Source organism: Anomaloglossus baeobatrachus, chromosome 5, assembly GCF_048569485.1.
Source record: "Anomaloglossus baeobatrachus isolate aAnoBae1 chromosome 5, aAnoBae1.hap1, whole genome shotgun sequence".
NCBI classification, from domain to species: Eukaryota; Metazoa; Chordata; class Amphibia; order Anura; family Aromobatidae; genus Anomaloglossus; species Anomaloglossus baeobatrachus.
In genome coordinates, this window is record NC_134357.1 from 140,445,927 (window position 1) to 140,518,015 (window position 72,089).

Genomic DNA, 72,089 nt, shown 5'->3' on the forward strand with positions numbered 1-72,089 from the left:
TCCGAATCCCGTTTTGCTGGAAGATCGGACGTAAGCCCCAATGGAACCACTGAACAGGGGACATGGCTTTTCATGAATACAGTGGATATATTGTGCCAGATCTATTGAAGAGATAGAAACTGATACTGATAGAGCAGATGCCATTGATTTACAGTAGGTCTCCTTTAAGGGGTTTTCCCACTACTCAGACTACCCCTTCTCAACCCAATGTTTCCAACTTTTAAAATAACAACACTAATATTTCCGGTGCTGGCACTGTTCCAGCGGTGACGGCACTCACTCTTTTGGTGATCACATAATGTCTTCCGTCACGCGGGTCCTGTGACCAATCAGTGGCTGCTTTACTCTCCCCGCCATTGCACACATCACATACATCTGAAGGAAGGGAACAGCAGCGCTCATTTCTTCTGTGAAACCCCAGGAGCGCTGATCCTGTTCGGGGACGCCACAGTGCTCCTTCAGTAGGACAACAGGTAGGTTGGATTTTACTATCTTAGTCGTGACGCCACTCTCGGTTTTGCGGTCAGGATGAGGGGTGACCGCCACTGCGGTTTAGTGAGCGTCTGGGGCTGATGGTATTTGCAGTTAGATGGTGTGGCCTCCCGAGAGTGAGGCTTGCCCCAGGGGCTCGAATGTAGGTGTGTAGTACCACAGATTGCAGAAGAACTCACACACAGTCCAGAAATGTCTTTCAGGGTTTTTTTTACTCACGTTCAGTTGTTCACTGTGAGGTAACCCGGGCGATGCTGAGATAAACTGCAGGGAGAACCAGGTATTCTTCAGGCTGGTCCAGGGGTGACTGTCAACTCGCCTTCCTAGCCCTTCTTGTTTGAGATGACGCCTGACTTGAAGTATTGCAGGAATCACCCAGGGAAGTCGCAACTGCCTTTTCTCCCCTTTCTGGCCCGTTTGCTGGCAGCGTGGACCAAGTAAAAATGGCTTCTTGCCCTATCTCACTTATGGGCCCCCTCATTGCTGCTGATGCTGCGGACTCTGTGTTGGTTGGTGAGGCACATCCAGCACCCTCACCAGCAGGTTTAGCAGACCGAGTCAATGGATTTCTGCTCTAGGGACCTGTTTCCCTGTGCGGGCCTGGTTTACCAGGAGTCCCCGTACTCAATCACCTCACTCCTTCCTGAGGTGTCTTTCAGGCTGACTGTGTGGCAACTGAACTCCCCCTATGACAGCTACCACACGTGCAGGGTCTGACTAGTGACACCACGCACGTCCTCCTTCTGCGACTGCACACTGCGCTTCCTCACTTCAGACTGGTTCGCTACTGCCTCCCCTCTGTGCCTGCCACTGCAACCTAGCAACCAGCTTCTCCACCCACCACTAGCTGAGATGTGAAGGCCACGCCCCCTCCTGGGTCTGCCCAGAGGTCCCCTCTAAGATGTGTGTGAGACCTGGTCACTATGTGTCTGTGTGTGCACACCCTATTCCAGCCATCAGGATTACCTGTTTGCACTCACCAGCATGGGTGCAGTACTCAGTGGTGCCTGACCAGGTCAGGGGCGCCACACTTCTGAAAGTAAGCGATTTGTCTGAAGGCAGGGAGAATGAAGCCACCACGATAGAGCGCAGGACCCGCATGATGTATCAGTGTTACGCAATTGCCGGAAGAGCGAGTGCAGACACTGCTGGAACAGCGCCAGCACCGGAGTTGAGTAGAATGGTTTGTGAACACATTATGTGTTTGGTGCAGAAATTTCTGCACCATTTCTGCATCTATTGGTAGGAAAAACGCAGTAAAAAAAAGTGTGTTTTTGCAGCATTTTCAATGCATTTTTGGTGCATATTTTTCTTTTTCAGTAGAATTGGTGAAATCTGCATCAAAAACGCTAAAACAATTGACGTGCTGCAGATTTACTTTTGCACCAAATCTGCAAGCAGAAAATACTCAACATGTGCCTGAGACTTCAGGATTCTCGATTACTTGACTGGCATCGGGAGTCCCTTCGGTTTTTGTGACAAATCTGCACTAAAAAAACCCATAAAAAATGCAACATGTGCATACTGCGTAAGTGTTCTTATTTAAAAAGGGGGAAACATGAATTGAGAAGGCATTGTCCGAGTAGAGCACAACACATTTAAAGGTTTCTTTGCTCTTGATAGAAAAAATAAAGAACTTTTTACATTGCATTTTTTAATGTCAATCTGTGGTTTTGTTTAGGGGGATTTGTGAACAGAAACCTCACAAATACTGTATATGTTAAACAAGTGTCACAGATAGGCCTTTATGTTACAAAAAAGAACAAATAACAGGGGATATTATGCAGATAGGCAATGTGTGGGGGATATTATATAGAGGGGCAATGTGTGATGATATTATAAAGAGGAGCAGTGTGTGGGATATTATACAGAGGGGTAGTGTGTGGGGACTATTATGCAGATGGGCATTATGGGGGATATTATACAGAAGGGCAGTGTGTGTAGAAATATTATATAGAGGTGCAGTGTGTGGCGGGATGCTATACAGAGGGGCAGTGTGTGTGGGGGATATGATACAAAAGGGAAGTGTGTGTGGGGGGAATATTATACAGGGTGGCAGTGTGTGGGAGGGATATTATGCAGAGGGTCAGTGTGTGGTTGGATATTACACAGAGAGGAAGTGTATGGTTGGATATTATATAAAGTGGCAGTGTGTAGGGGAATATAATATAGAGGGGTAGTGTGTGTGTGTGTGGATATTATTCAGAAGGGAAATGTGTCGGATATTATACAGAGGGGCAGTATGTGGTAGGATACTATACAGATGGGCAGTGTGTGTGCGTGGGATATTATACAAAGGGGCAGTGTGTGGGGGATATTATACAAAGGGGCAGTGTGGGGGGATATTATACAGAGGAGCAGTGTGTGGGGGGATATTATACAGAGGGAAAATGTGTGTGGGGGGATATTATACAGAAGGACAATGTGTGTGGGGGGATATTATACAAAGGCACAGTGTGTTGGAGGATATTATTATTATTATTATTATTAATAATAATAATAATAATATAATATTAATAATAATTTTCTGAGGAAAATATTTCATTTTGTGGAACAACTTCAAGGGTTCCAACATTGGCCATGACTACATGCTGCATATATTTATGTATATATATATATATATATATATACTGCTCAAAAAAAAAAAAAGGGAACACTAAAGTACCATTGTGTTGTTTAACTGTTCCCCTTATTTTTTGAGCAAGATATATATATTTGGTACAGACCAAAAGTTTGGACACACCTCATCTCTAGAACAACTGTTAAGAGGAGACTTTGTGCAGCAGGCCTTCATGGTAAAATAGCTACTAGGAAACCACTGCTAAGGACAGGCAACAAGCAGAAGAGGCTTGTTTGGGCTAAAGAACACAAGGAATGGACATTAGACCAGTGGAAATCTGTGCTTTGGTCTGATGAGTCCAAATTTGAGATCTTTGGATCCAACCACCTTGTCTTTGTAGAAAAGGTGAATGGATGGACTCTACATGGCTGGTTCCCACCGTGAAGCATTGAGGAGGAGGTGTGATGGTGCGGGGGTGCTTTGCTAGTGACACTGTTGGGGATTTATTCAAAATTGAAGGCATACAGAACCAGCATGTCTACCACATCTTGCAGCGGCGTGCTATTCCATCCGGTTTACATTTAGTTGGACCATCATTTCTTTTTCAACAGGACAATGACCCCAAATACACCTCCAGGCTGTGTAAGGGCTATTTGACTAAGAAGGAGAGTGATGGGGTGCTACGCCAGATGACCTGGCCTCCACAGTCACCAGACCTGAACCCAATCAAGATGCTTTGGGGTGAGCTGGACCGCAGAGTGAAGGCAAAAGGGACAACAAGTGCTAAGCATCTCTGGGAACTCCTTCAAGACTGTTGAAAAACTATTTCCGGTGATTACCTCTTGAAGCTCATCAAGAGAATGTCAAGAGTGTGCAAAGCAAAAGGTGGCTACTTTGAAGAACCTAAAATATAAGACATACTTTCAGTTGTTTCACACTTTTTTAAGTATTGCATTCCACATGTTTTAATTCATAGTTTTGATGCATTCAATGTGAATCTACAATTTTCAGAGTCCTGAAAATAAAGAAAACTCTTTGAATGAGATGGTGTGTCCACACTTTTGGTCTGTACTGTGTGTATATATATAATATATATATATATATATATATATATATATATATATACATATATATATATATATATATATATACATACATATATATATATATATATATATATATATATATACAGTGCCTTTCAGGGGATTTGTAAACATTCATTAGCCTTCTAACACAGTTAGCATACACAATGTACCATTAGAGCACTGGAGTGGTGGTTGTTGGAAATGGGCCTCTATACACCTATGTAGATATTGGATTAAAATCCAGACGTTTAAAGCTAGAATAGTCATTTATCACATTAACAGTGTATAGAGTGTATTTCTGTTTACTTTAATATGAACGATTAATCTTGCTCACTGTCTTCTTGAGGGGTGCTCAGAGAAAAATGACAATATTGAAAATGTAACTCTGGCACACCAAAGCGAGGGAAACAGATATGGTGATCCAATAATCTTTTGATTATTTATTATATTATTATGTATCTTCATTCATTTGAAAACTTCAAGTTTTGACCTTCATTCATGAACGTTTTCGGCATTATAAATAGCCTTTGTCAAAGAATAGGTCTATATGAACAAAATAACAAAATCAACAATTAGTAATCACTAATCCATATACAACACTGATACAAATACAGCACCTGGAGTGTTGCTCCCTAAATTGCATGCTGATTTTCAGCTTTACCAGGTTCTCGTTTATCCTCTCTTCACTTGCTAGACTGCACCTGTGCCTTCTTATGCTCTTTCATACCTGCTTTTGCTTATAGTAATTTTTTGATATATCTTATATGTTTTATGTCTTTTCTTCTTTCTCTTATCTGTATAGCATTTTTTTATTTCATTTTTTATTTATTTTTTGTTTTCTAATATCTGTTGTAGATTTTCTCTTATTTCCTTTTTGGTTGCTTTTACTTCTTGTTTTTTCTTTTTTCTTTTCTTATTTCTTTTTTTTTTTCCATGTTTTTTCCTGTTTATTCTTTTTTTTCTGTTTTTTCCTTTTATTTTTTTCCACTTACTTTTCTTTTAATTTTCTTTTAATTTTCCTTGTTCCTTACAGGCTTGTTGCATTGTTTTTTCCTTTTTTTCTTACAGTTTTTCTGGTTATTACAAAGATACCTATAGGTGCCCACATTCTGTGACTCAGTAACTTAGGTACATAGGCGCCTCCTGCCATTATTTATGATATAATTCTACATTTTGTTATAATATAATACTATGATCTAGTGCCTATTGTTGCTGTATTTGTATCAGTGTTGTATATGGATTAGTATATGTACTGATTGTTGATTTTGTTATTTTGTTCATATAGACCTATTCTTTGACAATGGCTATTTATAATGCCAAAAGCGTTCATGAATGAAGGTCGAAACTTGAAGTTTTCAAATGAATGAAGAAACATAATAATATAATAAAAAATATAAAGATTATTGGATCACCATATCTGTTTCCCGAGTTCTGTTTAATTTAACCCCTTCAGCCCCGGGGCACTTTCCGTTTTTGCGTTTTTGTTTTTTGCTCCCCTTCTTCCGAGAGCCGTAACTTTTTTATTTTTCCGTCAATCTTGCCATATGAGGGCTTGTTTTTTGCGGGACAAGTTGTACTTTTAAATGAAACCATAAGTTTTACCATATGGTGTACTGGAAAGCAGCAAAAAAATTCCAAGTGTGGAAAAATTGAAAAAAAAGTGTGATGGCACAATAGTATTTGGGATGTTTTATTCACGGTGTTCACTATATGGTAAAACTGATGTGTGGGTATGATACCTGAGGTCGGTGCGAGTTTGTAGACACCAAACATGTATAGGTTTACTTGTATCTAAGGGGTTAAAAAAAATTCACAAGTTTGTCCAATAAAAGTGGCGCACGTTTTGCGCCATTTTCCGAAACACGTAGCGTTCTTATTTTTTGGGATCTATGGCTCAGTGACGGCTTATTTTTTGCGTCTCGAGCTGATGTTTCTAATGGTAGCATTTTTGCGCAGATGCTACGTTTTGATCGCCTGTTATTACATTTTGCGTAAAACTTGCGGAAGAATGAAAGTGAAACTTCGTAGCACCAGGCGTCATCACATGACCCTGTGCTACGATGGCAACCACCGAACGTCACGTGATCACTCACGTGACGTCCGGAGGGGGCGGCGGTAAGTAAAAAAGATGGCCGCGCGCATATAGATCTCGCTGCCAGACTTTGGCAGCGAGATCTAAGGGGTTAATGTTCCGGGTGGAATGCGATTCCACTCGGAACATGTAGGCACACATGTCAGCTGTTGAAAATGTTGATATGTTGATATGTGTGCCGATCCACGCAGGGGGCAGGGCTTACCAGGACACGATCCATGACGGATATATCCGTCCATGGTCGTGAAGGGGTTAATGTTAGCCTCATTGAAAAAAATGTGCTTTTCTTTCAAAAATAAGGAAATATCTAAGTGACCCTAAACTTTTGAACTGTAGTGTGTATATATATATATATATATATATATATATATATATAGTGACTTGCGAAAGTATTCAGCCCCCTTGAACTTTTCAACCTTTTCCAACATTTCAGGCTTCAAATATAAGATAAAACATTTTAACATTTTGTTGAAGAATCAACAACAAGTGGGACACAATTGTGAGGTTGAACAAAATTTATTGCTTATTTTAAACTTTTGTAAATAATAAAAAACTGCAAAGTGGGGCGTGCAATATTATTCGGCCCCTTTACTTTCAGTGCAGCAAACTCACTCCAGAAGTTCATTGAGGATCTCTGAATGATCCAATGTTGTCCTAAATGACTGATGAAGATAAATATAAGCCACCTGTGTGCAATCAAGTCTCCGTATAAATGCACCTGCTCTGTGATAGTCTCAGTGTTCTGTTTAAAGTGCAGATAGCATCATGAAGACCAAGGAACACAACAGGCAGGTCCGTGATACTGTTGTGGAGAAGTTCAAAGCCAGATTTGGATACAAAAAGATTTCCACAACTTTAAACATCCCAAGAAGCACTGTGCAAGTGATCATATTGAAATCGAAGAAGTATCATACCACTGCAAATCTACCAAGACCTGGCCGTCCATCCAAACTTTCATCTCAAACAAGAAGACTGATCAGTGATGCACCAAAGAGGCCCATGATCACTCTGGATGAACTGCAGAGATCTACAGCTGAGGTGGGAGACTCTGTCCATAGGACAACAATCAGTCGTACTCTGCACAAATCTGGCCTTTATAGAAGAGTGGCAAGGAGAAAGCCATTTCTCAATGATATCCATAAAAAGTGTTGTTTAAAGTTTGCCACAAGTCACCTGGGAGACACACCAAACATGTGGAAGAAGGTGCTCTGGTCAGATGAAACAAAAATTGAACTATTTAGGCAAAATGCCAAACGATATGTTTGGCGTAAAAGCAACACAGCTCATCACCTTGTACACACCATCCCCACTGTCAAACATGGTGGTGGCAGCATCATCGTTTGGGCCTGATTTTCTTCAGTAGGGACAGGGAAGATGGTTAAAATTGATGGGATGATGGATGGAGCCAAATACAGGACCATTCTTGAAGAAAACCTGTTGGAGTATGCAAAAGACCTGAGACTGGGACAGGGATTTTTCTTCCAACAAGACAATGATCCCAAACTTAAAGCAAAATCTACAATGGAATAGTTCACAAATAAACATATCCAGGTGTTAGAATGACCAAGTCACAGTCCAGACCTGAATCCAATCGAGAATCTGTGGAAAGAGCTGAAAATTGCTGTTCACAAACGCTCTCCAACCAACCTCACTGGGCTCCAGCTGTTTGCAAAGGAAGAATAGGCAAGAATTTCAGTCTCTCGATGTGCAAAACTGATAGAGACATACCCCAAGCGACTGCAGCTGTAATTGCAGCAAAAGGTGGCACTACAAAGTATTAACATAAGGGGGCCGAATAATATTGCATGCCCCAATTTTCAGTTATTTATTTATTACAAAAGTTTAACATAAGCATTAAATATCATTCAACTTCACAATTGTGTCCCACCTGTTGTTGTTTCTTCACCATAACATTAAAATTTTTTATCTTTATGTTTAAAGCCTGAAATGTGTGAATAGGTTGAAAAGGTCAAGGGGGCCGAATACTTTTGCAAGCCGCTATATATATATATATACATATATATATATATATATATATATATATATATATATATAGATAGATAGATAGATTTTATATATATATATATTTTTATATATATATATATATATATATATATATACTAGAAGGTGGCCCGATTCTAAAGTATCGGGTATTCTAGAATTTATTGTGTAGTTACTGTATGATTTTTGTTATATATATATATATAGATGTTGTCTGTAGTTGCCAAGTATTTGTGTAGTGCGCTGTAAATGTTCTGGGTGTTGTCTGGGTGTGTGAGAGCGGTGTTGTTTGTGTGTTGCGTTGTTTGTAGAGCGCTGTGTGTCTGCAGCGTTGTGTGTGTGTGTGGTGCTGTGTGTTGCATTGTGTGTGTTGTGTTGTTTGTGGAGTGCTGTGTGTCTGCAGCATTGTGTGTGTGTGTTTGGTGCTGTATGTGTTGCACAGTTTGTGTGTGTGTGTGTGTTTTGGGGGGAGGTATGTTTTGTGCAGTGTGTGTGTGTTGGAGGAGTAGTCCTGGAGGGAGAGGAGTATAATAGTAGGAATAGTCTGGGGGGAGAGGAGGATAATAGGAGGAGTAGTCCTGGGGGAGAGGAGCATAATAGGAGGAATAGTCCTGGGGGAGAGGAGGATAATAGGAGGAGTAGTCCTGGGGGGAAAGTAGTATAATAGGAGGAGTAGTCCTGGGGAGAGAGGAAGATAATAGGAGGAGTAGTCCTGGGGGAGAGGAGTATAATAGGAGGAGGAGTCCTGGGGGAGAGGAGTATAATAGGAGGAGTAGTCCTGTGGGGAGAGCAGGATAATAGGAGGAGGAGTCCTGGGGGGAGAGGAGTATAATAGGAGGAGTAGTCCTGGGGGTGAGGAGTCTAATAGGAGGAGTAGTCCTGGGGAGAGAGGAAGATAATAGGAGGAGTAGTCCTGGGGGAGAGGAGTATAATAGGAGGAGAAGTCCTGGAGGTGAGGAGTATAATAGGAGGAGTAGTCCTAGGGGGAGAGGAGTATAATAGGAGGAGTAGTCCTGGGGGTGAGGAGTCTAATAGGAGGAGTAGTCCTGGGGAGAGAGGAAGATAATAGGAGGAGTAGTCCTGGGGGAGAGGAGTATAATAGGAGGAGAAGTCCTGGAGGTGAGGAGTATAATAGGAGGAGTATGCAAATGAGAAAGCCGCGGAGACACCATCACATGTTTCTCAACGCTGGCAGGAAACTAGCCAGGTCTTTCACCGGGAAGGAACAACCACGGGAAGGGCAGTCTCCAGTCAAGGAGACCACCTATACCAAACATGGTATCCATCCACAGACAGCCGTTTCGGGGTATTTGCCCCTCATCAGTGTGGAGTAGGAATCTGGCTAGTGGGGGCAATGCCTTGTAAAAGACTACTTAAGCAAGCATTGTTGACCTTAGGGAGATCAACATATCCACTGCGGAGACACCATCACGTGTTTCTCAACGCAGAGATTCTAGAGCAATTCTCGTTGAGAAACATGTGATGGTGTCTCCGCGGCTTTCTTATTTGCATACTTCCCAGGGGGCTTTGCTCTAGAATCACTGCGTTGAGAAACACGTGATGGTGTCTCCGCAGTGGATATGTTGATCTCCCTAAGGTCAACAATGCTTGCTTAAGTAGTCTTTTACTAGGCATTGCCCCCACTAGCCAGATTCCTACTCCACACTGATGAGGGGCAAATACCCCGAAACGGCTGTCTGTGGATGGATACCATGTTTGGTATAGGTGGTCTCCTTGACTGGAGACTGCCCTTCCCGTGGTTGTTCCTTCCCGGTGAAAGACCTGGCTAGTTTCCTGCCAGCGTTGAGAAACATGTGATGATGTCTCCGCGGCTTTCTCATTTGCATACTTCCCAGGGGGCTTTGCTCTAGAATCACTGCGTTGAGAAACACGTGATGGTGTCTCCGCAGTGGATATATTGATCTCCCTAAGGTCAACAATGCTTGCTTAAGTAGTCTTTTACTAGGCATTGCCCCCACTAGCTAGATTCCTACTCCACACTGATGAGGGACAAATACCCCGAAACGGCTGTCTGTGGATGGATACCATGTTTGGTATAGGTGGTCTCCTTGACTGGAGACTGCCCTTCCCGTGGTTGTTCCTTCCCGGTGAAAGACCTGGCTAGTTTCCTGCCAGCGTTGAGAAACATGTGATGGTGTCTCCGCGGCTTTCTCATTTGCATACTTCCCAGGGGGCTTTGCTCTAGAATCACTGCGTTGAGAAACACGTGATGGTGTCTCCGCAGTGGATATGTTGATCTCCCTAAGGTCAACAATGCTTGCTTTAATAGGAGGAGGAGTCCTGGGGGGAGAGCAGGATAATAGGAGGAGTAGTCCTGGGGAGAAAGGAGTATAATAGAAGTAGTCCGGGGGGGAGAGGAGTATAATAGGAGGAGTAGTCCTGGGGAGAGAGCAGGATAATAGGAGGAGTAGTCCTGGGGAGAAAGGAGGATAATAGGAGGAGTAGTCCTGGGGTGAGAGGAGTATAATAGAAGTAGTCCTGGGGGAGAGGAGTATAATAGGAGGAGTAGTCCTGGGAAGAGAGCAGGGTAATAGGAGGAGGAGTCCTGGGGAGAAAGGAGTATAATAGGAGGAGTAGTCCTGGGGGGAGAGGAGGATAATAGGTGGAGTAGTCCTGGGGGAGAGGAGTATAATAGGAGGAGTAGTCCTGGGGGGAGAGGAGTATAATAGGAGGAGTAGTCCTGGGGGGAGAGGAGTATAATAGGAGGAGTAGTCCTGGGGGGAGAGGAGGATAATAGGTGGAGTAGTCCTGGGGGAGGAGTATAATAGAAGGAGTAGTCCTGGGGGGAGAGGAGTCTAATAGGAGGAGTATCCCTGGGGGGAGAGAAGAATAATAGGAGGAGTAGTCCTGGGGGGAGAGGAGGATAATAGGATGAGTAGTCCTGTGGGGAGAGCAGGATAATAGGAGGAGTAGTCCTGGGGAGAAAGGAAGATAATAGGAGGAGTAGTCCTGGGGTGAGAGGAGTATAATAGAAGTAGTCCTGGGGGGAGAGGAGTATAATAGGAGGAGAAGTCCTGGGGGAGACCAGGATAATAGGAGGAGTAGTCCTGGGGGAGAGGAGGATAATAGGAGGAGTAGTCCTGGGAAAGAGGAGGATAATAGGAGGAGTAGTCCTGGAGGTGAGGAGTATAATAGGAGGAGTAGTCCCGGGGGGAGAGGAGTATAATAGGAGGAGTAGACCTGGGGGGAGAGGATAATAGGAGGAGTAGTCCTGGAGGTGAGGAGTATAATAGGAGGAGTAGTCCTGGAGAGAGAGGAGTATAATAGGAGGAGTAGTCCTTGGGGAGAGAGGAGGATAATAGGAGAAGTAGTCCTGGGGAAGGGGAGTATAATAGGGGGAGTAGTCCTGGAGGAGAGGTGTCTGATAGGTGGAGTAGTCCTGGGGGGAGGTGTAAAGGTGCCCAATGTGTGTGGGGGGCGTGGCCGAGCGAGGCAGACGTGGCCAAGCGGGGAGGCGTGGCCGAGCGTGTGGGGGCGTGGCCGAGGGGCAGAGTGTGGGGGCGTGGCCGAGGGGCAGAGTATGGGGGGCGTGTCCGAGGGGGCAGAGTGGGGGGCGTGGCCGAGGGGGAGCAGAGTGTGGGGGCGTGGCCGAGGGGCGAGCGTGGGGGCGTGGCCGAGCGTGGGGGGGGTGGCCGAGCGGGGCAGAGTGTGGGGGCGTGGCCGAGGGGGGCAGAGTGTGGGGGGCATGGCCAAGGGGGCAGAGTGTGGGGGGAAGGTGGCCGAGCGTGGGGGCGTGGCCGAGGGGGCAACTATGCAAAGCGGTTTCCATAGTTACCTGATGTGTATCATTGTTATCAGCGTACGTGTGCCGGGAGTCGGGGTATGCTAGTAAGCATGTTACACATCAGGTAAGTATTCAAAGAGACAGTGCTGGGTCACTTGTTGGTCTCCTGCTGTGCAGCACGCATCAGCATGTGACAGCGGGAGACCAACAATCTGAATGGGCAGGGAGCCGGCACACGCTGGTAACCATGCTACACAATATTACCCAATCTGTACCATGGTTACCAGCGTACCCCGCCCCCCGTACGCACGGGAGCCCACACCAGCATACGCCGGCAACCCCAGCAATGCGAGGGTATGTGTCGGCTGGGTTGCCGGCGTACCTTGGTGTGGACTCCCGGGGGTACAGCACTCACCTGGGAGTCGGGGCTCCGTGTCGGTTCGGGGAATGCGTGCGAGGGGCGGAGCCAGAGCGAGCGTGCAATGCGTGAGGGGGGCGGGGCGTGGCCGAGTTGCCAATGCGTGCAGGGGGCCGGGGCGAGAGGCCAATCGGTGTGGGGGCAGAGCCTGGGCGAGCGGCCAATCCGTGCGGGGGGGGGCGGAGCTGAGGCGAGGCGAGCGGCCAATGAGACGCTTGTCACGGTAACGACAGAATTTTGGAGCAAGACAGACAGACAGACAGAATAAGGCAATTTTATACATATGAATATTTTATATATAATATTTTATCAATTTTATATATATATATATATATATATATATATACAGTGCCTACAAGTAGTATTCAACCCCCTGCAGATTTAGCAGGTTTGATAAGATGCAAATAAGTTAGTGCCTGCAAACTTCAAACAAGAGCAGGATTTATTAATAGATGCATAATGTTATGTTGCTCAGTTAAATTTTAATAAATTTTCAACATAAAAGTGTGGGTCAATTATTATTCAACCCCTAGGTTTAACATTTTGTGGAATAACCCTTGTTTGCAATTACAGCTAATAATCGTCTTTTATAAGACCTGATCAGGCCGGCACAGGTCTCTGGAGTTATCTTGGCCCACTCCTCCATGCAAATCTTCTCCAAGTTATCTAGGTTCTTTGGGTGTCTCATGTGGACTTTAATCTTGAGCTCCTTCCACAAGTTTTCAATTGGGTTAAGGTCAGGAGACTGACTAGGCCACTGCAGCACCTTGATTTTTTTCCTCTTGAACCAGGCCTTGGTTTTCTTGGCTGTGTGCTTTGGGTCGTTGTCTTGTTGGAAGATGAAATGACGACCCATCTTAAGATCCTTGATGGAGGAGCGGAGGTTCTTGGCCAAAATCTCCAGGTAGGCCGTGCTATCCATCTTCCCATGGATGCGGACCAGATGGCCAGGCCCCTTGGCTGAGAAACAGCCCCACAGCATAATGCTGCCATCACCATGCTTGACTGTAGGGATGGTATTCTTGGGGTCGTATGCAGTGCCATCCAGTCTCCAAACGTCACGTGTGTGGTTGGCACCAAAGATCTCGATCTTGGTCTCATCAGACCAGAGAACCTTGAACCAGTCTGTCTCAGAGTCCTCCAAGTGCTCATGAGCAAACTGTAGACGAGCCTTGACATGACGCTTTGAAAGTAAAGGTACCTTACGGGCTCGTCTGGAACGGAGACCATTGCGGTGGAGTACGTTACTTATGGTATTGACTGAAACCAATGTCCCCACTGCCATGAGATCTTCCCGGAGCTCCTTCCTTGTTGTCCTTGGGTTAGCCTTGACTCTTCGGACAAGCCTGGCCTCGGCACGGGATGAAACTTTCAAAGGCTGTCCAGGCCGTGGAAGGCTAACAGTAGTTCCATAAGCCTTCCACTTCCGGATGATGCTCCCAACAGTGGAGACAGATAGGCCCAACTCCTTGGAAAGGGTTTTGTACCCCTTGCCAGCCTTGTGACCCTCCACGATCTTGTCTCTGATGGCCTTGGAATGCTCCTTTGTCTTTCCCATGTTGACCAAGTATGAGTGCTGTTCACAAGTTTGGGGAGGGTCTTAATTAGTCAGAAAAGGCTGGAAAAAGAGATAATTAATCCAAACATGTGAAGCTCATTGTTCTTTGTGCCTGAAATACTTCTTAATACTTTAGGGGAACCAAACAGAATTCTGGTGGTTTGAGGGGTTGAATAATAAATGACCCTCTGAATAAACTTTTCACAATTTAAAAAAAAAAAAAAAAAAATAACATTCTTTTTTGCTGCAGTGCATTTCACACTTCCAGGCTGATCTACAGTCCAAATGTCACAATGCCAAGTTAATTCCGAATGTGTAAACCTGCTAAATCTGCAGGGGGTTGAATACTACTTGTAGGCACTGTATACTGTATATACTACAGTTCAAAAGTTTAGGGTCACTTAGATATTTCCTTTTTGATTTTTGAAAGAAAAGCCCATTTTTTTCAATGAGGCTAACATTAAATTAAACAGAAATACATTCTGTACATTGTTAATGTGGTAAATGACTATTCTAGCTTCAAACGTCTGGTTTTTAATGCAATATCTACATAGGTGTATAAAGGCCCATTTCCAACAACCACCACTCCAGTGCTCTAATGGTACATTTTGTTGGATAACTGTGTTAGAAGGCTAATGGATGTTTGCAAATCCCTTGAAAACCCTTGTGTAAGTATGTTAGCACAGCTGAAAACAGTTTTGCTGATTATAGAAGGTATAAAACTGACTTTCCCTTGAGCTAGTTGATAATCTGGAGCATTACATTTGTTGGTTCCATTATTAACTCTCAAAATGGCCAGAAAAAGAGAACTTTCATGTGAAACTCGACAGTCTATTCTTGTTCTTAGAAATGAAGGATATTCCATGCAAGAAATTGCCAAGAAACTGAAGATTTCCTATATTAGTGTGTACTACTCCCTTCAGAGGAGAGCACAAACAGGCTCTAACCAGAGTAGAAAGAGAAGTGGGAGGCTCCGCTGCACAACTGAGCAACAAGACAAGTACATTATAGTCTCTAGCTTGAGAAATCAATGCCTCACAGGTCCTTAACTGACAGGTTCCTTAAATAGTACTAACAAAACGCCAGTGTCAACATCTACAGTGAAGAGGTGACTCCGGGATGCTGGCCTTCAGGGCAGAGTGGCAAAGAAAAAGTCATATCTGAGACTGGCTAATAAAAGGAAAAGATTAATATGGGCAGAGGAACACAGACATTGGACAGAGGAAGATTGGAAAAAAGTGTTATGGACAGACAAATCAAAGTTTGAGGTGTTTGGATCACACAGAAGAACATTTGTGAGATGCAGAACAACTGAAAAGATGCTGGAAGACTGCCTGACGCCATCTGTCAAGCATGGTGGAGGTAATGTGATGGTCTGGGGTTGCTTTGGTGCTGGTAAAGTGGGAGATTTGTACAAGGTAAAAGGGATTTTGAATAAGGAAGGATATCACTCCATTTTGCAACACCATGCCATACCCTGTGGATAGAGCTTGATTGGAGCCAATTTCATCCTACAACAGGACAATGACCCAAAGCCACCTCCAAATTATGCATGAACTATTTAGGAAAGAAGCAGTCAGCTGGTATTCTATCTGTAATGGAGTGGCCAGCCCAGTCACCAGATCTCAACCCTATTGAGTTGTTGTGGGAGCAGCTTGACCGTATGGTAGGCAACAAGTGCCCATCAAGTTAATCCAACTTGTGGGAGGGGGAAAGCATGGGGTGAAATATCTCCAGATTACCTCAGCAAATTAACAGCTAGAATGCAAAAGGTCTGCAAAGCTGGAATTGCTGCAAAGTAGCATTCTGCGACAAAAGCAAAGTTTGAAGGAGAAAATTATTATTTCAAGTAAAAATCATTATTTCTAACCTCGTCAATGTCTGGACTATATTTTCTATTCATTATGCAACTAATTTGATAAATAAAAGTATGATTTTTTATGCAGCCTCAGGGCTCGTGCGCACGTTGCGTAATTGCATGCATTTACGCTGCATATTGCACTGCAGTGTAAATGCATGCATCCTGCGTCCCCTGCACAATCTATGAATCTATGAAGATTGTGCATGTTACGTGCGCACGATGCTTTTATGAACACAGCGATTTGGGTGCTAAAATTTTGACCCAAATACGTGTGTTCATAAAATGAGCATGTCAATTATTCCGTGCGCTATGGATGCAGCTCCCACTCTGTCTATGGTGGGAGCAGCAGCCATAGCGCATGAAATCGGCTTTTTTCTAAAAAAAAACTGCATCCATTATGCAGTCTTTCTGCAGCGATTTGAAGCGCACATGTGCTGTCAAATCGCTGCAGAATATTCAGCAGTTACGTGCGCATGAGCCCTTAGGTGGCTTCTGCGTCACATTCAAGTCTGAGCAAAATGGCTTAAAACAATGAGACTACTTTTGTGTTTGACTTGAACAAAGGACCGGCACTCCAAATCTTCAGGAATTTTTTACACTTTATTCCACATCATAAGTATACAGGCGTGGGGAGAGAGGGGGGAGGTGTCTTGGATGGAATATTCGCAGTTGAGATTGTTTCTTTCCTCTGGGGGCAGAGAAAAAATATTTGCTGCTTGCCCTACACAGTTTGAAAAATTGTTCTTATTGGAGTCGCCGCCTACTCACTGCATTTCACTACTCTATAATCACATGAACCAGAAAGATGACGCTGGTGGCATTAAATTCGCCGCAAGATGGAGGGAGGAGCTCAGGGTAGACGTGACAGAGAAGGAATGGAAGAGGGCCTTTTTTTGGACCCACAGGTTGTCAATGGCTTGCTCAGCACAAGAAAAAAATTACAAAATCCTCCCGATGGTACCGTTGCCCGGAGACCCTACACAAGGTCTTCCCTCAGGTATCCGATAGGTGCTGGAGATGTGGGGTGGATAGAGGCTCCATGTTACATATTTGGTGGAGGTGCCCTAAAAGTCAAACTTTCTGGGAGTCAATATTCTATGTGTACAGGAAGATGAGTGGAAACCAGGTACGTAGCTCTCCACAGGTGGCTCTTCTTTCAGTTCTTCCGGGCTCTATCAAATCCCAGAAGGGCGACTTGTTGAGATATTGTTTAACCACAGCTCGGATGGTTTTCCCAAGACTGTGGAAGTCCACAAGGAGCCCCTCCTTGGTGGATTGGGTAGGGGAGATGGTCAGCCTTCAGAGGATGGAAGACCTCACTGCGGAGAGGGATGGCACAGGTGATAAATTTGCTCGGCTCTGGGGACCTTGGATTGTGTATCTGGACTCCCCTGAATTCAGGGAGGTACTTGAAAGGGTGTGAGTGGAAGAAGAGACTTTATTCCCATTCCCCTTCCCCCCCCCTTTTTTTTTCCTTTTTCTCTCTTTTTTTTCCTTTTTTTCATCTTTCCTTCTTTCATTCTTCCCTCCCTTATCTTCTTCACTTTTTCTTTATCTATTTTCATTTTTTCAATCAGACCCTTTTCCTCTTTTCTCTAGTCTGTTATTTTATTTTATTTGTAGTCAAGGTTTTTTAGATACTTTGGACATTACCGAAACAATAGAGGATAAGTTGTTTACCTCTGGCGCCAATACTTATTTAAGGTCTTTTAGTACCTTGGGTATTACTGAAAAGGTAAAGAATAAGTTGCTAATCAAGCACAATTATACAGAAAGGTTCTCATGTAATAAGTTTGTTTTTCTTTTCTGTATTTCATGGAAAAATGTATATGCATATTGTACGGATATTCCTTTGTACGATATTGCTTAATAAACACAGTTTAAACATAAGTATACAGGCATAAAATATATACTTATGATGTGGAATAAAGTGTAAAAAATTCCAGAAGATTTGGAGTGCCGGTCCTTTGTTCAAGTTATACTGTAGATGCCTTCCTTGGACACGTGCACCTTGGATTGTGTGCCGCCTGGAACTTTTGTTTCTGTCTACTTTTATGTTTGATGTATAGAAGGAGAAAGAATAAAAAGTAAAAATTATGTAAGGAGAATTTTCTAAGACAAGTCTCTATAAAACTAAACTATTCTTGGTAGTTAAAAGAAACCCGAAGAGATTTATACTCTACCAAATTAATGCTATAATGCTATAATCTATAAAATAGCTCAATTTTAATGACTTTTGAAGAGTTTGGGCAAACTAACTCTTTACCTGTGGCAGAATGTTAAAGGTTTGGCCACTACTTTTACATTGATGGCCTGTCCTTAGGATAGGTCATCAATAGCTGGTTGGCCGAGGTCTGATACCTGGCACCCCCGCCGATCAGCTGTTCTTGGTGCCAGTAGCAGGCAGTCGGAAATGCCCAGTTCTAGAGCTTCTCTGTGTTCTGATAGCATCCGCGGTTGGGTACTCTACATCTGCCTCACATTCAAATCAATAGGAGGCGGATGTGAAGTGCTCGGCCAAGGCCAATATTAGTTGACGGGGCAGCTCCAGAACTGAGCATTCACAGCTGCCTGCTGCCGACAAATAGCTAATCAGCGGAGGTGCCAGGCGTCGGACCCTGGCCGATCAGATATTGATGACTTATCCTAAGGATAGAACATCAATGTAAAAATAGAGGATAGCCTCTTTAACTCTTTTATGTAAGTTTACTTTTAGTCATATGTAAAACTAGAGTTAACAAATCATGATATGCGAAATTACAATTTCAGCTCTGCTACATTTTTATACCTATATTTTCCCATACAATTTCTTAAATGTAATTAAAGAAACATTTTAAAGTGCTGAGAAGGCCTCATATTGATGATCAAGTGCCTGCTAATGGAAGCAGGAACTTAAAAGGGTGGTCCACTACACAGCATAGTGGCTACATCGATGTAAAGCTCATAAATAAGGCTTTTCTCAAATACCTTGAGTAGTCAATTGTGCCTCTGAGTGGCGTTATTGTGGTCCGCTCATCCCCATCATGGGACCCTTGGGCTCCATGACCTCTGAGATCCGGTGATGTCACGTCAACTTCCAGGTGACTCAACATCCCTGAGGCCGGCCCAGTCTCCGTGAGTGACTGGGCTGTAGGCGGAGTTTCACCGCTCGTCACAGCCCAGCATCGCTCCTGCTTGTGGCGCTCTGCAGCGAAGGAGAGAACGCGCAAGATACTGTGCTGTGACGAGCGGTGAAACTCTGCCCACAGTGCAGTCACTGAGGGAGACTAGGGCCAACCTCGTGACATCACCTGAGCTCAGAGATCATGGAGTCTGGGGGTCATGTGATGGGGATCAGTGGACCGCAATAGCGTCGCTCGGAGGCACAATTGACTACACAAGGTATTTGAGAAAAGCCTTATTTATGAGCTTTACATCAATGTGTGGACAACCCCTTTAAGGTGAAGACCTATCGTCATCATCCATACTTCTAGGAAGCCCAGTCATATGATTTTCAGTACATATTGAAATATTGTAGGATTGTAGCATACAGAACAAGCGATAAATCTCTCACTCTTTCAAGTCTTCTAAGTAAAAAATGTAAATAAATTTAAAAGTCTAAAAAAAAATAACAAAAAAAACCCTTTATTTTCCCCAGTTCAGTAATAAAGAATAAAAAAATAAAAAAGAAACATATTTGGAAATGCCATGTCCACAAAAGTCTCATCCATGAAAAGATAAATGAATTAACCAGTAAGATAAATGCTGTGGGGAAATAAAAAATCAAAATACCAGAATTGACTCATCTGGGGTGGTGTGTGTTACCCAAAAAATGTAATAATAAGCAATCAAAAAATCATACACACTCCAAAATGGTAGCAATAAAGAAAAAGCTCACTATGCAAAACAAACCAAAAAAAACATAGACATACATTTATTGGGAAGTAAACGTTACTTTTCCCACAAAATGGCGCTGCACGCCAAACTGTTTTGTTTGGATTTTTTAGACACTAAAATATACAAAAAAACTACAAGTTTGGGGTCTCAGCACCATCACTATCATAGTGACTTAGAGAATCATGCTGCCAGTTCATTATTACCACAATAGAAACTCTCTAAAGAAAGAAATTCAAATTACAATATTGAAATTGTTTGGGAGGGTGCCCTGTACACCCCACTTGGAAATTGTTTCTTACTTTCAATTAAATGGTACAATGAATGATGTCATTAAAATCTACAGCTCGTCCCGTAAAAAATAAGCCCTCATAGAGCTGAGTTGATGGAAAAATGTAAAAAATTAAACAAAAAAACGGAAAATGGCTATCTAGATGGGGTTAATATTGGGTGAGCCTGTAGAAGAATAAATCCATCTAGCTTATGATCATAGGAAATAGAAATACAGATGTCCTTCCTATCCCTTCCTCTTGGCTTGAGATATCCTGAGATGTGTGGCATGAAATGACGAGCTTAGGAAAGAGGATCTGCTGCGTTATTCCGTAGGGTGCGGTGAGTAACAAAACTTTTTTTGTAATTTCACAGCTGGTCATCTCATGACATTTATTAGGATATTTCAAGACAAGGTAAGGAAGAGAGGGCACATCTTAAGTGGAGGAACTTAAAGCAAAAGGATCAGGACGATGAAGGAAATGGTAAATTAGGTGAATAGAATATAAAGAGACAATGTCAAGTCTAGGCACAAAGTAGTTGAAAAGAAAATTCCCTTGTTTTTTTGAGTCTCATAAACCTGTTGTCACAGACTGTACATAAACTTGTCTTTTCTGAATACGAGCCAACCTTCCTCCCAGACAGGCGACATCAGGTGATTCCAGGTGACTCACACCGGTCTACACATGAGAATAGCAGGAGTAGCCAAGAATGACACACAGCCGCTACGAGGAAGCGAGAAAAGTCTGACACAGACCAACTCCACCACAAACATACTGTAACTCAATAGTCTGATGAAGGTCTATTGCACACAAACCCCACCAAAACACATACTATATCACCCACCACCCCCAATCAGTGAATTTTGCTTTTACTTTGTTATGTCCCTCACTACTCATTTAAAGGAGTTATTTGAAGAGCCAAACGTGAAGGAGACATTAGTACATATGACCAATCACAGCTCCATTTACATGGCCCTCTTCAAGGCTGCGGTTCTCGGGATCATGGTAGTCCCAGCGCTCAGATCCATAATGAACACAAAGTCATCCTGTATCCAGAAGATAGGTGATAACTTACAAACCTGGCATAACCAATTTAAACAACATTTAAATACTGATCATCCCAAAATCCAATACTGCCTCTCTGACAACAGGACAGGAGAAGTGCTACTTTGCAGTGTATATATACAGAACAATACAGATACTGAGAATTGCTGACATCAACCCCAAAAAAATATTACCCAAATTGAAACCACACCAGGACAATCGGGACAGCCAGGCAAAGAGCCAGAATCGGTGCAATTAATGAATGCGCTAATTCTGTGGCAACTGTGGGCTGCTATTTTTAGGCAGAGAAGGGGCCAATATCCAGCAACCTTCCCAGCCTGATAATATCAGCTTTATCAGCTTTACCTTGGTTGGTTATCATAAATAGAGGGACCTTACATCTTTTTTTAAATTATTTAGTTATTAGTTTAAACAAGGCTTAAAACACCTTTTAGTGCCACATGAAAGACACTAAAGGGTGATTTTAACCTTATTTAACCTCATGAATAAATAAATGTAAAAAATACGGTGTGGGGTTCCCCCTGTTTTGATAACCAGCCAAGTAATGCAGACAGCTGTGGGCTGCTATTATCGGGCTGGGACAGGCCCATAGTTATTTGGCCCTTCCCAGCCTAAATATATCAGCCCACATCCATCCAAGAGGAATATAAAGAATATAGAATGCAGCTGTGTATATACTATATAGTGTATAAATATGCCAGTGTATATAGTGTGGATTCCACACTATATACACGGCACCATACTATATACAATATTATGCTGCACACATAACGTAAGATACACCAGGACTGGTGTATATACATCACTTGGGAGATGCCTGTGTATACATCCCACTCACATCGTGGTGGCCACAGCGCTGACACAGGAGTTGAGTATAAGCTTTTTATTTTTATGGGCCATTCCATTCAATTTAATAGGAGCAAAGCTGCAGGATTTGTGAACAGCCACTTACAAGAATACAGAGTCAGAAAAGTTGCAAACAGCTGATCTGTGGGTGTGCTCTGTAGTCACCCCTATCAATCTGATATTGATGACGTATATTAAGCTGAAAGGCCTGAGTAACCCCTTTAATTTTTAAAGTCCATAACCAAAGGAGAAAAATTGTCGGATGGCATTCACTGTTGCATAAAATTCTTCTTTATTGTGCCAAAACATTAACACAAAGCATGTGTGGCCACAGATGCGGGTTACATACGGAATGACGGCCATTTTGCACTGAGCGCGCTTCAACAGAAACCATTGGCGATTCTACTATTTCATACTATGACTAAGGGCGTTTGGTTGCCAGAAACGCATCAGATTTAATCATGGATCTGAATTGGTTTTAATTGTTTTGTAATAAAGAAGAGTTGATCCTGCTTCAAGAGATTTATTCTGTTTTTCATTGACGATTCTACTAAAGCAAACATAGATCAACATAGAATCTTATGATAAACTAGGGTCCATTCAATAAAACCACTGGAGGTCCAGTTTTTGCTGATTTATTGCTACATGAATAGAAAAGGGCAGCAAATGAGGCAGACTGTGTTTGTAGTCAAGGGATTCTTTGTTTTGGACAATCCTTACTTGGTAGAACAGTTCATGGCCAAAAATCTTATCTTGACGTGTCCTCCTTGCTGGAACCTTCAATGATCAGCTGTATTTCGGTGAAGAACATTTTGACGTGTCCTCCTTGCTGGAACTTTCAATGAATAGTTGTATTTCGGGAACTAAAATTGGGTTTACTTTTCCTACAATGCCACCACATTAAAAAATATCCAGTCAAATCAATGGGTTGTCTGCAATGCAGGAGAGTATACGTCTTCCAAAGACAGATACTTTGTGTAGACACTGTCTACCCTGATCACGACAAGGGATGAGGTTTCTTAATGGGAAAACCCTCTCTCTTTATTCAGTTTTCAATAAGGTACAATAAAAGGGGTTTTTTTAACTGAATAATCCCATTGAGGTTCTGACGTGCTGATCAGACCCACCATTCATTCAGAACAGAAAATTAATGTACAGTAACTGGAAGTACAGTGAGATACACAAGCCCGGAGTTTCGCTTGCTCACAGTTTACAGATAGCAAATACAGAACCCAACAGGAAAAAACCTGCAAGCCTTTGTACGAAATCAGAGGCATACGGATACACTGTAGTGCCCCAAACACCAGTATGGGCACCATATTATGCTCATATAACTCAAAGTTGCAGTCTTGTGCCTGAATAATAATAAAAAAATTTGTTTAAAAGAACTGAAGTCCTGAATAATAATAAAGACAATAAGTTACAATTATTTTCTCAGTATTGATATGTACTGACAATGAAATGTACCAATCTTCCCTCAGATCCTGCGTGCTTGTTAGTAATATATGCAGGCTCCCTTATAGAACCAGATATTTTACAATATGAGAACTGCTGTCCTTGCAGATACAAGAAGCACAGAATATTTCAGACTCCAGTTCTATTGAACTTTTAGAAACCCCCAGACTTGGCCTACTTGTACAGATATTGTGTCTCGCTTAGTATTCACTTCCTTCCTTTAGCACTAGACCTGATAACGATGGTTTCTGAAATCGAGAACACTTAAGCGGACTTTACACGCTACAATATATCTAACGATGTGTCGGCGGGGTCACGTCGTAAGTGACGCACATCCGGCATCGTTAGTGTTGTAGTTGCATGTGCGATTCCGATTGTACGCAAAAACGTTGATCGCATACACGTCGTTCATTTTCTAAAAATTGAACGTCCTGTTGTTCATCGTACCCGGGGCAGCACACGTCGCTCCGTGTGACACCCCGGGAACCATGAACACAGCTTACCTGCGTCCCGCCGTCAATGCAGAAGGAAGAAGGTGGGCGGGATGTTTACGTCCCACTCATCTCCGCCCCTCCGCTTCTATTGGCCGCCCGCTGTGTGATGTCGCTGTGACGCCGAACGTCCCTTCCCCTTCAGGAAGTGGATGTTTGCCGCCCACAGCAAGGTCGTATGGAAGGTAAGTACGTGTGACAGGGAGTTACAGCATTGTGCGACACGGGCAACAAATTGCCCATGCTGCACAAACGATGGGGGTGGGTGCGATTGCAAATGCGATCGCACGTTTAATTGAAATGTGTAAAGCAGCCTATAGACAGTTTGATGAACTTTCATGTGCAGATATGTAGCATAAAATATTATATAATAAAAGACTTTGTATCTGCTTGGTCCACATTTACACATATTGGGGCAGATTTATTAAAGCTAATTGTATTGCAATGATACTCCTTGATTGACGCCTTCTGTGCAGTAAGTGTTTAGTGTGTCTGAAGAGCAAGTGCCAGTCATGGAGCAGGTTGAGTCATAACAGCAAGCTCACTGTGTAGTGACTGCTAACTGTTCACTGCCCCAGTGCCACCCTGATGACTGAGAGCAAGCAGCTGCAGGGAGAATATAACTTTATTTTCTCCTTGCAGCTGCACTTTCGATTAGAAAACAACATGTTTAAAACAAAATGTATTTGCAGATTTCCACTAAGGCTGCAGGTAAAAAATATTTTGTTTGCTGACATGTTTTCTTTAATAAAATAATTAGATGATTGTATACCACAAGTGTCATATTCCTAATTTGCTAGGTATTTCACTTTAGTATTCTTTATTCTATACTTCCCAACATTTACAACAAAAAAAAATCTATGGGTCCATGAAAAAAACAGACATGCCACCCATGTGCTGTCCATTTCTCACGGACTGTTTAATAGGAGAAGGTTGACAAATCTTTACTATTAGTTTTTATCCAAGAACAACTGATAAAACTCTGATGGCAAAAACTGATATACTGACCAAATTTCTATATTCTATATTTGCATATACATTAGCGCTTACAGAGTGCAGCTGTTTTCTTTTGTGTTTCGTGTAGTTATAGCAGCTGGCACCAGTTCACACTTTCTTTCTTCTATTTGCAGTTTTTTGGCTTTTGCATTAAAATATAAGACAGAAGACACTTTAGCATCTTTTTGAGCAGGTTACCAGCGTTTTTGCTTGAAAATCTGCTACTAGTTTCTTCATTGTAGAATGGAGTTACTCCACAAAATGCAGCGCAATCAGCAAAAAACCAATGGTGGCGAGCCTGCATTACCGGGACAGTCACGACCTTGGACATAGCGATATGCCCAAGGTCAAGAAGGTGTTTAAGCATCAATGTGCTGTCCATGTGTTAGCTGTACGACATTCGGATCTCACACGGACAGCATGAACTTGTATACCTACTTGTCTCCGATGCTGCTGTTACACTTGCTTCCGGGCCTGCGCTGAATGCAGTGAATATTCATGAGGCATAATGAGCAGGACCCAGAAGCGACAGCAGCACCGGAGACAGGCAAGTATAAAAATCAATTTAATTTCAGTGAATGGATGTCCTCTGGTACGTGTCACACTGATGTCACATGGATCACATCAGTGTGTGTTCTGTGTGACATCTTTGTTGCCGGACACATGTTGGCTCCACATGGATATATGGTCTGTTTCAACACCCAGACATGAGTGCAAACCTATTGATTTTAATGGATCTATGTGTGTCCGTGTCTCTGGTATGTGTGGAAACGGATGTCACATGTACCGGATACACGGATGTGTGAAGGAGGCCTAAGACGGAGCAGGGGACTTAGATTTAAAGCACCACTCCAGCTGTGCGATAAAAAACAAATGCTGGAGTGGGGCTTTAATGGACAGTAAACTGACCCAATAAGCAATTTCTCATACAGACTTAAAGGGAACCAATCATCAGGATTTTTGTATATAACCTAAAGCCAGTGCGATACTGGGACAATCATGCTGATTCTCTACATACCTGTAGTGGTCAGCTCGGATGTATAAGTTTAAAATCCAAGAAAGTAAAGTTTATAAAATCATCATCTTCTTGAGTGACAGCAGCTGAGGGTCAGATAATATCTGGGGGAGGGTATTCATAGTTATCCCCTCCCCTTGTTAGAATTAGCATAAGTATCATACAATCAATTTAATTTTTGGCTTGCAGGACCTGTGCTGAGGTCATACCCATGTGACCATTAGGGGTGGGGACTTAGCCAACAGAAAAATGTTGCTTCTTGGTATTAACTTTGTTGGCTGAGGCCCCGCCCCTTCTGGTCACATGGGTATGACCTCACACAGGTCCTGCTAGTGAAAATGTAAATCGATGGTATAATACTTATGCTAATTCTAACAGGGGGAGGGGATAACTATGAATACACCCCCAGATATTATCTGATCCTCAGCTACTGTCACTCAAGAAGCTGATGATTTTTTAAACTTTACTTTCTTGGATTTCAAAACCTAAACATCCAAGCTGCCCACTACAGGTAATCAGCCTGATAGTGCCAGTATAGCACTGGCTTTAGGTTATATACTAAAATCCTTGTAATTGGTTCCTTTTAAGGTATTTGTGGAGATTGCAGCCTGAAACAGACCAGGCTTATGTACGTCACTACCCGGCCGCTGTGCACACAATTTGTGGCTATGTGACAGAGTCACTTTCTTTAGGTGACCACTACTCCCAACATGGTTCATATAAAAACTATTTTTTTTTATTTTCCAAAACAATATTGACTCACCCACCCCAGGGCTATGGGACACCCGGTGCCGGGCCGGACTAGTCCGGTGGTAGTCAGTGGTGGCTGGGCCCGGGTCCGTGGCCCTGGTGGGTGTCAGTAGAATATGTGGCTTGGTGAATAAAGTTTGTGTTTGTGACGCCACCTGTGGTATGCGGCTATTAAGCCGCCGCTGCTGTGTGAGGCCTCCGGGGTGATGATATAGCAGCAATGGTGGTACTGCTCCCCACAGGTGGAGCAATGCCCGGGGCACAGTTGGTGCTTGTGAATGTCTATGCAGCTGAAATAACAGAGACCACTCCAAGGGTGCAGTTCAAGTTCTTTACTCACAATTCTTGTCGGGTCCTGGGGGCCCTTGGACTGCTGGGACCACTGTCAGGGACCTCCGCCGTTTCTGAGTGATTCTGAGAGTAAAAGCCGGTACCCTTCCCTTAGTGTCTCTATCTTCTGCTGTCTTCCTTAGCCTTGCCTTGGTAGGTTGAACCTGGCTTGGCCTCCACAACAGCCTCCAGGCTGGGGAGTCACCTGTCGGCTGATTATCCCTTTTCTGGGGGTACTGCTGTGGGTTCTGGCCCGGGGAGTCTACAACGTTCCCTGGGCCTCGGTTTTTACTGTTTGGAGATGATCTTTGCACTCCTCCAGTCTCTAGGGACCGTCCCCTGTCGCAGCTTGATCCCTCCACCGATGTTATTGTGGACCAGGCCACCGTAGCTCTAAACTGCCCTGGACAGCTATACAGACTACCCGTGGCCCTGCGACTCCTTCTGTTCTCTACGTGGTGTCACCTGGACCCTCCGAGTCCCAGGATATTCACCAGGAAGCGTCTCTTTCTGTTTCTCTGCTCCTGTCTGACTTGGAGCTTTCTTTTCTTTCTCTTCTCCTCCTTGCCTGCCTCCGGCAGGCCTCCTCCTCCTTCCCCACTCTCTCTCCAACTTCGACTGACTAAACTTGACCTTCCTCTCTGTGTCTGCTCTCAGATGGCTCCTCCCACCTCCCCAATTGCCCTGTTCTACCCTATAGGAGCAGGGATGGGTCTTACGACCCCTGCCAGCATGCAGCATGGGAGGGTTGTCTGCCACTTTCCCTGGTCCCAGTGTGTTCCTAGCAATGGGTGTAGTGTGGATTTACCAGGGGACCGGAGTTCACTCTCTTCCTCTCCCAGAATGGGGCATCACACCGCTGGATGGGGTGCAATGACCTGTGGCGACGGAAGCCTCAGGGGCGCCACAATATTCTTACAAAATTTCCACAAGGCTGCAAGTCCTGGCAAACCACTGTCATCTTCTGCTGCAGCTTCCAGCGCCAATTTACAACTTCAGGGTCTAGAAGAGAAGACACTTATCCTCCCCTGTCAGCCAATCACCGGGGTTCTCATAAAGTAAAGTCTGTGATTGGCTGACAGGCAATAAGTCGCAAATATTCCAGTACCAGGGGTCGCTCTGCAGCCATACCCCCTTCTCCCTATACACCGCTATAACTGCTGCTTCTAAGGGCAATTTACCTCTCCAGTCTTAGCACAGTCATTATAACTTCTCAGCCCCCTGGATCGCTCAGAAGAGTGCGCAGTGCATATAGTGACATAGGCAGCATCTCAGCAGACTGAGGGAATCGATCGCTGATGCTCAGCTCAGTGTGAGTGACTCTCTCATTCACATCAGCGAGTCTCCATGCATACGACCAACGCCACATCAACTCCGGAACGCATGGACAGGTGAGGGAAGGGCCCCGTGTCAGATCAGCTGCAGCATATGCATTCAGCAGATCGGGCCTCCTGCTTCTCCTGTTGGCACTGAAGCTGCCGCCGGCAAAGTGAATCCCCATATGTTTTTGGATCGTCGGGGGGCCCCTCCTGCTCTGGGCCCTGACGCGGCTGCATCAGCGGTATGTCCGCCACTGTCTTGGTCCCCCTATAACAGCAGATCGTCATTGTGTCAATATACTGCAGTATTGCACAAATAGAACAAGTGATGAAACCTTCCCAGGTTCATGTCTCCTGGAGAACTCTAAAAGAAAGTAAAAAGTTTCATTAAAGACGAATTAAATTAATAAAAAATGTTTTGTTTTTAAAAAAAATATATAAATATTTAAATTGCTTTCTTTTTGCCAATTAAAAAAACCTTAGAAATGTAAAAATTAATTAAAAATATTTGGCCTCAATGTGTCCGTAAAAGTCCAATCTATCAAAATCTATCAAAATGTAAAACGTTTGAAGCTTAAAGGGGTGGTTCACCCATATTTTTTATTGTCTAGTTCGATATTATATTGAGAAACAATGTTTCTCTCAAATACCTTGTGTTGGCAATAGTGCCTGTTAGAGGCGCTATTGCAGACTGCTGTTCCCCGCTCTGGTGACGTCACATCCGTGCAGCCGGCTGCAGTCTTCCTGACTCACTGAGCTATGAGCGGTGTTTCACTGCTGTCACAGCCCATCTGCTCCCTCCTCCCTCCTACCTCACTGCAGAACACTGCAAGCAGGAGACGCGCTGTGCTGTGACAGCGGTGAAACACCGCCCACAGCTCAGTGAGTCAGGAAGACTGCAGCCGGCTGCAGGGATGTGACGTGTGCGGCACTTGACGTGACGTTACCAGAGCGGGGAACAGTGGTCTGCAATAGCGCCTCTCACAGGCACTATTGCCAACACAAGGTATTTGAGAGAAACGTTGTTTCTCAATATAATATCGAACTAGACAATAAAAAATATGGGTGAACCATCCTTTTAAGACTATGTTCACACACTGCATCTTTTATTGTGTTTTTGGTGCATTTTTGAGGTCACAGAGATGTCCCTAAATACATGCATTTCCTTCTCCCAGTAAAGTCTATGAGATTTCTATTTTGCTGTCCACAATGAGCATCTTTTTCTGGCTGCATCTTGGCTGCGTTTTTAAACATGCAGCATGTCAGTTCTTTTTTCGTTTTTCCAGCGTTCTTGAGCCCTTCCAGTCAATAGATTTGACTTAAAAAACGCATTGGGAAAATTGCGGTAAAAACGCAGCAAAAACGCTGCATCTTTGTGGTTAGAAAAGATGCACTGTGTGAACATAGCCTTAGGCCCCATGCATATACTGCAGTTTTAGGTGCTTTTTTTGCTGCCTTTTGTGGTGACCTTGTTTTTTTGGGGGGCTGCATTTTGTGGTGACAGCAATACTGTACCATGTCAGTTCTTTTTGCATTTTTCTCTGCCTTTTCCACCCATCAAAACGCATAATTTTGCTGAATTTTTGTGGTCACCACAAAAATGCAGCGCGTAGACATAGCCTAAAGAGTGCTTTACGCGCTGCAACTTCGGGGTCACGGTGTTTGTGACGCACATCCAGCGTCGTTAGTGACATTGCAGCGTGTAACACCTCTGAGCAACCTAAAATGATCACAAAAGAGGTAAAAATAGTTGGTATTGGAGCGGCCGCTCCAACACCAAAAATCTTTGACAGGTGAGTAGCGAGGTTGTTTGTCGTTCCTGCGGCAGCACACATCGCTATGTGTGACACCACAGGAACGAGGAAACTCACCGTAGCTGCGTCCCGCCAGCAATGAGGAAGGTAGAAGGTGGGCTGGATGTTACGGCCGCTCATCTCCGCCCCTCCTCTGCTATTGGGTGGCCACTTAGTGACATCGCTATGACACCGAATGAAACGCCCCCTTAGAAAGGAGGCGGTTTGCCGATCACAGCGACATCGCTAGGCAGGTAAGTAGTGTGACGGGTGTAAGCGATGTTGTGCGCCACGGGCAGCGATTTGCTCGTGACGCACAACCGACGGGTGTGGGTACGCTCGCTAGCGATATCGGTACAGATATCGCAGCGTGTAAAGTACCCTTTAGGTAAAATGGCAAAAAAGAAAAAAAAAAACAAACGCCAAGATTGTTGTTTTTTTTTTATCTCTGCAGCTCCCCCCAAAATGCAATAAGGGGCTATCAGCATGTCGTACTAATAATAACTATGAGCGAGCGAAAAACATGGATAGAACAAGGACAAAGTCAGAGAACTCAGGAGAGGACGCAGGAAGCAAACGTCTGTTATATTTGGCAGAGGACGGGACGTCTATTACCCACAATAATTATTTTATTATTATTATAATAATAATGTGGAGCATTTTTCCTGCACATTTGCTGTTATATAACACAAATAACAATGGCAGCATTGTGTGTTCTTTCAATCTCATACATTATCCAGTATATTATATGGTAAAATAAACAGTCATTGATAACTACAATTTGTCCCTGCAAACAGCCAACCCAGTCTCTACACGCTGCGACATTGCTAGTATCGGCTAGCGATGCCGAGCGCGATAGCACCCGCCCCCGTCGTACATGCGATATATAGTGTTTGCTGCCGTAGCGAAAATTATCGCTACGGCAGCTTCATACGCACATACCTGGTCGGCGACGTCGCTGTGACTGACGAACAATCCCTCCTTCAAGGCGGAGGTGCGTTCGGTGTCACCGCGACATCACCAAACGGCCGGCCAATAGCAGCGGAGGGGCGGAGATGAGCGGGACATAACATCCCGCCCACCTCCTTCCTTCCGCATTGCCGTCGGGACGCAGGTAAGGAGATGTTTGTTGTTCCTGCGGCTTCACACAGCGATATGTGCTGCTGCAGGATCGACAACCAACATCGTATCTGCAGCTGGAGCAACATTATGGAAATGAACGACGTGACACAGATCAGCGATTTTTGTCACTTTTGCGCTCGTTGATCGTCGCACCTAGGATTTACACATTGCGATGTCGCTAACGGCGCCGGATGTGCGTCACTAACGACGTGACCCTGACAATATATCAGTAGCGATGTCGCAACGTGTAAAGCCCCCCTTAGGCTGCGTGCCCATGATCAGTGTTTGCAGCGTTTTAGACACAGCATACGTCACCTGCGTCCCAACCGCTGCACTGTACAGTACAAGCACAGTGGATGGATTTCTATGTGCCCACTGTGCTTGTTGCGGTGCGTGTTTCCAGACCGCAGCATGTCAATGGTTTGCTGTGGATTCGCATGCGTCCTCCGTAGGGAGAACATAAGCGAGAGACAGCAGCGCACTGAACCCTGATCGTGGGCACGGGCCGCTGCGGTCTCCTGCCTTCTCCTACAGAGGAGACTCTACCCCACAGGTCAGGACCCGCCGCGTTCTGAACACAGTGAGTACTGATCGTGGGCACATACCCTAACACGCATATGATGCTGGAAAAATTGTAAGGTTCTTTCTAGCACTTGAAGGAAGGGGAGCAAAAAAACAAAATGGCAGATCCTGAAGGGGATAACACAGGCTCTCCTATGTCACACTCCCTTCCGTAGCTGTGGGCTGATGATGACTTGTCCTTTCTCTCTTGTTGTCTAATGAGCCTGCAAATGTGGTGAACAAATGTAGGAATTCATACAATCACTTTATAAATCGTCACTGCAACTACCCGGCGGCGTTAGGACCCAACGGGTCCGCACTTTGAAGACTTTTACAGACTCTTGTTGCTGAGCGTGTGACGTCACTGTCGAGCCTCCCGGAGGAGCGCTGTGATTTGTGCTCACTTGCACGTATGTGGATGCAATACTCGTGTGCGGACACGCGGGGGCGCGCTGGGGACGTTTCCTTGGCAGGAAGCCAAGATGTAAGAGGGGAGCAGAGGGAGCGCGGCCGGGATGTGCGCGCATGTGGGGAGGCAGAGTATAGCAGGCAGAGTGCGCGCATGTGGAGGCAGAGTATAGCAGGCAGAGTGCGCGCATGTGGAGGCAGAGTATAGCAGGCAGAGTGCGCGCATGTGGAGGCAGAGTATAGCAGGCAGAGTGCGCGCATGTGGAGGCAGAGTATAGCAGGCAGAGTGCGCGCATGTGGAGGCAGAGTATAGCAGGCAGAGTGCGCGCATGTGGAGGCAGAGTATAGCAGGCAGAGTGCGCGCATGTGGAGGCAGAGTATAGCAGGCAGAGTGCGCGCATGTGGAGGCAGAGTATAGCAGGCAGTGTGCGCGCATGTGGCAGGCAGTGTGCGGGCTTGTGGAGGCAGTGTGGGCACATGTGGCAGGCAGTGTGCGCGCATGTGGAGGCAGTGTGCGCGCATCTGGCAGGCAGTGTGCGCGCTTGTGGAGGCAGTGCTGTCCTGCTGATGCCGTGGCCGCTGACTAGCAGGCGGTTTGTGTCTCCCATTCTTCCTCCCGAGGTTTGTCATCAGTCTCCCCATCCTGACTCATCACCAAACCTGATGCAATGTGGCGCATCCAGTTGTAACTCCAGTGACGCGGCCGTGCTGCACAGGGGCAGGGCGCATTGTATCAGTCATGCCTGGTTTCTGTTAGCATATTAATGAAATAAAAGATGGCAAATTCTAATGCACATGTCTGCTGTTGTGCAGGGTAAGGCCGTGTTCACATGAGTGTATGCAGAGCCATCAGTTACCTCCTGAAACACAAAATACCCTTCATCTGAAGTAGTCCTGGCGGTAGTCCTCCGCTGTCAGCGCGGCGCTCACCACTGATCCCCAGCACAAGGCGTCCGGGCATCAGGTATAATAACCAGCAAAGAAACACACTGGTGTAAGAACAATGACGCTGGCCTGATTGACATAATGAAAGTCCGGCACAACAGCAATGTATCCGCTGAAGCCTGTGACTGTCTGCAGCGGTCAGGTGACGGTAAAGATGCCATACACAGAGTTAAAGCACCATTCCGGGTTAGTTTTTTATTTCAATGCTGGAGTGGTGCTTTGAATCTAAGGCTAGGTCCACATTACCATTGTTTATGATCAGTCACAATCTGCCGCTCTGATAACGCAATCCGTTTGGCGGATTCCATTGTTCCCATAGACTTGTATGAGCGGCGGATTGTGACTGATGACGCTGCGTTGCATCCGCCGCCCGACTGATCAGTCGCGGAACAACTGACCGTCGGGCGGCAGGAACGCAGCAGGTAGCCGTTTTTTGAGCAACGGAATCCTTTTGATTTCGCTGCGCACGCTCTCGGCGGCCGAACGATCAGCTGATCGCCCGGCAGCCACCTTCTGTGAGCGATCAGCTGATCACCCAGTGGCCGGCTAATGTGAGCGATCAGCTGATCACCCGGTGGCCGGCTAATGTGAGCGATCAGCTGATCACCCAGTGGCCGGCTAATGTGAGCGATCAGCTGATCACCCGGTGGCCGGCTAATGTGAGCGATCAGCTGATCACCCGGTGGCCCTGCTAATGAGAGTGATCAGCTGATCACCCGGTGGCCCTGCTAATGAGAGCGATCAGCTGATCACCCGGTGGCCCTGCTAATGAGAGCGATCAGCTGATCACCCGGTGGCCGGCTAATGTGAGCGATCAGCTGATCACCCGGTGGCCGGCTAATGTGAGCGATCAGCTGATCACCCGGTGGCCCTGCTAATGAGAGCGATCAGCTGATCACCCGGTGGCCCTGCTAATGAGAGCGATCAGCTGATCGCTCTCATTAGCCGGCCGCCGGGAGATCATCTCTTCACTCTCAAAAGCCGGTGGCTGGCTATTGTGAATGATCAGCTGATCGCTCTCTCTCACATTTTAAAACAGAATCCGACAATGAATTCTTATTCTTCACAACGCATCAGTCACAAGCGTCAAGTAACGCATGTGACTGATGCAAAACAATGGAAATGTGCCCTGGTTGTATACTCTCCCTCCAGGTCACAGTTTGACCTCTAGGGAGCCGCCACCATGACAAGCAATAGCTACCACTACATTCACAAGTGAGTCACTGAGTATTGAACAAGTCATAGAGTTCTTCCAAAATATTAACTACTAACCATGTCCGTTATAGAGAACCCGACTTATTCCTAAAAGATACAACTTTTTATTGAGATTAATTAAGAATTTATTCAATAAATGTATGAAAAGGCCGTTCTGGACTAGAATGAGACGATTACACAGCTCCTAATAGACAATAATCATGGGCAGCCACATAGAATTATTCATGTCATCAGATATCTAATCTAAATCTAATTGAAGCATCACTCCAGCAGTCTTTTCAGCACTGGAGTGACTCTACTAACACAAGATCTCTGAGCCTAGTATAAATACTTACCAGCCGCCTGTTGAGACACGGGGCTCAGTGGGTGCTCTCGTCCACTGAACCGGCCGCCTTTATAAAGACAGCGTGGCTCAGGGCTCATCCCAACTGAACGCCGGCCTCCTTAACCGTGGGCGGAACACTACTCAGACAACACAGGGTGAGGGAACCACAATAATTAGACTTTATTGGATCCCCAAACAATTAACGGCACATAACACATAACCAGCAAAACACACAAATGTAACAGGCAACAGAGTCTCACCCTTCCGCTGGCTCACCAGGGATTTAGAATGTCCATGCCTCAGATGTTCCAGGGCTAATTACTCCAATCCAGCAGCACCCCACGGGCACCCACCATGACGGGAATAACGCCAGATTTAGAAAGCTGGCTGAGGTCTGCAAAGTCTGTACCAGGTGACCAATTTGTCCCAACCTGGGTTTCCTCCTTAAGTAGTCTCTGGTATGATGATATAATCCTGGCAGCCGGAGTCGAAATCCCTAGACTGTGGATATGGTCTCCAATCGGAACCGAAGTCCCTAGATTGAAGCCACAAGGTATCCTGATCCTCTAGCCAGCTCCTAAGAGCTTAGACTGGATCATGCACATCCATCAACAACAACCACCTGGTGACTTAAAGAAATCCCCTTTTATAGCCACAGCTTTCCCTTTGGATACACTGCGTCCTCATCGGATTGGTTGGACAAGATTGCTTCTCTTATTGGATTAACTTCAAGCTGCATGGATAATGTTCATTTAAATGATGTGCATAGAAAGACTGAGGATATCTACATGGAGTCTGCAAGTCACCAACTAGACAATGGCTACTAAGGTAATCACATTAGCAATACACAACTACATTACAATGATTACTGGAAGGGTCTGGAGAAACAATAGCTAAGCAAATATGAGGTAATACACAAAAGAACAATACATCTGGCTGAATGTTAAGAAACTTTAACCCATGAGAGTCAATGTCGTCACACCGCCGTCTTCAGCTTTTTTCCTGGCGCTGCTCTGGTCCCGATCCGCCATCTTGTCACCATAACCTCTGAATAACCAGATGTCAGAGGAGCAATGATAAGCTCTCAATTCAAGGGATCATTCACTTGTCCAAATTTTGCGTACGAGCGCTATGCGTGTTTTTCACAGATCAAACTCATACTTGTGATATTTTATGTACAGGTCAGTTATTTTTCAGAAAGAATGTCCATTTTTGATCCAAATGTAAGTCTATGGGTCAGTGAAAAAATAGGACTGCACTCAAATTAAGTCAGAGTACAGTGCAGTTTTCATAGACTGTCATAATAGTAAACGATAGAGAAACCTATTTTAATTTTATTCATGTATGTGAAAAACCGACTCTTGGACCGCACTCTAATCAGAATCGGTCCATTCCTCTCATACGTGGAATAATCGGACATGTGAATGAGCACTTAGTCTATGGGAGCCTCTTTCTGCCTCTCATAGACTTACAGTGAGTTGTGACTTCCAGATCATCCAGTAAACACTGCAGTGATCCAGCAGGTCACAAACTGCTGGACACCAACCACAGTGGCCCCGATAAAAGATGAGGACGGCAGCTGTTAAACATGAGACTGAGTGCAGGGAACTTAGATTAGTGGCACCACTCCAGTGGTAAAATAAAAAAGATGCTAGAGTGGGGCTTTAAATAAACAATGACCAATATAAACATTAAATAGTAAGCAGTACTTCAAATAAGGCATCACTATCATGGCCACATCAGCTCAATCATGAATGGACTATAAATAGACCACAATTGTGGTACTAGTAAACAATCCAAACACTGTCATATACTAATTTAATTAGTCCAAAAAAACATTGAAACAGCAATAAAAATCATAAAGCGCTCAACCATGATTATTTAGTGCTGTGCAACCCGGTTGGGTCCAATTTTTTTTTTACAATTTGTTTGTCAAAATACCCTCATCCTGGTATGTATGTCCCCCATCCTAGTAGATATGTCCCCCATCCTGGTATACAGTACAGACCAAAAGTTTGGACACACCTCATTCAAAGAGTTTTCTTTATTTTCAGGACTCTGAAAATTGTAGATTCACATTGAAGGCATCAAAACTATGAATTAACACATGTGGAATGAAATACTTGAAAAAGTGTGAAACAACTGAAAATATGTCTTATATTCTAGGTTCTTCAAAGTAGCCACCTTTTGCTTTCATTACTACTTTGCACACTCTTGGCATTCTCTTGATGAGCTTCAAGAGGTAATCACCGGAAATGTTTTTTCAACAGTCTTGAAGGAGTTCCCAGAGATACTTAGCACTTGTTGTCCCTTTTGCCTTCACTCTGCGGTCCAGCTCACCCCAAACCACCTCGATTGGGTTCAGGTCTGGTGACTGTGAAGACCAGGTCATCTGGCGTAGCACCCCATCACTCTCCTTCTTAGTCAAATAGCCCTTACACAGCCTGGAGGTGTGTTTGGGATCATTGTCCTGTTGAAAAATAAATAATGGTCCAACTAAACGCAAACTGGATGGAACAGCATGCTGCTGCAAGATGCTATGGTAGCCATGCTGGTTCAGTATGCCTTCAATTTTGAATAAATCCCCAACGGTGGGAACCAGCCATGTAGAGTCCATCCATTCACCTTTTCTACAAAGACAGGGTGGTTGGATCCAAAGATCTCAAATTTGGACTCATCAGACCAAAGCACAGATTTCCACTGGTGTAATGTCTATTCCTTGTGTTCTTTAGCCCAAACAGGTCTCTTCTGCTTGTTGCCTGTTCTTAGCACTGGTTTCCTAGCAGCTATTTTACCATGAAGGCCTGCTGCATAAAGTCTCCTCTTAACAGTTGTTCTAGAGATAAGAAGGTGTGTCCAAACTTTTGGTCTGTACTGTACATGGCTCCATCCAGGGTAATATGGTTCCAATTCTGGGCTCATCCTCGTCAAAATATCCCCATCCTGGTGTAAATGTCCCCCATCCTTGTCTATATGTCCCCATCCTTGTATATATGCCCCCCATCCTAATATATATGTCTCCCATCTTGGCATATATGTCCCCATCCTGGGGTCATTCTGGTACATATGTCCTCATCCTGGGCTCATCTTGGCATATATGTTTATTATCCTATGCCCATCCTAGTATGTATGTCCCCCATCCTGGTATATATGTCTTCATCCTGAGCCCCATCCTGGTATGTACCCCATCCTGGCATACATGTCCTCATCCTGGTATATATTTCCCCATCCTGGTATATATATTGTCATCCTAGGCCCATCCTGGTATATATGTTCCTATCCTGGGATATATGTCCTCATCCTGGGCCCATCCTGGTATATACAGTATATTACAAAAGTGTATACACCCCTCACATTTTTGCAAATATTTTATTATATCTTTTCATGGGACAACACTAAAGATATGATGCTTTGATACAATGTAAAGTAGTAAGTGTACAACTTGTATAACAGTGTAAATTTGGTGTTCCCTCTAAATAACTCAACACACAGCCATTAATGTCTAAATTGCTGGCAACAAAAGTGAGTACACCCCTATGTGAAAATGGCCAAATTGTTTCCAATGTGTCAGTTTTTGTGGGGCCACCATTATTTTTTAAGCACTGCCTTAACTCTCTTGGGCATGGAGTTCACTAGAGCTTTACAGGAGCCACTGGACTCTCTTCCAGTCCTCCATGACGACATTATGGAGCTGGTGATTGTTAGAGACCTTGCATTCCTTCATGCTCCATTTGAGGATGATCCACAGATGCTCAATAGGGTTTAGGTCTAGCACCTTTACCCTAAATTTCTTTATCAAGGCAGTGATCACCTTGGAGGTGTGTTTGGGGTCTTTATCATGATGGAATACTGCCCTGCTGCCCAGTTTCTGAAGGGAGGGGATCATGATCTGCTTCAGTATGTCACAGTACACGTTGGCATTTATGGTTCCCTCAATGAACTGTAGCTTCCCATAGGCGGCAGCACTCATGCAGCCCCAAACCATGATACTCCCACCACCATGCTTGACTGTAGGCAAGACACACGTATCTTTGTAATCTTCACCTGGTTGCCACCACACACGCTTGACATCATTTGAATCAAATAAATTTATCTTGGTTTCATCAGACCACAGGACATGGTTCAAGTAATCCATGTACTTAGTGTGCTTGTCTTCAGCAAACTACTAGCTGTCTTTCTTGTGCATCATCTTTAGAAAAGGACGACAGCCATGCAGACCAATTTGATGCAGTGTGTGGCGTAAGGTCTGAACACTGACAGGCGGGTCAGCCCAAACCCTTTAACCTCTGCAGCAATGCTGGCAGCTATTAGAAGTCTATTTTGAAAAGACAACCTCTGGATATGACGCTGATCACGTGCACTCAACCTCTTTGGTCAACCATGGCGAAGTCTGTTTCGAGTGGAACCTGTGTTGTTAAACCACTATATAGTTTTGTATGGTCTTGTGACTGTATGGCCATAGTGCTGCAGCTCAGTTTCAAGGTTTTGGCAATCGTCTTATAGCCTAGGTTATCTTTATGTAGAGCAAGAATTCTTTTTTTCAGATCCTCAGATAATTCTTTGCCATGAGGTGCCATTTTGAACTTCCAGTGACCACTGTGAGAGAATGTGTGAGCGATAACACCAAATTTAACACATCTGCTCCCCATTCATACATGAGACCTTGTAACACTATTGAGTCACATGACACAAGGGAGGGTAAATCCCTAATTGGGCACAATTTGTCTATTTTAATTTAGGGATGTACTTACGTTTGTTGGCAGCGGTTTAGACATTAATGGCTGTGTCTTGAGTTATTTAGAGGGCACCAAATTTACTCTCTTATACCAGCTGTACACTGACTACTTTATATTGTATCAAAGTGTCATCTTCAGTGTTGTCCCATGAGAAGATATAATAAAATATTTTTTTAAAAAAAAGTGAGGCGGGTACTCACTTTTGTGATATACTCAATGTCCAGATCCTAGTATATATGTCCTCATCCTGGGACCTCTACAAGCACAATCGTTACACCCCTGCAACTACCCCATAAACTATAATAGGTACAAGTTCTATCTGTGAAAAAATGGGTAGCAGTGAAAAGTCATGTGTGAATGAGCCCTTACTGTGACAGGCATAATTATAGGTATCTGGCAACATAAACATTTTTAATACCCATCTTTTGCAATGGCTGTTCATATTGATGATTCAACCAAGAAACTAACTTCAAAAGAACCCCCACCTCCTTTCACCGACGTGGCCTCATTAATCATGTATGACTCTGAGGCAATTTTGGAAAGTACTTGTTTTTCTGCCATGTCAGATCATCTGGCAAAGTATACAAACGTGTATAGGAAAAAGTTTCACTCTGGCCTTTGAACTGTACAGTTAAATTAGGCTCATATACATTTTTTAAAACTTTTTTCAACCTATTCTGATAACTTTTGGTTTGATTTTCTTTTTTGTTTTTGTGTATATTTAAAATGTGTTAATATAAAAACCCGATGTCAGTACATACATGTGCAGTAACATTCACAAAAAATATTCCCCTTGTATTGTTATAGACGCAGCTTAGGGGGTCATGTCTTTGGCTCCATAGACCATGTGCCCAGTACCAAGTGTGATTCTAGATGAGAAAGAAGTTGCAGCAGGCTGCGAGTGTATGCTGTAATCGTGCGAGACTCACCAATACAAGTCAATGGATGCAAGAAAAAAATGGACGCCACATGGATGACAAGAGAGAAAAAATTGTCCTACTTTTCTGGATGAAAATGGGAACGATTTTTAATACGCTCGTGTGACTCTAGCCTAAAGGCCCCGTCACACACAGAGATAAATCTTTGGCAGATCTGTGGTTGCAGTGAAATCATGAACATATTGTTCCATTTGTACACGGCCACAAACCAGGCACTGATTGTCCACAATTTCACTGCAACCACAGATTTACCTCTGTGTGTGACAGGGCCTTTAAGGCCGCTTTACACACAGCGACATCGCTAAAGCGATGTCGTTGGGGTCACGGAATTCGTGACGCACATCCGGCCGCGTTAGCAATGTCGTTGCGTGTGACACCTACGTGCAATCGAAATAGTTGCAAAATCGTGCAAAATCGTTAATCGTTGACATACTCCCCTATTCCCAAAAATCGTTGCTGCTGCAGGTACGATGTTCTTTGTTGTTGCTGCGGCAGTACACATCGCTATGTGTGACACCGCAGGAACGACGAACATCTCCCCTTACCTGCGTCCACCAGCAATGAGGAAGGAAGGAAGTGGGCGGGATGTTACGTCCCGCTCATCTCCGCCCCTCTGCTTCTATTGGCCGGCCGCTTAGTGACGCCGCAGTGACGTTGCTATGACGCCGAACGCACCTCCCCCTTGAGGGAGGGATTGTTCGGCAGTCACAGTGACATCGCTGACAAGGTATGTTCGCTACGGCAGCGAGCACCAAATGTCGCACAAACGACGGGGGCGGGTGCTATCGCGTTCGACATCGCTTGCAATTGCTAGGAATGTCGCAGCCTGTAAAGAACCCTTTAGGATAGGCCATCAATGTAAAAGTAGGGGACAACCTCTTTAAATGTGGTTCTTACCTCCTCTTCTTCTTTGAGCCATAACTTTTTTATGTTTCCATCGCTATAGCTGGATGAGAACTTGTTTTTGCAGGACAAGCAGTCCAAGAGGGATGAAGTGGTGGAAAAAAATCAATTGTGCAATTGATTTTTTGTTTTTTGCCTTTACAGCATTCATTATGCAGTAAAAATTGCCTAGGAACATGATGGTTCAATTTAGTACGATTATGGCAATACCAAACATGCATCTTTTTTTTTGTGGTTAACTAAAAAAAAAAATTCTTTGCGCATTTTCCGACTCCTGTACTATTTATTTTTCTGTTGATGGGGCAGAGTGAGGAATTGATTTTCTTTGTGTGGTGAGCTGACATTTTTTATTAATATCAGTCTTGCTCCTATACAATGCTAAAAAAAGACAATTCTGCCTTTTTGATTTTTTGTATCTTTATAGAGTTTACAGAACATATTATTTTGATCAGACTTTTATGAGTGTGCCGGATACCAAATATGTTTATTTTTGTCATTTCATTCCTGTTGGTATTTTTCATGTGGGGGGAAAAGGGGTAGATTAGAATTTTTATACTTGTAGAAATTCTTCATATTTATTTTTATTTTTTAGTCTCCTTACGAGACTTTAACTTGTGATTGCTTAATCGCTTATACTATATATTGCAATATCATGGTACATGGTTACATAGGCTGAAAAAAAAACAGGTCCATCAAGGTCAACCTTTCTCCACAAATCATGCATTATTAGTCAGTAAAAATCTTGGTCTCCTATAAAGCTCAGCCTACAGCCGAGCTTCATAGGAGGTCTGAGAAGATAGTGTTGAGGGTCTTCAGATGCTTGGCTGTGAAAGTAGCCCATCAGTTCCCCTTGATCGCGTTCTACAGGGAATGGTGCACACGAGCATTGGATCACATCAATTTAAATGTTGCTGTGAAAAAAAAGACAGCAGGATTTAAATGGCTAACAGCCACCAATGACACTTGGCTCCAGCCACAGCTGATAGAGAGAAATGTAATATAGACAGCAACAGCCGCATGTAGAGCTCCTGAGCCCCCCCTTACATGTGGAAACTTTCTCAGGAAGATCATTCGCATCTTAATGCTGGAAGGAATTAATCACAATGTGTTACTATACCCTCATAATAACAGAAATGACCCCCCTAATTTCCCTTGTGTACAGTGATTCCCTTATGCCTCCAGTAATAAAAAATACTGTGCAAATGTTTTAAGCACGTGTGGAAAAAATACTGAAAATTAAGAATGTCTTCAAAAGTACGTGTTAAGTTTTGTTATTTGAAATTACAAAATGCAAAGTAAATGAACAAATGAAAATCTGTTTCAAATCAATAATTGGTGCAATCGCCTTTTGCCTTCAAAACAGCATCAATTCTTCTAGGTACATTTACACCAAGTGTGAGATTTTGTAAGATTATAGTCAGGTGTATGAGTAACCAAGTATACCAAACAGGTGATAATGATAATCATGTTCATATGTACCGTACAGACCAAAAGTTTGGACACACCTTATCTCTAGAACAACTATTAAGAGGAGACTTCGTGCAGCAGGCCTTCATGGTAAAATAGCTGCTATGAAACCACTGCTAAGGACAGGCAACAAGCAGAAGAGACTTGTTTGGGCTGAAGAACACAAGGAATGGACATTAGACCAGTGGAAATCTGTGCTTTGGTCTCATGAGTCCAAATTTGAGATCTTTGGATCCAACCACCGTGTCTTTGTAGAAAAGGTGAACAGATGGACTCTACATGCCTCCCTTACAAAGCTCTCCACAGTTCTGCACCACCCTACATCTCCTCCCTCATCTCTGTCTATCACCCACCCGTGCCCTCCGCTCTGCTAATGACCGAAGACTGACGTCCTCAACAATTCGAACCTCCCACTCCCGTCTTCAAGATTTCTCACGAGCTGCGCCTATGCTCTGGAACACACTACCAAGAGAAATCCGATTAATTCCCAACATCCACACCTTTAAGCGGGCCCTAAAAACGCATTTCTTTAGACTAGCCTATCACCTCACTGCCCTGATCTAATCTAGTCCCTTTCTGCCCTTCAAAAAGCTTACTTCCAGTTCTCGTCCCCTGTACCTGTATAAATTCTCACCGACTGGTTCATGCAGCTGCTTTTGAATACCCTATTAAATCGATGGCTGGACCATATATGACAAGCTTTTCTCCCCCCCATTCACCTTTTGTGTCTCCCCTATTTACTCATAGACTGTAAGCTTACGAGCAGGGCCCTCACTCCTCCTGGTATCTTAATTTTGTTAGTTTGTATTGTCTCATATTGTCTGTACATGTCCCCTCTTAATTGTAAAGCGCTGCGGAATATGTTGGCTCTATAGAAATAAAACTTATTATTATTATTATTATTATTACATGCCTGGTTTCCACCATGAAGCATGGAGGAGGAGGAGGTGTGATGGTGTGGGGGTGCTTTGCTGGTGACACTGTTGGGGATTTATTAAAAATTGAAGACATACTAAACCAGCATGGCTACCATAGCATCTTGCAGCAGCATGCTGTTCCATCCAGTTTGCGTTTAGCTGGACCATCATTTATTTTTCAACAGGACAATGATCCCAAACACACCTCCAGGCTGTGTAAGGGCTATTTGACTAAGAAGGAGAGTGATAGGATGCTATGCCAGATGACCTGGCCTCTACAGTCACCAGACCTAAACCCAATCGAGATGGTTTGGGGTGAGCTGGACCGCAGAGTGAAGGCAAAAGGGCCAACAAGAGCTAAGCATCTCTGGGAACTCCTTCAAGACTGTTGAAAAACTATTTCCGGTGATTACCTCTTGAAGCTCATCAAGAGAATGCCAAGAGTGTGCAAAGCAGTAATGAAAGCAAAAGGTGGCTACTTTGAAGAACCTAGAATATAAGACATATTTTCAGTTGTTTCACACTTTTTTAAGTATTTCATTCCATATGTTTTCATTCATAGTTTTGATGTCTTCAATGTGAATCTACAATTTTTAGAGTCATGAAAATAAAGAAAACTCTTTGAATGAGAAGGTGTGTCCAAACTTTTGGTCTGTACTGTAGGTGGAAACACCTTCATTAAAGGGAAACTGTCAGCAGGTTTTTGCTACATCATCTGAGAGCAGCATAATGTAGGCAAAGAGATCCTGAATCCAATGATGTATCACTTAGATCACTGGGTGCAGCCATTCAAATACAAACAGAATGTTTAGATTTAGTCATGTAGCAGAGCTGAGAGAGCAGTCCCAACCCACACAAGGCTCTCTATAGAGATTGTACATTGACAGAAAGGTGTCAATCAGAGGTGGGGGTGTGCCGAACTGCTGTGCTTGTGACTTTGTAATCGAAGCAATGATAAGTGTCTGCTGCTTAAACTAAGATAGCAAATAAACAACAGATTGGATGTTGACCAGACAAGCATCCCTGAATTCTTTCTGTTAATCCTTGCAGCATGCTGTCTTCAGCTGACATAGTAAAAACCTGCAGACAGATTCCCGTTAACTTAAACAGCTGTGTAGGGGGCTTAAAACTGGGTTAAGAACAACCAAAATCTGCTACAAAGGTGAAGTTGTAGAAATCAGTTTAATTTTACGGACTTTGAAATGTTATACACATAGCAAAAAGCCAATGGTGTTGACCAGCCCAGGTCACAGAAATAAATGCACTATTGGATGCAGCAGTCCCTAATAATAAAGGAGGTGACACAAGTGCAAAATACTGACAACAACCTCGCTCAACCTACCAATTCATAGACGGGGTGATTGCCCAGTAGAATTGCACACAGATGAAGCTTGCAATTAGGCGAAAGTCACAGATATGTGAAACACAGTGCCCAGTGCAGGCTATTACGTGCCCCAACTATTCGATTAGGTGGGCTGCCCGGAACTCTCTCAGTGTATCACAGAGAGACAGGCTCCTAGTTTGCAGAGTCACCATTGATGGGCCTAGACAAAAGTTACCGCACTCCCAAAACTACAATGTGAACAGGTGCATAACTGAACATGACATAAAATGACACAAAAAAGAAACAGCTGCACTCTGAAATGCTAAAGCATGAAAACCATTAATGTAAGAATATAGATATGCATTACTGCCACAGGTGATTTTATCCTATATAGCAGGTTCCTACACACCCATACACCGGAGGTTTTTAAACCCAGAGAGAAGCTTCAGTATAGAGTAGGTTCCCAATTTTTTCTTCCATTTCCTTTAGCAGTAATGCATATCTATATTCCTACATTCATGGTTTTCATGCTTTAGCATTTCAGAGTGCAATTGTCTCTTTTATTTGTCTTTTTACCATTAATAGGCCTATGTGTAGCCTGTAAAAATATAAAATTTGCAGAAAAATATAATATAAATATGAGATATTGGTTGATATTTTGACCAAAATACACAAGCTCACAACCCACGTCAAGGGTGCTCTCTGTCTTTAGAGATTCTACACTAGTGATTTAAAGAGATAGTCAAGAAAATAAAAAGATATTTTAGAAAAAAATCCAAATATTTCAATTATAAACATAGTAAAACGGCAATAAATTTTAGTCTGGGTTAGAGTACAATCAACATAGAAATTTTAACCAACTGAAAAAAATGTAACAAATATTCTTAATTTTAGTTTCTTTTAGCAAATGAGATAAATTCAGTGGCTGCAGTGCCACAGACTAATGAGCTTTTCATTTTATTACCAGGGAGTTTGGTTTTGATGGTTACTCTCTTCCCACGTAACCATAGAATAAAACCTACCAGAGCTAGTCTTAAAATAAGCTGTAGAAGCAGCCCGTGTATTTATATTATTCTGGGAAATTATCCAGCACAATATTTTGGACAATGTTTATTTCATTTTCCAGGAACCAGGATGATATTTACATGAGAATCGCACACAGTACATCCAAAAATATATTTAACAAAAGTTAAGTGCTTTTCTTTTGCTGCATAATTTCTAAAACCGGTAGCAAAGCAAACAGTTGTGAGTCACAGAACTGTGAGGAAATATGGGACCTCTTTGTAGTTGTTATCTAAATGTCTCAGGGAAATTAAAGTTACGCTCCCTGTGGCTCCTAATGGAGAAGTCTGAATGATTATTTTTAATAAATGGGGCTTAAGCTGCCCACAAGCTGCGTGTACGCTGCAAGTGCCAATCCTAAAGGGTTTGTCCATTACAGTAGGATATTAAGCATAACATTTTTAGTAACAGATTAAGCATTTTCCTAGTTTATATTTATTGAAAAAAAAATGTTTCGATCTCTCCTGGTGATTTCCAGTAATGTTCTGTCCTAACCATCAACCATCGTGTGCTGGCTAAAAATGAACGTCATAGGTGACAAATGTTTAGAGGCCGGTACAGTAGTACCAAGCTTGTAGCAATCGGATAGTCCAACACATCTGGCATGCTCTGTCTAACTGTATCTCTGAACACCCGTTAATGAGACTACAGAAATGACCTTTGGTTCCATCAACGGAAGAATTCACAAGTGAGCTCCAGTCCCAGCATTTTCTCGGCCAAGAAAATTGCCAAACTGCATCATGTGAATGCCATGATCAGGGGCGTATATAGAAATCATGGGGCCCCATAGCAAAAGTCTGAATGGGGCCCCCCACCGATAAAAAAAACCCCAACAAAATATTATCATAATAATCATTATACATGTTACTGCGGGCGGGTTATAGTCAAAAATAACACATACTACTACATAGTGTTACTGAACAACACCCACCATATAAAGGCCAATAATACATTGCAAAATAATGCTGCCACTCCATGACCAAATATCACCACATAGAGTCTGAATATAACCACCGTCCTGTTACTGAGCAAAGTCCACTGCACCAAGACAAGTGGGTTCACACCGCAAATCCCTAAAAAATCTGCAATATGTTAACTTAGCCTAAAGTAGCAATGTCCTTCTTCGTGCACCTCACCACACACAATATACATTTTCACATCTGTCTCCCCCATTTAATGGTAACGATTATGACCCTCTTTATAGCCGTAGGAACTATAGTAAAACTCTGCAAAGTGCAGGGATAATACACACAGAGTGATGGCACATCACAGGGGCAACACACACAGTGATGGCACAGCACAGGGGCAACACACACAGTGATGGCACAGCACAGGGGCAACACACACACAGTGATGGCACAGCACAGGGGCAACATACACACAGTGATGGCACCTCACAGGCGCAACACACACACAGTGATGGCACAGCACAATGGCAACACACACAGTGATGGCACAGCACAGGGGCAACACACAGTGATGGCACAGCAGCACAGGGGCAACACACACACAGTGATGGCACAGCACAGGGGCAACACACACACAGTGATGGCACAGGCGCAACACACACAGTGATGGCACAGCACAGTGGCAACACACACACAGTGATGGCACAGCACAGGTGCAACTCACAGTGATGGCACAGCAGCACAGGGGCAACACACACACAGTATTGGCACAGGGGAGCACAGAGTGATGGCACAGCACAGGACAGTTTTTCTGTAGAGTTACAGGCAGACATTTGTACATTATAATACTCACCTGCTCCTGTGCTGTCAGAGATGATGATAGTGGCTCTGGCCTCTCTAGTCTTTACTGCACTTCTTGTGAGTCTTCCTGGCTGCTCCTCCTCTCCTCTGCTTTTTCTTTCTATTCCTTCTGTTCTCCGCTTCTTACTGTTTTTCTGCTCTCTGTTTGCTTTTCTCTCTCTTCTGTAGTCTCTACTCCTTCACTCTTGCACTGTTTTCCTTTTTATCATTTCATTCTCCCGCGGCTGTACTGAACAAGCTCTTCTCCCTCTCCTGATTGGCTGTTCTCCTCCTGGCATCTTTCACTAGAAGAAGCTGCTGCCTGGCCACTCCCTCGTCTTCAGCACCGGCCGCGCACAGTGTGCAGTGTGGACGAGTCTGCATCTCTGCGTTGGCTAGTCTGCAGCTATAGAAACAGTGCTGTCTCCCAGCGGCGTTAATCAGCTGCTTGGTGACGGCATGAAAGTGAAAACGCACACACTGCGGGAAGCCACCCCGGTCCCCTCCAGCCAGGGCTGCCACCAGGAATTTCAGGGCATCATACTACCAAAATTTTCGGGCCCCCTTTAGACTCCACCACAGCTCTGCCTCTACCCCTCAAACCTTCGGCAATAGAAAAAAGTGGTTTCCAGCATCAAGTCCAAGAAATAAGGTTAAAAAACTATTTTATTCCATAAGGTTAAAACCAACACTAGGTTGGATGGACATCCACGAAATATAAAACAATGGCTTACGCATTTCACACCTAAAACACGTTCTTAAGGCTGCTTTACACGAGTCAATCTATTGTGCGATGCATCGTTGGGGTCACGGTTTTCGTGACGCACTTCTGCCGTTCGTAATGACATCTTTGCATGTGTCACCTCCGTGCGATTCCAAATGATCAATAATCGTTATGAAATCGGCTATCGTGTACTCGTCGTATATTTCCATAATATCGTTTATTTTTGGCTTTCAGAACGACATATTGATAAGTGTGACTCCCTTTCATCGTCTTTCTTCGTCGTTTTTTGAAACGTCATCAGCGTCCAGGGCGTAGTTGCTATTTTAAATAGACATGCCTAATATGTTGTGATTGGATGTCGCTGATGCGTTTTGATTTGATAATCATGAAATAAAAGCCGGAGCTAGTGTTCTGACTTTCGTCCATTCTGGGTAGCCTTGGCGCAGTGTGTATAATAGTACAGTGTTACTTATTTGTTTTTGTTTTTTTCAGGATTCCTCTGCTTGTGTCCTTTTGCAACCGTATTTGTGGTTTTATTTTAGCCCCCCTTTTTTTTTTTGTAAAACAACATAAAATGTCTGTATCAATTGAAGAAATAAAGGTAAAAACCTTTGTTTATTAAATTTAAAAAATAAGGAAAAACATTTTCCTAACCAAAATATTATTTGAACAATATTAAAACCTAACATTAAAAAGACCAACCCAAAAAAACAAAAGAAAAAAAACCTTTGATGCAAGACAAACAAAATTCTCCAAGAGAAGGATGCCAGGAAAAATTGTTCGCAGATACAAGGGAAAAACGAGACAACAAGGACGGACGCACGAGAGACGATTTATATTAAAGCCAACCAATCAGCCAAAGAATAAAGACAGGAGTATGCTGGAAAACAAGATTCTGGGCGTGATAGATTATAGACAATGTCACAGAGGGGTGTATAGTTTACATAAAAACGCCCCTACGAAAGACAGATTGACTAAAACAAAACATGTGTGAAGCCTTTGGCACGGCCGCCATGGACAATCAATACATCGCTGATCGCTATTGGGTCATTGCTCAAAACAAAACGTATGACAACAACCTATGTGCAATCAAAAAAAACAAAAACATGGGCGTCACGCATCGGATAAAAAATCACACGAACGGTCGTCTCGTGTAAAGCAGGCTTTAGTCTTAGACATATCCTGCTAGATCTGCACAAGTAAGTGTAGCACCCCTGAGGTACCAGGTGCCACAAAATGTAAGTGGTAATCCAAACCCCGAAATATCCGTGCCAGAATAAACGCACCAGCACCTTCAGGCCACACACACAACCCCAACACTAACCTGGGAGACTGCATAGTAACAGGTAAAAAGGGAGGGCACTGATTGGATAGTAGCCACCCAACCTAGTAGAGACCCAGTGAGGGAGAGGGGCCAAAGTGACAGTTGGAAAAAGGCGGGAGGAAGTGGTGCGGAGTAGGTTAGGAGGTCGGTGAGGAGAGGCTGTGAGGGGAAGTCTGAGGAGAAAGTTTACGGAGTAGAGAAGGAGTGAAGTAAAAGTGTAAAGACAGAAAAGACCTGCAGTGAAAATGGAGTACTGTAATAAGGAGAGACACATGTGACCGGCGCTAGAAAATGACCTATGTGCGATCTCGGTAGCTCGCATCTGCGATCTGGCGTGTCACATTGCTAACGAGATCGCTAACGAGATCACTAACGAGATCGCTAGCGATGTCGCAGTGCGTAAAGCACCCTTAAGGGGTACTTTGCACACTACGACATTGCAGGCGTGATGTCGGTGGGGTCAAATCGAACGTGACGCACATCCGGCGTCGCTGTCGACGTCGGAGTGTGTGAATCCTTTTTACTACGATTAACGAGCGCAAAAGCGTCAAAATCGTATGATCGGTGTAGCATCGGTCATTTCCATAATTTCGGAAGGACCGATGTTACGATGTTGTTCCTTGTTCCTGTGGCAGCACACATCGCTGTGTGTGAAGCCGCAGGAGTGAGGAACATCGCCTTACCTGCGTCCCGACTGCAATGAGGAAGGAAGGAGGTGGGCGGGATGTTTACGTCCCGCTCATCTCCGCCCCCCTGCTTCTATTGGCCGCCTGCCGTGTGACATCGCTGTGACGCCGCACGACCCGCCCCCGTAGGAAGGAGGCCGTTCACCGGCCAGAGCGACGTTGCAGGGCAGGTAAGTGCATGTGAAGCTGCCGTAGCGATAATGCTCTCCTTGTATTTCCACCATCTACTAACCTTCCTAAACCCAATATCACCATTTCCGTGTTTGGTTCTATCATTTCTCCCTAGCAGCACGCCCTCTGTCCTGGAGTTATATTTGAATCAAATCTCTCCTTCACTCCCTACATCCAATGACTTGCTATGTCACCTACACTTGAAAAACATCTCTAGAATTTGACCTTTTCTTAAATTGACTCTGCTAAATCTCTTACAGAACGTGCCCACGATCAGTGTTTGCAGCGATTTGGACGCAGCGTGTTTCAGCTGGGTCCAAAATGCTGCGTTGTACAGTACAAGCACAGTGGATGGGATTTCTTGAAATCCCATGCCGTGCCCACTGTGCTTGTTTTTTCTACAGCAAACACTGACCTGCGGTGTGTGTTTCCAGACCGCAGCATGTCAATTGTTTGCTGCGGATTCACATGCGTCCCCCATAGGGAGAACAGAAGAGAGAGACCGCAGTGCACTGAACCCTGATCGAGGATACAAGCAGCTGTGGTCTCCTGCGTTCACCTGTGGGGGAGACGTGCGGCCCCGCAGGTCAGGACCCGCTGGATCCAAAATGCAGTGAGTCCTGATCGTGGGCACATACCCTTACTGTTGCGCTTATTTATTCTCGTCTGGACTATTGCAACTCACTACTAAGTGGTCTCCCTCTTACAAAACTCTCCAATATATCCTGAATGCTGCAGCCAGGATTTTTCAATCTTTCCAACTGCTACACTGATGCTTCTATGCCAGTGTGTGCCAGTCATTGCACTGGTTGCCCATCCACTACAGAGTCCAATATAAACTTATCGGTCTCTCCCACAAAGCCCTCCACACTTCGGCACTGTCCTAGATCTCCTTCTTCATCTCTGTCTATCACCCAATCTGTGCCCTCATTCCGCTAATGACCTAAGATTAACATCCGAAATAATCCAAACCTCCCACTACCATCTACAAGACTTCTTGCAAGTTGTGCCAATTCTCTGGAGTACACTATCTAGGACAATTTAATTAATTTCCAATACTCACAGTTTTAAACATGCACGAAAACTACATTTCTTTAAACTGTTCTATTACATCACTTCACTTATGTAACTATTTAAGTTTTGCCCTTACAAAATTTATTTGAATATTAGAGCAAAATTCCAGATAACCATACTAAATAAATTTCCGAGGGTCCTATGTGTCCTAAGGCCACACAGGTCGCACAAACGCACAATCATATTTTGTGAAGGAGAACAAAACGAGTTTTTATAGTGGAAAAATACATTATTTATTGAAAATTAGGTGACAATTTTTGTAAAAGTTGGTAAAAGATAATTAAAATACCAAGATCAATACTGATACTATATATAAGTATAACAGCAAATCCCAAGCAGTAAATGATGATCGGTTCAATATAACAAAGTCAGAGAGCCTTTCTGCAGGGTATTTCTATCGCATAAAAGACAATGTCAGCATAAATATAAATATAGCAAGACATATATAAACCCAGCAATCAAAAGGGACCCTGACTAGATACAGCATAAAACATATATACAGAACCGATCGGTATTATACAGGGTATACCGCTCAATTACCCAGGTATGGTCCATAACAAGTCCAAGACTAATCCATCATATGTAATTCCTGCCAGAGCAGGGGTCATACCCTTTAAACGCCGATGGAGGATTCAGTATCATGGTGCTGGAAAATGTCGGATGATCGGAGGAAGGTGGCACCCCATCCCAATGAAGATATAACAACACGTTTATCGAAACGTACGTTGGGTAGTCTTGGGGCCACCTTCCTCCGATCATCCAACATTTTCCAGCACCACGATACTGAATCCTCCATCGGGGTTTAAAGGATATGACCCCTGCTCTGGCAGGAATTACATATGATGGATTAGTCTTGGACTTGTTATGGACCATACCTGGATAATTGAGCGGCATACCCTGTATAATACCGATCGGTTCTGTATATATGTAATATTCTGTATCTAGTCAGGGTCCCTTTTGATTGCTGGGTTTATATATGTCTCGCTATATTTATATATATACTGACATTGTCTTTTATGCGATAGAAATACCCTGCAGAAAGGCTCTCTGACTTTGTTATATTGAACCGATCATCATTTACTGCAGGGCATTTGCTGTTATACTTACATATAGTATCCGGATTGATTTTGGTATTTTAATTATCTTTTACCAACTTTTACAAAAATTGTCACCTAATTTTCAATAACTAATGTATTTTTGCACTATAAAAACTTTTGTTCTCCTTCACAAAATTTATTTGAAATCTGGTCCCTCGTTGTATCTGTTTACACACACTCCATGCACTTCATAGCACTTTTTATACTCTGTACTTGTACACATACTGGCTGGTGACCCGTTCATGCAGCGTTATTTGAATACCCTATTTAATATATTGATGGCCGGACTGTACAAACATTTTTTACTATTTAAATTTTATGTCTCCCCTATTTCCTCATAGATTATAAGCTTGCGAGCAGGGCCCTCACTCGTCTTGGTATCTGTTGAACAATGTGTTTACTCTGTAATGTCTCTTTTTTGTCTTTACAAGTACCCTCTGCATTGTAACATGCTGTTGAATTGTGTAGCCTTTAAGAATGTGACAAGGCACAAGATCTGATTGATCCTCCTAATATCATTACCTGCTCATCGTGGAGGTTTAATTTCATGGAATTGCATGGTGGCTCAGTGGTTAGCACTTCAGTCTTGTGGTGGCTCAGTGGTTAGCACTGCAGTCTTACAGCGCTGGAGTCCCGGCTTCAAATCCCATCAAGGACAACATCTGCAAGGAGTTTGTATGTTCTCTCTGTCCAAAACATGCAGAAAGGGAATTTAGATTGTGAGCCTCAATGGGGACAGTGTTGGTGATAAAGCGATGTGGAATATGTTGGCGCTATACAAAAATAAAGATTATTATTATTATGAAACACCAGAAGAACAGGCTTGGTGCCCATTGGCTTCCTATCGGTAAAGTGACGTTCTGGTTCAAGTTTTAAACAGAGAGCTGCAATGCCATCCAATTTAAGTAAACGATGCAGAACATAGATACAAATAGCACTGCATTCTTGCATTCAATAGGGATCGAACTCTCCGCTATAATTATGGAATGCTGTGACTTACCTAACTGAGGAAAAAAAATTAAAAAAATAAGATTAACTTTATAAAAATAGAGAGTCATATGGAAAGCAGAATTATTTTTGCTGTGCCTTTTAATTTAGAAAATCTGTATAGCAATCCCAATTTCAGGAATCACTCTTGAAAGCCCTTTCTTAGGCCATGGATTTGTGCACTTCACTTGTCAATAGCCAGGCCTCTTCACGGTGCACATTGTGCAGATCCTCTGTAAAATCTTGCTGAGTCCTGCTAAATCTGGTCCTTTGTCCTAAGGACACTGTTTTTCCAAGGCTATGATATATTTACTCCAGGGCTTGTCAGTGGGGAGTGTTTGACTTTTGGCCTTTGGAGCAGACAAAATTACTTTACGGTCTCTGAAATATCATTCAAAAAAAGCCTGTAGCGCTGGATATCTCCAGATGCATTTATCAGCTGTGATACAGATACTTTCGAAAATTATATTTAAGTATGTGGATATAAAGAGAAAATCTGGGGGGATTATGTGGAAGGGGGAGCTAAATCCATCAGCAGTGTCATTAATCACTTTAAGAGTCCTAACATTTCACAGACTTCATGAGATTTTATTAGCAACTTATTGTGCATGTAATTACCGTAGTTAAACCACATTTGCAATTATAAAAACTGAAAATATTAGCATACAAGTTCCAGCTATTACGCTGGGATATGCTGAAATGTATTTCAGAAAAAAATAAACAAAAAATCTTTATAAAATTTACATTACTATTTCTGGAACAAAATTTAAAAAAAAAAATATAGGCTGTGGTGTAACTAGAGTCCGATGGGCCCCAGTAGAAAATTTTGACCTGGGCCTCCACCTGCATTTTGGTTGGATGTATGGGCCCTTGTAGTGTTCTAAATCTTATAATGATATAAGTATGCCCTTCTCCCATAATTTAATAATGTCTCCCACCCAGTACTAATGTCACCCATCCTGGACTCCTTCCTGAAATAATGTCCTCCACCCTGGGCTTCTTCTGGTGGTAATGTCCCCCATATTCCAGTAAGAATGTTCCCCATCCAAGGCCCCTTCCAGTAAGAATGTTCCCCATCCTGGCTCCTTCCTCCTATAATGTCTCTAATCCTGAGCTACTGTGTGTAATAATGTCCCCCATTCTGGCCTTTTCCTGCTTTAAGATCATCACGACATCCGCTATACATGTATGGTGCAGGCATGTCTATGGAGCGTGCTCACGGGGTAAGCCCACCCTAAATCTGGGTAGTTAATGACTGTGTATTACAGCCAATACGTGCCTCTAAAAATCAATTGTTAACCTGTAAATTCCGCTGTCAAACTCTGACAACGGGATTTAACACACACTAGCATGGGATCGTGCCATTTTAAGTGCCCATCGACAAGCCCATGATCACAGGTTGCTCATAGGTTGCCATGATAGTAGGGGTCTGTTAAAGACCTCCATGCCTGTCACAGCAGCGCTCCTTTGAAACTAAACTTGTAGCCAAGCTTCAAAGGAGACTGTGATTTTCACTATATGAAGCAATGCTATAGCATTGCTGTATAAAGCACAAGCGATCAGACGATCGCAGCTTCAAGTTCCTAAGGTTACTTTTTTTTTTTTTTATTTTAATCATAAAGGTTTTTATTGAGTTTTCAGAAAAATACAAACTTCTCATACAACAACATCAAGAACAGGAGCATTGAGTAGCAAGAGGTGGAATAGCCTCGAGCCATTATCAGAATATCAATCTGGGACATTAAATACCCCTTACAACAACAACCTGAACATAGGAGCAGGGAGGGAGGGGGGAAAGAGAGGGGGTGGGGGAAGCAGCTCTACAAGACATTCTTAGGCATAATCAATTTATTTATGGTGTAGGTGTCGGTATCTGGGGGAGGGCCGTTGCATAAAGGGAAGTGGCCCACGGGTGCCATTGTTTAAGTCTCACCGTTCTCTTCTCTAGGTTGGGGGCCAAGTTGGTTTCGTATAGCCAGTGTAGGTTGATCCTCTCAATTAGATCTCTTTTTGTAGGGGGGCTCACCGACCTCCACTTGTATGCCACACAGTACCTGCCAGCTATGAGAATGTGAGAAATGATGTTTTTTAAAAGATCCGGGATCCCATCTAAGCCAATGTGTAGCACCGCTAAGGTTGGGTTTGGAGAAAGGCGGAGACTAGTAACCTCATGGATTAGATTGAACACCTCCTGCCAGAAGTTAGATAACTTAGGGCAAAACCACCACATATGACATAAGGTGCCCCTGTGGTTGCAGCCCCTCCAGCACAGTGGTGACACATGTGGGGAAAAAGAAGCCAGTTTAGTAGGGGAGTTGTACCACCTCAGATGAACCTTTTTTATTTGCTCTATATGATTGAGACAAGAAGAGAACTTGTGGATCCATTTTGAGGCCGCGAACCATTCTTGCGGCGGAAGCGGAGAAGCTAGATCTTTTTCCCATTTGAGCATATACGGCAATTGTTTGTCCGGTTGTGGGGAGTTTAGCATATTATGGATATATGAAAGGCCTTTGATTTTGCTATTTTGAAAGAATTTTTTAATTGAGGCGTGGTCAGCTGTCGTGGGAGCCGGGAGATGAGGAGCGGACTGAAGAAAGTGACGTATTTGAAAAAACTGGAATAGACTGTGTCGGGGAAGGTTAAATTTATCACACATTTCTGAGTACGGGAGTAGGACGCCTTCTCTATAGAGATCTGCTAGGGTGATTGGACCTCCACGTGTCCAGGCGGCAAGATTCAAGTTCGGAATGAAGGCTTCTAGCGATCTAAGGGGAATGCTGGGACCTAAAGCATGTGACACTGGCTTGCTCCACAAGGACCAAGCTTTCTTTAGAGCTGCTGTGGTGGGTAGAAGATCGCCGGGGGGCGAAGGGGTTAGGAGCAGGGAGTCTATGAATTGTTTAGGGGAGTGGACCTGTGCCCAGGTGTACTCAATCTGTAACCATCTTAAGTCTGAATCATTCCTCCAATAATCTCGAGCCGGTTCCAGGATAGCGGCTCTGTGGTATGTTAGAATATTAGGAATACCCATTCCTCCACCACTTAACGGGGCATGCATGCATCTCAGGGCTATTCTAGGTTTTTTCCCAGCCCATATAAATTTACTCATTAGCGAATGAATTTTGGTGAGATACCGTTGCGGAATTGTTAGGGGCAGGCACCGAAGTGAGTAGATAATTTTTGGGAGGCAGATCATTTTAAAGGTCTGCATTCTCGCCACCCAAGAGAGCGGGAGAAGAGAAAGGCGAGTAAGTTCTCTATCCAGTGAGGTGTGCAGGGTCAGCAGATTTTTCCGGATCACGGAGTGTAGCGGGGCCAGTATAATACCCAGGTAGGGGATACCCTCGTCTTCCCATTTGAAAGGGTAAAGATGAGAAAGAGTGGCTCTAGTTGAGGCGGGCAGGAAGAGCGGAAAAATTAAGGACTTGGTAATATTAAGCTTGTAATACGAGACTTGAGCGAAGGAGGACAGGATCTCCATTACGTGTTTTAGGGACACCTCTACATTAGTGCAGGATAAAATCACATCATCCGCATATAGACTGATCACATGGTTTGTACTCCCCACTCGAATCCCTGAGATCCGAGGGCATTCACGGATAGTCTGCGCCAGAGGCTCTATAGCAAGGGCATAGATGATAGGGGAGAGCGGACACCCCTGGCGTGTCCCATTGGATAATTCAAAACTCCGAGATATAAATCCGGATGCCAGAACTTTGGCGTTAGGGTTAGAGTATAGTGCCATTATGGCGGTAAGTATGGGGCCTTCAAATCCAAACTTGGCCAGTACAGATTTCAGATATCCCCAGTGCACCCTGTCAAACGCCTTCTCTGCGTCCAAGGACAGGAATACACTGGGGATTTTCCTCCCCTCAGCCACCGCAATCAGGTCCAGCATACGTCTCGTCCCATCTTTCGCCTGCCTCCCCGCCACAAACCCCACTTGATCCGGGGAAATCAGTGATGGAAGGACTTTATGTATTCTAGCTGAGATTATTTTGGCGTACAATTTTAAGTCGCAGTTTAGGAGGGATATTGGCCTGAAGTTTCCTGGTGATGTAGGGGGTTTTCCTGGCTTTGGCAGGGTAGTTATAATGGCCTCTAGATTATTTGGTGAAATATCTGCTGTGGCTCGCCAAGAGGAGAAAAGTCTCAGGAGGAAAGGAGACAGGGTTTCAGTGAATTGCCTATAATAGGAGTTAGTGAGGCCGTCTGGGCCTGGAGCTGAATTTCTTTTGGCTGTGATCACCGCCTGGCGAACCTCTTCCAGGGAGAAAGGGGAATTTAGTTGCTCTAGATGTACTGTAGATAACCGAGGAAGATTAATATTGTTTAAGAAGGAATTAATTGCCGATTGGGTAGGCTTTGGGGCAGTGGGGTCATTTTTAAGGTTGTAGAGAGACTGATAAAAATCAGCGAATGCATTGGCTATTTCCGTTGGGTTGCGTATTGTGGCATTAGAACCCGTCACGAGGTATTCAATTTTGTTTTGCATTTCTCGTTTTTTAACCCTCCTTGCTAGTAAGGCACCCGCCCTGTCACCCATCATATAGTACCGCTGTTTGAGGGATCTTAAATTTTTCTCATAGTCTACCATCAGCAATTGGCGGAGCTGTGTTCTTAGTTTCCTGAGTTCGTCAGATGTTGACATGTTTGGGGCAGATTTATTGTGGGCTTCTAAAAGCGCTATGTGGGACAGTAGAGCTTTGGAAGTTGCCTGACGCCTCCTTTTCTCCCTAGTGGCAATTTTGATGAATGACCCCCTAATAAAGGCCTTGTGTGCAGACCATAGCGTTTCTTCTGTCACCTCCTTGTTGTCATTAAATTTAAAAAACTCTGCGAGGTCGGCCTGCAACTCCTCAGAGATTTGTCTACAGGCCAGGAGGGAGTCATTCATGCGCCACCGGGTAAAAACGGGCGTGCGGCTTTGCTCCTGGACTGTCAGGTATATGGGGGCATGGTCCGACCAAGCTATAAGTCCAATTTTTGAATCTGAGCAATCCAAAATAAGTGAGCTTTCAACCAGAAAGTAGTCCAATCTGCTGTATGAGGTGAACCGAGGTGAGAAGAATGTGTAGTCCCTCTCATTTGCATGTTGGTATCTCCATATATCATGGAGATGCCTTTCTGAAATTATTGTGCTCATTTCCTTCCTCTTTACAGCAGTATTGGAGCAATCCAGAGTGCTGGACATTAACATGTTAAAATCCCCGCAGATTATTTGCTTACCCTCTGTAACGGATGAAAGCTTGGAAAGAAACCTCCGCAGAAAGCTGATCTGACCAGAGTTGGGGGCGTAAAGGGTTGCAATAGTATACTTAGATCCATTTATGGAGCAATTAATAATGGCGTATCTACCTTCAGGGTCTAAATGTTGGGAATGTAGTGTGAACGCAACAGTATTTTTTACACAAATGAATACTCCAGCCTTTTTTTTTTTCCCACAAGCCAGCAGTATGAAAGGAAATTTAGCATTATTTAACCTGTGCGAGTCCCCCTGGAGGAGATGAGACTCTTGACCACAAATCACGTCACATTTGGATTTAACCACTTCCCGCCAAAACATGGATCTCTTGGCCGGCGAGTTCAGGCCCCTAACATTTATAGACATACAGTTCAGTACCATTGTACATGAAAAAAAGTCTCTTGCCTAGAGCTGCGGGGGGAGAAAGGAAGGTTAGGCAGGAAAGAGGTAACACTGACAACATTAACATCACTAACATTACTGATGTAGGGAGCATCAGTCCACATAGAAAAAAGCCCAAAAAGGGGGCCTGCGGTATGGTGGAAATGTACCGCCATGGGGGCTCAGGGTCCTGGTTGAACAGAACCAGCGGACCTTAAAAGTAGCAACTAAGTCTCAGCCGCGACTCAGACATATCACATAACTCACGCGACGGACCAATCTTCATTCACTTTATCCCTTTGGGATGATCCTGTGGCTCTTGGAGATCTGGCCGGGAGATTTGCCATGTTCCATGAGGATAGGAGCTTTGCCAACTGTTGTGGGGAATGGCAGACGTGGGTGTTTCCTGCACGGAAAAGCAGGATCTTTACAGGGAAACCCCATCTATAGGATATAGCTTCATCCCTGAGAATTTTGGTATAAGGGGCAAATTCCCTCCTTTTTGCCAGGGTTCCTGCAGACAGATCCGGAAAAATGGACAGGTGCCGGAATTGCTCAGACAGAGGCGGCCTCCTTCTCAGGGCTTGCAGCAGGGCTTCTTTGGTCTTGTAAAAGTGCAGGCGAGCCAAAGTGTCCCGGGGGGCATCAGCACTGAGGGATTTAGGCTTAGGGACTCTGTGTATTCTGTCCACCAGGAAATCAGTTGCAGACAGGTCTGGGAGCAGCTCCTGCAGCAAGGAGCCTAGAAAGCTCTGCAGCCCCTTGTCTGGTATGGCCTCTGGAATTCCTCTGATTCTTATGTTGTTTCTGCGGGACCTGTCCTCTAAATCCAAGACCTTGGTATGGAGCTTTTGCACTTGTTCCTCCAGTGCTGCATTGGCATCAATGAGGCTATTGTGTGACTTTGTCAGCTCCTGCATTTTAGTTTCAATGTGTGCTGTGCGACTGCCTATGGCAGTGATATCTCCCCTCAGCTCAGCCACCATACCTTTCCAATCCTGCTGCAGTGATAAGCGGAGGGCACTGAGCAGTTTCTGCATGGTACCTTTGGTAAGCGGTATATCTGCAGCGTCTGTGTCCAAGTCTGGGCCTGCTGTGGATCCCCTCCTGGATGAGCGTGAGGAAGCTGTGGAGGAGGATGCTGCTGCCATTTTCCCTCGTCCCGTGCTGGAGAAGAAGTCTGTAACTTTCGCCGGGGACGGCTTCTTCTGGGACTTTCCCCTTGGCATGCCACGTTCCTGGGTACCTCCGCAGCACTTTCCCCCCGTGTGCAGAGAGATTGGTGCCACTGGTGAGCCGCAGTGAGCCGGTTAGGAGTCGAGGTGGCTGGAGCTCAGCAGCTAGGTGACCGGTGCCATTAGCAAGCAGGCCACGCCCCCTAAGGTTACTTTTAAGAATAGTGAAAAGTAAAAAAATGTATTTAAAAATATGAAAAGATATAAAAAACAAAAGTTCAAATAACCCCACTTTTGCCCCATTAAAAATAAAGATGAAAGATTAAAAAAAAAAAATGTAGCATTGCCGCATTCAGAAAACTGCGATCCATCAAAACATGAAAATAATTAATATGATTAGTTTTCACTGCAAACAAAAAAAATTCAAGAAGACCAAAATTACGTTTTTTTTGGTAGATGTAATACCATAAAAAATGCTGTTACAAGCGGTCCAAATATCATATCTATTCCAAAATGGTATCAATATAAATATGGTCTCACCCCGCAAAAAATAAGCCATCACACAGCTCCATTCATCAAAAATGAAAACATTAAACGTCTTCTTGGAAAATGGCAACACAATCCCCCAAAATTTATTTAAAACCTTCTGAATTATTTTCACCACTAAAATAATATAAAAAACTGGACATGTTTGGTATCAACGTAGTGGTACTGATGAGTGGAGTCATATTGCAAGGTCACTTTTTCCACAAAATGTTTTTTTCCTCATTTCACAGTACACTATGTGGTAAAATGAATGGAGTCATTCAAAAGTACATCTTGTCCTGCAAAAAACAAGCCCTTATATGACAGAAAAAAAAAATTATGGCCCTGGGAAGAAGGGGAGGAAAAAAATAAAAATTGGTCGCGTTGCAAAGGGGTTAAGGTACCCTATCCTGGCCCCATGCCAGTATCAACATCCTCCATACTGTGCCCCTTCTGTAATAATGTTCTATGTTCTTCCATTGTTCTTGAACACAAAATCTCTCTTTCCTCCGCTCCCACGATGTGCTGAATCCTCCTCTATATCCAGCACAGAGACCAGCAGCTGACTTCAGCATGCCTCATATAGGCGATGCATGACATCACTGCGGTGTGCTGTCTGTGACTGGCACACCAATGTCAGCTGCCGGCATCTGATTGGCTAGCAGTGTGTATTGCTGCATGGGGACCCAATAAGTCACTGCACCACAATACATTTCAGCTGAATGTGCGTCTTTGGATGTACATCTAGATGAAATAGTGGCTAGTTTTGGTGGGTACCCTTCTGGCACAGGCCTGGCAGGAAATGCAGATTGTTACCCCACTGGTTGTAGGGCACTTGTGCTAAATTGGCTCACTTATGTCTGCTGCAGTTATGGTTTTGATACTAGGATGGCTGATTAAAATGCCAGCTCACACATGTGCCATATTGCAATACTCCTAATGTAACAGACCTATAAATATATAGACCCTCCAGTTTTCCAGTCTCCCACAAAGATATTTTTTTATGAATGAAATACAGATGATAAATTAATAACTCCATAATGAAATGCAGAACAAACCTACGTACAAGAGAAATTTGTAATATCCATCTGTATTTAATTCATATTTCAGTATGCCCGTGTAAATGAGCTCAAAAGACTTATACAGCCAGACAGAGGCCAAAAGGGCACTTTTTTGGCCTTTCCCAGTTGAACGCAGCAAATTTGGAGCGTGCGCCTTGATCTTTTCCTTCCGTATATGAAGGAAGACATGGACACTGGGCCTTATGGGATCCGTGCTCCTTCGCCGAGGAGTCCCCGTGTGTGTATGACTTCAGGCGGGGAAGGGGCCACCACTTACTGGTTTCTTCAGGCCGGTGTCAATTGCCCGGCTGCCAGTCCCGGTCATAGACAAAGTAGTAAAACATGCAACATCAGAGCTCTCTTGGCAAATCAAACTTGTACAGTTTATTCTTCACACCACTATGACCAACATGGCCTCACTTCTCATGTTTCTGCCGTTTGTTTTTGTGGGGAACTCTCTCTCGACCTATCCCTACTACCTTGGATCTTGTCCTGAAGAAGCTAGGTCTGTGACTCCATTCCCCCTATTCCTTACACCGTTGTCCGCTACTGCGCCCGACAGCTGTTTAGTCGTATGACTTCTCTGAGCCCGCCGGGGTGAGCCATAGGCTCCAGACCTCTTGAGCTCCCTGATTGGCACTGAGACTGTAGCCTTGTCTTCTCTTACTCTTAAGGGGGCTTTACACGCTGCGATATCGTTAATGAATTATCGTCGGGGTCACGTTGTTTGTTACGCACATCCGGCGTCATTAACAATATCGCAGTGTGTGACAAGTACGAGCGACCTGAAACGATCGCAAAAGCGGTCAAAATCGTTTGCTGCAGAGAGGTCGTCTTGAAACTAAAAATTGTTCTCTGCTTATTAGCGATATTGTTCCTCGTTCCTGCGGCACCACACATTGCTGTGTTTGACACCGCAGGAGCGGCGAACATCTCCTTACCTGCCTCCACCGGCAATAGGAAGGAAGGAGGTGGGCGGGATGTTACGTCCCGCTCATCTCCGCCCCTCCGCTTCTATTGGATGCCTGCCGTGTGATGTCGTTATGACGCCGCACAAACCGCCCTCTTAGAAAGGTGGCGGATCGCCGGCCAGAGCGATGTCGCAGGGCAGTTAAGTGCATGTGACGGGGTAAGCGAGGTTGTGCGGCACGGGCAGCGATTTGCCCATGTCGCACAAATGTAAGGGGTAGTCGGACCCCTGGTAGTGAAGGAGCGGTTTTTCCCCCCTGAAAACGCCACAGTAGTATGGTGGCAAATTGTAAATGTTGATGGTAAAATGTTACCTGTCATAAACTGTTTCCCCACTAGGTGCCAGTGTAGAGCAGTGGTTCCCCTGGTAACAGTGGCAGGGAAGGAAGGGGCAGGGCAGCCTAGGTGGGGAAGGAAGGGTTCTGAATGCAGAGTCCAGTGTGCAGTGAGATGTGAGAGGCGAGCAAGCTCGGTCTGAGGTGACGGGGCAGAGTGTGGGAGTGAGACGAGGCAGTCAGCCTGAGTGAGTACTCTTGGCTAGAAAGCAGAGGAAACCCATGAGAAACGGTGGAAGAGTTGGGACTAGTCCGGAGCCGGTGGTGTGTACTAGAGTGGAGTGCAGCTATCAGGGGGATAACAAGTGGCCCCTGCAGGCGAAGGTTAGTGCCCTGACAAAGAAGTGGAGAGGTGAGAACTTATCCAGAGCCGGTAGTGTGTGCTGGATCTGCCCTACAGTAAATCCGGGTTAGAGCGCAGCTACTAGGGGGTTAACGTATGTCCCCTGCAGGCAAAGGAAAGTGCCCGTAGAGAAAAGGAAACCGTTTTTGTAGAAAAGGACCTGTAACTTGTAACGTACTAAAGTAAACCTGCTGCAAACAAAAAGATGGAAGCTTTGTTTAATAAATCGGTGTTTGGTTTATCTGCTGCCTGCAATTGTCTCTTTCCTGAAAGTGAAGAAGGAGCTAGAGAGCACAGAAAGAACGCTGTCATGAATGGGCCCCATGCATCCACACTCTGCCCCAACAACACACCTGTTTTGCAAGTAACGGCTGGGCCGGGGATCAGCCTGCGGCCCACAAGGCGAGGGAACCCGACTACACCCCCTGAGGCGCCCCCTGCCCCCGTTACAAACTGGCGTAGTCGGCAGGATCAAGCCTGCAGAAGAGAAACCCCGAGCAGAGACCAAGTGGTGCCTGATGTACTGAACAGGCCACAAGATGGCGGCAAGATGGCGGCCGTCCTCATGGATTTAGTGAAGGCGCGAAAAGTGGGCGCCAAACGAAAAGCGCTGGGCTGGCTTGTAAGGAAGAAGCCCGGAGTGCACCGCCCAAAGAGGGGAGGTGCTTGCCCCGAGATACTGCAGAGGTCTAGAGACGTGGGCGGCGGCGCAAGAAAGAAGAGGCGTCGCAAACGCTGTGCCGACCTGGTGGGTGAGGCCGGGGGCAGAGTATGGGCAGAAGCGGGAAAAGAAGAACCGCCTCCACCTTCCCCGGCGCGATTGCAACCCCGGCAGTGGAAGAAGAAGCAAACTCCAATACCTGGACCAAGCAGAATGGAGAACAGAGCAAGGCGCGCTCAGCATAAGCAAGCGCTCGCTGAAGCCTGTGGGCTGAAGAGTACCCCGACGATCGCGCCAAAAGCGGCCGCCGAACCTACGGCTGGAGACAAGCCAAGAGAAGCATCGGCATTACTGGTGATACATCACAGTATGGTGTCGCACCCGGTAGTTGTTGTCGGCAGCCCACTGCGGTCCCGTCCAGCTACCCCCTCACCCCCGCAGGAGGCTGAAGGGCCTGAACCGGAGAAGGAAGTACCGGAGCCACCGGGTTATGAGCCGTTTCGTAGGCTACCCCGCTTACCTGGACAGTCCCTCTCTGACCATGTGAGGGCCCTGCGGGCCGAATGGCTTCGTGCATACCACCCAGTGTGAAGAGGTGGTCATCCGGAAGAGACGTCTGTTTGTTGTTAGGAGCCAGCGAATGTTACAGCTCAAGCAACGTTAAAAGTACTGAACCCGGGAGGAGCTTAATGCAGAACTGTGCGTGGACTCCTTCCGTGACTGTTAAGAAGGAATCTTGTTGTCCTGTTGTTTTCTGCCCACCCAAAGACCGGGAGCGCTTGGAAATAGCCTCCGGGCAGAAGGTCAGCTAAGACCGGGAGCGCCTGAGGAGGGCCTCCGGGCAGATGTGCGACTAAGACCGGGAGCTTCCCTGGAGGGACTCCGGGCACCAAACTTGTGTGCCAGTCTGTGTGTTTTAAGTATTGTGTTTTCCTACATGTGTTGTTTTGCAGGTACGAACCTCGCCAGGAGGCTGAGGTTAAAGAGGGGAGGAATGTAAGGGGTAGTCGGACCCCTGGTAGTGAAGGAGCGGTTTTTCCCCCCTGAAAACGCCACAGTAGTATGGTGGCAAATTGTAAATGTTGATGGTAAAATGTTACCTGTCATAAACTGTTTCCCCACTAGGTGCCAGTGTAGAGCAGTGGTTCCCCTGGTAACAGTGGCAGGGAAGGAAGGGGCAGGGCAGCCTAGGTGGGGAAGGAAGGGTTCTGAATGCAGAGTCCAGTGTGCAGTGAGATGTGAGAGGCGAGCAAGCTCGGTCTGAGGTGACGGGGCAGAGTGTGGGAGTGAGACGAGGCAGTCAGCCTGAGTGAGTACTCTTGGCTAGAAAGCAGAGGAAACCCATGAGAAACGGTGGAAGAGTTGGGACTAGTCCAGAGCCGGTGGTGTGTACTAGAGTGGAGTGCAGCTATCAGGGGGATAACAAGTGGCGCCTGCAGGCGAAGGTTAGTGCCCTGACAAAGAAGTGGAGAGGTGAGAACTTATCCAGAGCCGGTAGTGTGTGCTGGATCTGCCCTACAGTAAATCCGGGTTAGAGCGCAGCTACTAGGGGGTTAACGTATGTCCCCTGCAGGCAAAGGAAAGTGCCCGTAGAGAAAAGGAAACCGTTTTTGTAGAAAAGGACCTGTAACTTGTAACGTACTAAAGTAAACCTGCTGCAAACAAAAAGATGGAAGCTTTGATTAATAAATCGGTGTTTGGTTTATCTGCTGCCTGCAATTGTCTCTTTCCTGAAAGTGAAGAAGGAGCTGGAGCCAGGCGGTTGGCCCCACCCACTGAGGAGTTCACAGTCCTGGAGGCGGGAAAAGGAAGTCAGTTCAGTTAGGGAAGTGCAAGTGTGAGGAGTGAAGAGTGGTGAACGAGTAAACTGACGGTGTTCGGGTGTGTGGCCCGGGCACTAAGAGCAAGGTTGGCAGACGGTGGTGGCCGTCTGCAGGAGAGGCGAATCAACGCGGAACTGTAGGACCGGGGTCGGGCGGTAGCCCGCCGGTACCGAACCGGGGAGCGAAGTGAAGCCAGCACACACAGGCAGGGCCTGCGGACCCTGACCAGGCTTGGATTCGCCGTTAAAGGTCAAATCCGTCAGTGACCGGAACCCCAGGGGTTTCCTAGCAGCCAAGACCCGATAGAAGGCAACCGTCCTACCAGTAGAAGGAAATACAGCTACCGCCACAGCTAGAGTTCCGAGGGCCAGAGCCTGTGGGCAAAAGGGCTCCTCCGGCACATATATACGCTGGGGAGCGGGTTACCGGTGGGCAGCTATCAGAGCTGAACATACACAAAGGTGCAGGGAAAGACAGCCACCACCAACCGTCCGGGAGAAGCCACAGCAGCCGGCTGCGGGACCCGTCCATCCAGCCGTTTGGTTTACTAGAGGCGTTGCGTACATTTGTGGCTGAGTGAGTACAACCGTGCCATCCGGCACCGCGCTGCGCAGTCCAGGCGACCCTGCACCTTGCCAACCCTGCCTCCCCGTCACCTCACTGGGCCCCGGGACCACCAACCCCTACCCACGGAGGGGGGAAAACAACATCCCAGCTGCTCCCTACCATCGCTCCCGGGATCCCCGTCACCAGCAGCGGTGGTGCCCAACCTCACCACAACCCGTGGGTGGTGTCACGGACCAAATCCCCAAACCAAACGACACTCCCCCCCTCCTTTCACTAACGGGCGAGGAGCGCCGCTCAAGTCCCCGGATCCGGCCCACCGCTCGAGCCACCGAGCAGCAGCGCCGGACCCGAGCGATAGCGAGCGCAGCGCCCCGCCGCCCGCGACAGATGCCGGCCACTAGACGGTCCTGGCTCTGCTACATCGTGGCTTACAGTTCGCTAGCAGCAGTACATGTTCTCATATACATATGTTATCATAAGCATTTTAATACTCAACAAGACCTACAATTTCCTTTAAAATAAAACATATATTTTGCAGTCAGGAAAATGGTCTAAACAATATTGGGACTCAGCCAACTCTTACAGATACATAAAACTTTGGAGCTATAACAGGATGTCAATAAGACCTAATGCGTCCCCCCTCCTCCCTCTCCATGCACATTAGATCGCTCATCCACTGTTTGGCTGATCATTCAGCTGGTAGCTATCTTCCAGAACCCTGCCATACACAGGAGACGCTGCCAGACATCTCTGGTGACATTTTGTCTGTACAGAATAAAAAGCTTCCAGTTCAAAATTGGACAGGCTAGATCCTTATGTTCTGTAGCAATCATTGGTCTGGGGATCCCCATACACATTATAGTTAGGCGACATTAGTCTAATGTACATGGGGTGGCAATAACATTTACCTTAAGGAAAGCAAGGAAAATGTACACACAGAGGAAAAGATAAATAATGACAGTGTAATGACATGAGGGTCCTGAAGGAAGTATAGGCAGTTAAGAGTGGCTGAATAAGAACATTGATAATGACTTTATGTTTAGTGGTGTTATCTGTGGCTGTATTGTTCCTTGAGGCTTTGGAATCCTGAGTGTGAGATCCTTTGTACATTTTTGACACTGTTATTGTCTTGTTACACTGGGATATGAACTTCCTTCTTCTGAGTTTAGAACATCAATTCTGTATATGAATTGCACTTCTGGGGCGGCTGCAGGTGTGACGGCCTGGCAAAACCAGGGTGTCACAGAGCCTGCAGACATCCAGCAAAGTGCAGGCCATTCTCCTCCTTGGTAACCTGATCCCACACCAGTGCAGCAGGACAGACCCCCCCCCCAGTGTAAGAGCTAAACTGAGCAGGAGGGGAGGGGCTGGTGCAGAGTGAGTTTGGAGTGTGAAGAGAGCAGACCAGGAGAGGATAGCTCCTGGCTGCTATAAGGAAGGGAAGTGTGAGGAAGGGGCCCGAGGTGGCCGGGGCAGGGAAGTGGCCCGCCGGCATCAAGGGGTGACCCGGATCACTGCAGGGAGAGTGGGCTCCCCATTCCTGACTGAGGAAGGAGAAAGAAGCGTCTGGCTGCAAAACAAGAACAGGATCCTGCTGTACTGCGTGTGGGACCCCAAACACCCTTCGCACCGAAGGCTGTGGACTCCGGCAGTTTCTAGTTTACCAGTGACTCTGTGTGGTTTACTTGTGAGTGCAATAGTGCCATCAGGCACTCCTCCCCATTCACCACCGGGCCCCTGGATCACCAACCCCTACCCACGGAGGGGACAACATCCTAGCTGCTCCCTGCCATCGCTCCTGGGATCCCCGTCACCAGCAGCGGTGGTGCCCATTATCACCACGACCCGTGGGTGGCGTCACGAACTATCTCCCCAAACAAAACACCCCCCTTTTCACTCATGGGCGAGGAGCGCTGCTCGAGTCCCCGGGTCCGGCCCACCGCTCGAGCCACCGAGCAGTAGCAGCCGCGGACCCGAGCGTAGCGAGCGCGGCCCCTCCGCCTGCGACAACTTGGCGTCACTGTTGCGGTCGGGGAGGGCGCTGCGCTCACCACGCTCGGGTCCGGCGCTGCTGCTGCTGCTCGGTGGCTCGAGCGTTGGGCCGGATCTGGGGACTCGAGCGGCGCTCCTCGCCCGTGAGTGAAAGGGGAGTAGTTTGGTTTGGGGATTTGGTCCGTGACACCACCCACGGTTTATGGTGAAGGTGGGCACCACCGCTGCTGGTGACGGGGATCCTGGGAGCGTTGTTAGGGAGCAGCTGAGATATTTTCCCCCTCCGTGGGTAGGGGGTTGGTGGTCCTGGGGCCCGGTTGAGGTGACGGGGAGGCAGGGTCGGGCAAGGTGCAGGGAGGCGCTTGAACTGTGCAGCGCGGTTCCGGACGGCACCGTAGTACTCACTCAGCCACAAATGGATGCAAGTCTCTGGTAAAACAAACGGCTGGATGGATGGGTCCCGCAGCCGGCTGCTGTGGTTTCTCCCGGATGGTTGGTAGTGGCTGCCTTTCCCTGCACCTTTTGTGTATCTTTGGTCCCGATGGCTTCCCACCGGTAACCCGCTCCCCAGCGTGGATATGTGCCGGAGGAGCCCTTTTGCCCGCAGGCTCTGGCCCTGGGAACTCTAGCTGTGGCGGTAGCTGTATTTCCCTTTTGTTGTCTGGACGGTTGCCTTCAATCGGGTCTTGGCTGTTTGGAAACCCCTGGGGTTCCGGTCACTAACGGATTTGACCTGTTTAACGGCGACTCCAAGCCTGGTCGGGGTCCGCAGGCCCTGCCGGTTTGTGCTGGCTTCACTTCGCTCCCCGGTTCAGTACCGGCGGGCCACCACCCGTCCCCGGTCCTATGGTTCCGCGTTGATTCGCCTCTCCTGCAGACGGCCACCACCGTCTGCCAACCTTGCTCTTGGTGCCCGGGCCACGTACCCGGACACAGTCAGTTTGCTCCTCTACTACTACTTCACTAACTGCACTCGAGCTCTGCCCGAGCTTAACTAACTTCCTTTCCCGCCTCCAGCACTGTGAACTCCTCAGTGGGTGGGGCCAACCGCCTGGCTCCACCCCACCTGGTGTGGACATCAGCCCCAGGAGGGAGGCAACAAGGATTTGTGTCTGACTGATGTGCCTATCTCGGGGTGGAGGTGTTGTGTTGTAGTCCCTGTGACGACCTGGCTAGTCCAGGGCGCCACATCACGAACAGGTTAGAGCCAATCTACCTACCGGTAGAAGTGCGCCTTGCAGTTCCCGTCAGCGGCGTCCCGCTGAGGAAAAATCCCGAAGTCCGCCATCTTGGGCGCGAAAAATTCATGCCACAGTCATATTTCCCGAGAGAAAGGGCGTGAAGGTGAAGCCCTGCCCCCTGGAAACAGGGCGGCACTGCAGAAAGAAAGCGGAGTGCCCCGAAAAGACCAAGGGGGGGCGGGTGAAGATTGCCTGTCATGTAATTAGGACTGTAAAGGCAGGGACGCCAGGACTTTGCCTAATCCCGTTCCTGGACAAGCAAGCCACAACCCCGATGACATCTCACCCGGCTCCGGCAGTCTGCCCGGCTGCAACGGAGGAGGCACCCGATTGGAAGTATGCCCCAGATGCGGCGCCAGCCGCTCCCAGGTACCCTGTCCCGGCTGTGGAGCAGCCGGAGTGCACCTGCAGAGAGGAGGAGCAGGCCAGTGATAGATGGAGCCCTCGGCAGTTAGCGAGGCCGGTTGTAGCCGGCGCCGAGGGCATCCGAGTATGCCTGGCTCTTACGCAGGAGGCGGAGCACGGGACCCGGGAGCGGCGGCGGCAGCATCAACAGTAGCGGAACATGGACGGCTACCTGCAAGTTAAAAAAGTTGACTGTTTTATGGACTGTCACCCCTGTTGAACATCCTCAAGTTCAGGAGGAGGCCATCTGCACCACAGATGTGGGGTGGCAGAACAGTTTAAAGTTTTAGTAAACGTACCTCCCGATGTGGGAAGATGTATAGTTGTAATGTGTGCACTTTCTTTTTCCCGTTACAATAAATGTCGGTGCCCAGACAGCCCGAGGACGGGCTGTGTTTTACCAAGGGGGTGTGACGCCCTGGCAAAACCAGGGTGTCACAGAGCCTGCAGACATCCAGCAAAGTGCAGGCCAATCTCCCCCTTGGTAACCTGATCCCACACCAGTGCAGCAGGACAGCCCCCCCCCAGTGTAAGAGCTAAACTGAGCAGGAGGGGAGGGGCTGGTGCAGAGTGAGTTTGGAGTGTGAAGAGAGCAGACCAGGAGAGGATAGCTCCTGGCTGCTATAAGGAAGGGAAGTGTGAGGAAGGGGCCCGAGGTGGCCGGGGCAGGGTAGTGGCCCGCCGGCATCAAGGGGTGACCTGGATCACTGCAGGGCGAGTGGGCTCCCCGTTCCCGACTGAGGAAGGAGAAAGAAGCGTCTGGCTGCAAAACAAGAACAGGATCCTGCTGTACTGCGTGTGGGACCCCAAACACCCTCCGCACCGAAGGCTGTGGACTCCGGCAGTTTCTAGTTTACCAGTGACTCTGTGTGGTTTACTTGTGAGTACAATAGTGCCATCAGGCACCGTACCGCAGCACTGTGCCCAGTAGCCCTCCTCCCCATTCACCACCGGGCCCCGGGATCACCAACCCCTACCCACGGAGGGGACAACATCCTAGCTGCTCCCTGCCATCGCTCCCGGGATCCCCCGTCACCAGCAGCGCTGGTGCCCATTATCACCACGACCCGTGGGTGGCGTCACGAACTATCTCCCCAAACAAAACACCCCCCTTTTCACTCGTGGGCGAGGAGCGCTGCTCGAGTCCCCGGGTCCGGCCCACCGCTCGAGCCACCAAGCAGCAGCAGCCGCGGACCCAAGCGTAGCGAGCGCGGCCCCTACGCCCGCGACACAGGCTGATATTTTTCAGCTGGGAATGGTCCAATAACCATTCACCTTCCCAGCCTGATAATATTAGCACGCAACACTCGTCTTTACATTTTTGCTGGTTACCAAACATGGGGGTGACCCCATTGGTTTTTTTTTTTTCATTTAATTAATTATTTGCTTAATAGAAAGCTTTACAATCCCACAAAGGTCCAACATAATCCAACAAATCCAACGTAGTCCAGCAAATCTAACGAAGTCCAGCAAATCCTACAAACAGAGCATGTAGAGCCTCATTCTGACACACCATAGGCTTTGTCAACAGCAACTCCCGGGTCCCACTGCACTGCATGAGACCAAGTGATGCTGAAGAGCGGTGATATCAGTAATGTTACCGCTCTTCAAA